Raw genomic sequence first — 72,089 nt, 5'->3', positions numbered from 1 at the left:
AGGAGAAGGGGGTAACCAGTAACCACAGCAACAGTGTGGGGGCAAAATAGTCAAAGGGATTTGTTTTGAAATGTACGCAGTAGTTATGGATCAGGTTTTGTGGAAATAAAAATGGGATCGGATTTGCAGAGAACTAGCTGGCACCCTGATTTAGGCTATCATGTGACTTTCAAGTGTCGCAGTCTCTGTAGTGCTATTCGTCAACGAATTTGGCTGTTAATGGAAAGTTGGTGGTTCGAGACCATGTAGGGACCGAGTTTCCTGTTTTCTCCACATCAGCATTAATTCTAACACGGTTCGAGTTGTCATTGAGTCCCTGGGTAACAACAAAAATATTTGATAAATGCTCCCGGTTCTATTGTTATCCAATGTTATCAACGTTGCTACTTTAATTGATATTTATCTCAAACATATCATGTGATAACATATAAGTTTCAAATATAATATTAAAGCTAACAAATGATCTTGAAGCATTAATTCTTGGCTGATCTTGGGTTTCAATTGTTGTGGGAAATTTACCACCGGTGTCAGACTGGAGGTTCAATAACACAGTTTTATTTTGGATACGAAGCTTCGGGGAGAAAGCACTGGTACTCCGCAGTACTTGGCAGCTACCTTCTCAATTACACAATAGCAGTTGATCATTTTTATACCTTTCATACAATAGGTAGTCCGGACATTAGCCGTTTAACACATTGTTATAGTTGAGTAGACAGATCATGGTGATCGATAGTTAACACATCGTTACAGTCAGACAGGTACAGACATGGGCATTTAACATAACATTGTTCATAGAATGGATACATTTCCTCTATCAATGACTGGTTTCGGTCTATACATTCAGTGATTGATATTTGTTGCATTTATGTACTTATGTTCCCATCTATGGCTGATTTTATTATCAGACCTTATTGTTCTGGGTCTGCCCTTATCTTTAAAGTGCCTCAAGCTCTAACTAGCTTCCTGCAGCATTTCGGTTACTGCATGTTTTAACTTTAAGTAGCTGTCTGTGCTAAAAGCCAATGTCTGCTTAATGTCTCTTTCCCAGGCAATCATTTTGTGTGTCAGGTAACCATTTCTGTAATTTTCCCCACTACATTCCCCTCTTTTGGTCAGGATTATTATTTTAATAATCCCCAGACCAACAGCTACATAGTCACATATAGAGGTGGTTTTTCTTCTTTCCTTCTTCGCTTCTTCTGGCATCTTCAGGGATTTTCATCATGGGTTCTTCCTCAATGGTTACACTGGCTCCTGGCACAATTCGTGTTACCATTATTTTACAACAGACATTAAGGCACCCAATAATTAGACAACAGACAATTACAATTGAAATGAGTATGACCAATCCATGTAATAAATAAAATCCCCAGGATCCCCCTACTAGCCATTCCAGCCAGTTACTTCCTTTCTTGAGTCCCTGGCTGAAGTTATCAAGTTGTTCTCTGATGTTATTGATGACTTGGGTAATGTTATAGGATTCGTCTGTGACATGGGTTATGCATTTGTTTCCTATGATTGTACATACTCCCCCTTGTTGTGCTAACTGGTAGTCCACTGCATATCATGTCTGCTGTGCATATAATCTCAGTTCAGCCATTTCTTGGTTGACAGCCTCCAGTGCTTTTGAAGTGCTGTTTCCCAGGACTGTTAGTCCACAAACAATATGCTTCCTATTCTTTGCACTAATTATTCCTGCTGCCCCCCCTCCCCCCCCCCCCCCACCCCCCCCCCCCCCCCACCCCAGAGATAGGGCTCCAAGGAACCCGTATCCCAATGATGATCCCAATCAGCACAGAATTCTTTGCTGATAGCCCGGGTTACTATTCTCCTCCGGATATGCCCCTTCTGAGGGCATGGAACAGTGAGTGGTCCTATTGTTCCTACTGCAAAAAGGTTTGGGAGGTTTGGTGTTTCTGTCATGTAAGTACCATTGAAGAGGAACACATATCCCTTCTTAGTCCAGTAGCATTTAGTGTCCTAATTATGAGTTTGTTTATATCGCCAATTGCTTGATTTACTTAACTCCCCGTTTGATCCCACCACCTGGTAAGTATCAAATGGGTATGTCCATTTGGCTGAGCTTACATGAGTTCCATTGCAACACGGAGTTGGGGGTAGTGTGTTAAAGTGGATTGGGGACTGGCTATCCAACAGAAAGCAAAGAGTCGGAATAAATGGGTGTTTTTCCGGTTGGAGGAAGGTAACTAGTGGCGTGCCGCAGGGATCAGTACTCGGGCCGCAACTATTTACCATTTATATAGATGATCTGGAGGAGGGGACGGAGTGTAGGGTAACGAAGTTTGCAGACGACACAAAGATAAGTGGAAAAGTGAATCGTGTGGAGGATGGAGAAGATCTGCAGAGAGATTTGGACAGGCTGAGTGAGTGGGCGAGGATATGGCAAATGGAGTATAACGTTGATAAATGCGAGGTTATACACTTTGGAGGAAATAATAACAAATGGGATTACTATCTCAATGGAAACAAATTAAAACATGCTACCGTGCAAAGGGACCTGGGGGTCCTTGTGCATGAGACGCAAAAGCCCAGTCTGCAGGTACAACAGGTGATCAAGAAGGCAAATGGGATGTTGGCCTATATTGCGAAGGGGATAGAATATAAAAGCAGGGATGTCTTGATGCACCTGTACAGGGCATTGGTGAGGCCGCAGCTGGAATACTGTGTGCAGTATTGGTCCCCTTATATGAGGAAGGATATATTGGCATTGGAGGGAGTGCAGAGAAGGTTCACCAGGTTGATACCGGAGATGAGGGGTTTGGATTATGAGGAGAGGCTGAGGAGATTGGGTTTGTACTCGTTGGAGTTTAGAAGGATGAGGGGGGATCTTATGGAGACTTATAAGATAATGCGGGGGCTGGATAGGGTGGAGGCGGAGAGATTCTTTCCACTTAGTAAGGAAGTTAAAACTAGAGGACACAGCCTCAAAATAAAGGGGGGTCGGTTTAAGACAGAGTTGAGGAGGAACTTCTTCTCCCAGAGGGTGGTGAATCTCTGGAATTCTCTGCCCACTGAGGTGGTGGAGGCTACCTCGCTGAATATGTTTAAAGCGCGGATGAATGGATTCCTGATCGGTAAGGGAATTAAGGGTTATGGGGATCAGGCGGGTAAGTGGTACTGATCCACGTCAGATCAGCCATGATCTTATTGAATGGCGGGGCAGGCTCGAGGGGCTAGATGGCCTACTCCTGCTCCTATTTCTTATGTTCTTATGTTCTTATTGCATTGTCCACAAATGAGCTGTCTCCCCTCAGTTATATTCAGACATTTCTGTTCATCACAAGTGCAAGTAAACTCTCCCTTATTAACCCGACAATGTTGATGGACACACTGTATCTGCATGCAGGAATCATTCTTGGGGACCAAGGCATAGGCACATCCCCATCCCTGCCCCGTAAAACAAAGCGGATATCTTGCAGTATCTGAACAAGATCTTCCTCCCACCTGTTGGAGCCCCCTGCACACAGGATCTGTGGGGTTTACTAGTTCCACACATCTCCCCTGTATACCTCTTTTATATTTGCCAATTTGTCCCTTACATGGTGCATCTGATGTATCTACAGTATATAAGTCATGAGGGGTCCACCCAGGGGTGGCTACAAACAGGGCTTCTACCGATTGTGCTAACGGGTAACATACAGTTCGATTTCCGTCCAAGTGTATATGAGCTTTGTAAAATAGGTTATCCTCCAATCCAGTCAAATTTACAGTCGTGACAATGCAAAGTCATACAGTTACATACGCGATTACATACATATCCGCAACAAGCAAGTATCAATCCTAATACTATAAGTTATATAATTTTCAAAAGTTATATTATCAACCCGAACGCGCCAGTTGCTCTTGCTTGCAGTCTTTGCCTGTATTGAGGAAAGCAATCAGGTCACTTGAAGTCATTCATTCATTTATGTATTTCTTTGTGTAATTTCAGCTGGGTCCAATGTTTCCATATACCTTTCCCTCTTATGTCTATACAGGCACAGGTGTCTCCACTAATTATAACTTCATATGGCCCATTCCATTTTGGTGCAAACCCTGGTTTGTCAGGTAATGCTTTTACTAGGACACGACTTCCCGCTGTTAGGACGTCAGGGAGCATTTCAAGCTCTCTGTGCATCTCTTTTTTCTTGATTGTCTTTTACCAATTTGCGCAACCCTTGTAGTTGGGCGTTTAGTTCCAAAACATATCTCCTGATTTTATCTTTTAGTGGACCTACATTGGTCCCACCTGTTATGATGCTTTCTGGTAATTGCATCACCCATCCTGTCATTTGTTCATAAGGGGTTAATCCGGTTGTCCGGTTTGTGGTAGCTCTTAGCCTCATTAATATAGTGGGCAATACCTCTGTCCACATTTTTCCCGATGTTTGTATGGCTTCAGCTAGTGCATTATACATTTAATTACATGTCCCCCTTCCATAGAAAGCTTAGTGTGAATCAAATAACACTTTGCACTGGCTTTTTGGCTTCAGCTGGACATCCATTCATTTGTATGTAATCCCATCAAAAGACATCACTTTCCCCATTAAAATCACATGCCATACAGCTCCGATCTTTATATGATGTACTCTTACATTATATGTAATTTGATCATTTGTTTGCGTGCAAGCACCGCATTACAGTACTTCACAAAATGCCACTACCCTACCTACATAGAAGTGCATTCAAATGCTTAGCACCAACATTTAGCAGCGTTACACAAGTTATTACAAACTATGGCCAAAATGCAATGGGCCATATGAAGTTATAATTAGTGGAGACACCTGTGCCTGTATAGACATAAGAGGGAAAGGTATATGGAAACATTGGATCCAGCTGAAATTACATAAAGAAATACATAAATGAATGAATGACTTTAAGTGACCCGATTGCTTTCCTCAATACAGGCAAAGACTGCAAGCAAGAGCAACTGGCGTGTTCAGGTTGATAGTATAACTTTTGAAAATTATATAACTTATAGTATTAGGATTGATACTTGCTTGTTGCAGATATGTATGTAATCGCGTATGTAACTGTATTACTTTGCATTGTCGCGACTGTAAATGCTTGGAATAAATAGCCTTTTCATGGATAAAATTGGTTAAGGCTTTTCAGGATTTGATTTTATTCTCGGGTCTATATGGCAGTGCTTATACTGTATAATACTCAAGCGACAGTTGTATCATACCACTTTACACATCATAACTGTGATATTCAAACCCTTTTAATTTAAGTTGTTTCTATTTTTAACAATAGATGGCACATGAAATTCCGATGGCAGTACATAATTTTAACCAGTTACAGAATAATAAACTATCAGACGTTCATAAACCATGATATTCTGCGGACCTTAATACTGCATTTCACTGACTTGACATACTTTAAACTGACTCATAGACAATATATTTACCTCATTCTTTTGTTCCTGCTTTTCTACCTTTCCACAAAATTACTTATTTTCTTCTCTTAACTTCTCAACTAACTCTCTCATAATTTCTACTTCAAGACAAAGGAAAGAGCACATGGTTCCCTCCAAGGTTTAAATCCTTTCTTAACATTAAAACATTAAAGCAAACAACAACAAAACATCCATGCAACCACTTTGTTAAACACACACAGACACACATGGAGGCTTCCAACATTCATTCCACAGCACTTCCACTTTCATTCAAACTTAACATTTCGAACTGGGATGAAAATAAAACATTCAAAGAGAATACAGAACGTTGATTAAGACAGTCACTTTTATTCTTCTTTCTTCCAAACTTTAATTAAACTCAAAACAGAAGTAAATTCAAGAAATCTTATCACTTTAATCTTTAACAGTTTTAACACTTCCCCAACCCCCCCTGAGGCTAAACCAAGGTGCAAAGCACTGCATCCACTGCCTGCAACAAACATTCCACAAGAACAAACAGGCTTCAACAACTCCTGCTCTCAATCTAATACAACAACAACCACCTACATTCGAAGAAAACAGACCACACAAACACACTGAAATACAAAAACTAAGATATCTCTTATCCACCTCCAGGTATGCCACTAGCCCATTCCACCAATTCATTGCAATCTTGGGACATAATCACTCCCATTTTTAGGATGACTTGGTGAGCACTCGAGAGTCCATCCTTAAAAGCCTGGATGAACGCTCAATCCCCACGACCTGGGTTTCCTTGTCCTGAACACTTTTGATATACTTGGAACAACCGTTCCCCGTATTCAGAAGCTCCTTCCCCTTTTAGCTGTTTGATTGTGGTAAGTCTGCTCCAGTTAGTAGGAGCATTCCCTAATACTCTCTGAATTTCTGCCTTAAACTGGGTGAAGGGTGCCTGTTGGGCATCTATTTCTGATGTTAGGGCGACTACATGTGTCCGCTGTCCCCCACTATAATCCTGTGCTGGAGGAGCAGCGGGTCCACCTGCTACCTGCCTCCACTTATCCGTTGGACAGGCTGCCCTGACCAGCTGGTGTACGTCTCTCAGGTATAATTGAAGTCCTACCCAGATTGTATCTGATTCTTTCCAGAATTTAGTGTTTGCGCTTCTAGGTTGTAATCAGTGCCGGATTTAGACTTGGTGAGGCCCTAAGCTATATAAAGCTTGGAGGCCCCTTGTTAAAAAGTTACACCAAATGGTCTCACAAAGGTGCGTACCAAAACAGGACCTTGGGTCGCCACAAAAAAATTGAAAACATAATTATGCCTTTTAATTATTTAATAGCAAGGTATTTAAAGTGAAAAATACAAATTATTTTCAAATGAATGCATTTACTGATTACCGAGCATGCATTTACTGATAACCGAGGAGTTCATCCTTGGTTAAGACACCCCATTGACCTACATCATTGAGTTTCGTGAATTTTGTTGTTTCAACTCTGGATGTTGGCTCTGTAACACTCACATTTGCATCACTTCCAGTGGTTTCCTCAGCTGAGATTCCAGACTCTGTTGTCTCAGTAGCAGAGGCACTAGGCTGTCGTTGTTTTGGACTTTGCTGATCACCTTGGGTTTGTGAATCCTTATCTGTTTCTGGAGTAAAGTAACTGTCAACGTTTGGTAATTTTTTGAGTTGCTCTTTAAGCTGGTGCTTTCTTTTTCTTTTCTAGTATCCGCTCTTAAATGTTCTCTTCATTGTAAACCTTCTGAAATTTTGTGAGGCCCCTGCGGATTGTGAGGCCCTAAGCTGTAGCTTGTTTAGCTTATGCCTAAATCCGGCACTGGTTGTAATTTACCCAGGGAAGCCATTATCTGCTGTCTCTCATCTGGGGTGAAGGGTTTATAATTCGCTTTTGGCTGCGCATCTGTTCCCCCTCGGGTCACTGGCACTAAGTTGTGTTCGAGCTCTTCCCACTCCTCTGGAGGAGCGGTTGGTCCCTGTTGTGTGGACTCATAAGGAGGTAGAGGAACAGTTTCCCCTCTCCATTGCTTCTCTTTTAACACTTGGTTTCGGTTCTCCAGTTCCCTTACTCTGGATTCTAATTCTCTGATCTTTTCTTTATCTTCACTCCATTTTTTAGTAGAGGCGACTACTTGCTCAATTAGTCCAGCTAACTGATGTACGAATAATACCCCTATCTTCTTTGTCTTGTTTCTCTTTTCTTCATCTATCCACTTTCTCTGCTGGTCTGAGAAGTATCCCAGCCATCCCTTTGCATCCTCTTTATTAACGCTTGCCTGTCTGCCATGTACACTTCAATGAGAGAACCTACAGATCCCCTCTTAACTTCTTTATCTGCCATTTCACTGACTTCACTACCCCCGGTCACTATTGCCACCTTGGCAATGTGTTTTAGGCACCGTACGGCCACGATTATTCCCTAGTAAAGTGTGCTCTCTACCGTAGGGACTTCACTACCCCCAGCCACTATTACTACTCTACCACCATGTTTCACTACCGTCTCAGGGTTTCAATTTATACTCACGGTTTCCACTATTACCACCTCGGCAATGTGCTTCCCCACCGGAGTCCGGCTCTCGGTCAGAGTTGATCAGCTCCTTTTCCGCACCGCTTTTACAACATTGAAAGTCCAGTACCCAACTTTACAAACTTTCATGCAATCAGATGGCAACTCTGCGTTGGTTCGCCACTACAGAGTTTGATGTTAACCGACCTTTGCCACTTGTGCTTCACAATCCTAAGTGCCCTTGGTGTCTCTACGTCCACTTCAGGTTCCTGACCTTCGCGTGGGGGACTTCCCCTCTTAACAACTCGTCTAAGGCTGTGCATTTGAGACAGGCACTACCTTGTCCTCTTGTTGGTCAGCACAAGTAACAGTTACTTATCACAATCAGCAGTTAGTACTTATCACTATACCATATATACTCAATACTTATTACTACAAATACCCCTGAAGTTTAACCCCTTTCAAACTGTATTCTGGACCTTGTCCAACTCTCACAGATTCAGTGATCCCTACCCCAGCTTTCCGATCATGGCCAATCAATCAAAACTTACCAGTAATAAGATCCTAGCCAACTACACCAATTGTTGTGGGAAATTTACCACCGGAGTCAGAATGGAGGTTCAACAATACAGTTTTATTTCGGACACAAAGCTTCAGGGAGAAAGCACTGGTACTCCGCACTACTTGGCAGCTACCTTCTCAATTACACAATAGCAGTTGATCATTTTTATACCTTTCATACAATAGGTAGTCCAGATATTAGCCATTTAACACATCATTATAGTTGAGTAGACAGATTATGGTGATCGATAATTAGCACATCGTTACAGTCGGACAGGTACATTTCCTCTATCAATGACGGTTTTGGTCTATACATTCAGTGATTGGTATTTGTTGCATTTATGTATTTGTGTTCCCATCTATGGCTGATCTTATTATCAGACCTTATTGTTCTGGGTCTGCCCTTATCTTTAAAGTGCCTCAAGCTCTAACTAGATTCCTGCAGCATTTCGGTTACTGCATGTTTTAACTTTAAGTAGCTGTCTGTGCTAAAAGCCAGTGTCTGCTTAATGTCTCTTTCCCAGGCAATCATTTTGTGTGTCAGGTAGCCATTTCTGTAATTTTCCCCACTACACAATTCCATTTTGCAGCTCACTCCCCTTCATTCCCGGATAGACCAGAAATCTATCTATCCCAGACTGACATGTGTTCAATGATGGAGCTTCCACAACACTCTGGCGTAGAAAATTTCAAAGATTCACAATCACTACCAGTCAACCAATTCCTACTCATTTCCGTCCTACATAATTCCTACATAAACCCTTATTCTGAGACTGCATCCCGGTATTTTACAATCTCTAACACGCAGCAGAATCAGTCTCTCAGCACCCCTATCAAACCCATTCAGATTTCTATATGATTCATGAGATCGTCGTCCATTCTTCCAAACTCCAGGTAATGTCTGCCGAATTTGCTCAGCCCCTCATCATAGTTCAACCCCCTCATCGCAAGGAGCAATTTAATGAAACCTCACTGCACTGTCACCAAAAATGTGCAGATCAAAATTGAATCCAATATTGCAGATGAGCTCTCATCAGAACACGGTACAACTGCAGCATGTCTTTTTTATTCTTGCATCCAATCGCCTTCCATTGAAGGGTAAACATGTCATTCACAGGCAGATGGAGATAAATGCGAGGTGTTGTATTTTGGTAGATCGAACCAGGGCAGGACTTACTCAATTAATGGTAGGGCGTTGGGGGGAGTTATAGAACATAGAAACCTATGGATAAGGTTCTAGCTCCGTTAAAATGGAGTCACAGGTGGACAGAGTGGTGAAGAAGGAATTCAGCATGTTTGGTTTCATTGGTCAGAATATTGAATACAGGAGTTGGGACCTCTTGTTGAAGTTATTAGTAAGACATTAGTAAGACCACACTTGGAATACTGTGTACAGTTCTGGTCACCCTATGATAGAAAAGATATTATTAAACTAGAAAGAGTGCAGAAATTTTTTTCCAGGATGCTTCCGGGACTTGATGGTTTGAGGCATAAGTGGAGGTTGGATAGACTGGGACTTTTTTTCCTTGGAGCATAGAATGATTAGGGTTGATCTTGTAGAGATCTATAAAATAATGAGCCGATAGTTCAGCTGGAAAGTCAACATATTTTTCCAAAGGTAGGGGAGTCTAAAACAAGATGGCATAGGTTTAAGGTGAGAAGGGAGAGATACAAAAGGGTCCAGAGGGGCATTTTTTCACTCAAAGGGTGGTGAGTGTCTGGAACAATCTGTCAGAGGTAGTAGTAGCGGCGGGCACAATTTTGTCTTTTAAAAAGCATTTGAATAGTTGCGTGGGTAACATGGGTATAGAGGGATATGGGCCAAATGCAGGCAACCAGGACAAGCTTAGTGGTAAAACAAAGGGTAGCATGGACAAATTGGGCCAAAGGGACGATTTTCATGCTGTAAATTCCTATGACTTTCCTCATTGATTACTGCAAGTGCATGCTGACTTCCTGCGCTCCTGATAAATTCAAGCTTCTTTGAACATTGACACTTTTCATCTTCTCACCATCAAAAAACCTGCTTGTTCTTCTAACAATGCAATGAAAAAAATCACACCTTCGATTGTACTCCATCTGCCATCGTGTTGCTCACTCACTAATTAATACAGTCTTGATCTCTTTCCAGGCTCTCTGTGTCCTCCCCAAAGCTGACCATGCCATCTAACTTAGACAAACGTTTAGCTGACAATCCCTGGTTCACAAGACCATTAAACTATGGAACCAACTATGACCAAACATGCAATACAAATCCACCATAATCGGTGGAACCAAGTTGGCAGATTGAGCAGACCCCGGTCCATACATCAGAAAGGAGGGTTTCCATCCGAGATCCGCACTGAGTCTCGGTTTCTTCATCTCCCTCTGAGCAGTTTTGCAACTTCCTCTGTTTTGTGGACCAACAATATGTGATGTGCGGGCCAATTCTGAATTCAGTAGCAACTGTCATTTCTGGAACCTCCCCTCACACTGAGATTTATGATGTTCCTTGCGCATAAAGAAAACGTGATAATCACTGCACTTCAGACATGCTGTTCAGAAGCTGGCCACAATGCCAAACCGTGCAATCCGATTGTGTTTACAAAACTTTGTTTTGTGGAAGCACAATTCAGATGAAAATGTTAACAATGTGGCAGAGAAATTGTACACTTCGATCAGGTCACCCTCATTCTTCTCTGCTCCAATGAAAACAACCCAATCTAACATCTCTTCATAACTTAAATGTTCTGCCCCAGGCAGCATCCTCTGCACACTCTCTAGTGCAATCAAATCCTTCCTATAATGTGGCGACCAAAACTGCACACAGTGTTCCATCTGTGGCCTCGCCAAAGTTCTATATAACTCCAACATGACCTCATTGTTTTCAGAATCTATGCCTCAATTGACAAAGGCAAGTCTCCAATATGACTTCTTCACTACCCTAATAACATGCTCTTCCGTTTTCAGAGAACTATGGACAAATACGCAAAGGTCATTTGATCTCCTCATTTTGTGTGGTTCATTGAATGCTTCTTTATCAAATTATCCTTTCCAAAGTGCATCACCTCACATATCAGCAATGTTACAGAAAAACATACTTGTGTCAAGAAAGCAGGTTGGACAAGTGCCTTAGTTCTTTCTTGGGTTATTCCCTGGGAAACTATCTCTGTCATCAATGTAAGGGTAGCTGACCTATCTTATCGGGTTTTCATGTTTGTTTTGCAGAATAGCAGCAGTCCATTATTCGCAATCATCCTGCTTCTGGCACATCTCCTGTATCAACAGAAGGATCGACATTTTTTCTTAATCTCCAGTAATTCACTCTTGCAAAAGGATTGGAAATTTGAAATTGTAGACTGACATCATTTGACAGCAATACTCGTCCACTTTTTAAATCCCTTCAGGTACAGGAACACTCTGATAGAACGCTCATTTTATTCAATTAACCGTTTGGACAAATATGGTTGTCTTTGTGTCAAATCATTTATCAAGATTGCAAATTTTGTTCAATTTTACATATTTTGCAATAAAAGGTGAAGTCATCTTGTTTGTTCGGTGATTGTGATTAATGTCAGTCAGCACATAGTTTAATTGTTTCAGTGGGAACATTCCTCGCTCTATAAATATTCAGTGTGTGTAACAGTGTTTAACTGAGTACGGTCTCCAGTACAGAGAGCAATTATTGAATCACAGAATCAGTCCAACCATGTTCTGGGTTAATACACTTGAGCTTTTTATTGCTTGAGTACTTTACGACATCCAAAGAATTTACTACCCGGTCCTCAGTAAGTCATATTTCAATGTGGTTATTGTCCTCAACCAGGAGATCTAGTTGTTAATACAATTCTGTGCAGTCCGATTGGTCTGTATCTGCTAATGATTTGAGAACTATTCATGTAATATTTGATCACTGGCAGAACCAACAGTCCCAGTTCCATGGTAAGTTCATTACAGATGTAACGTGCAGCCGTTATCGTTTTAGATTATTAAATTTGGAGATCAGCAAAGAAAACTATTTAAACTTCAGTTGACTTTCATGGAAAGATGCAGATTGCTTTCCGCACTAAATCGTAGTATTGATCAGGAATATGTATGCGTCAAAACTTTTAAACGTTGCTAGACATATTTAAAATTGCTGATTTATGAAACTAGCACTGGCAGATGGTTCACTAGTACACTCTGATATATAGAGCAATCTCCAATACACTTCATCTTTTCACGCTCTGCCTCTCGATTACAGAATCTAGATATCAGGACGCAGCTAATACCTAAATACATGTTGCAGTAAAAAAGCATGTTAAAATTGCTGCGTATTGTTCTGAAAAGATACTTTCTATCAAAACTTCCCGACTTACACTTATCAGGAGAGCCTGGAAGGAATGACCAAATCTAAAGGGGGACAATAATTCATACTGCTTGATAAGAGAGAGTTGATTGTTTGTCAAGTAGACGCTGCTGGGTGGAGGAATAAACCGATAAGGAGGTTTGTAGGACATGAATCTGGAGCAATGGCAACAACATCTATTTGCATCTAAATTGTGTTACCAAAACTGAGCTTGCCCAAGCCATTTTCTAAGTTCAATGATTGCAGATTCAGACATCCGTTGTGCTTATAGATCCCCATGACTTAGTGAAATCGGGCAAATGTCTATTGCTCCATTGAACGGTGCATTTGTGAACAGGCTGGCATTGCTGATCAAGCACATGGACCTGGAATTGTTATTGATATGCAGGTCCTGTGTGGTTTTCGCATTGTGACTGAATCCTTCCGCGAGTTTATGACAAATTTGCTCAGAAATGTTTATAACTCTCACCTATTCAGTTCACCAATTCAGATGGTGCAGTACCAGTGATGGATAAGATCAGGTATCTCACAACACCAGGTTAAAGTCCAACAGGTTTATTTGGTAGCAAGAGCCACTGGCTTTCGGAGCGCTGCTCCTTCGTCAGGTAAGAGCAGCGCTCCGAAAGCTAGTGGCTTTTGCTACCAAATAAACCTGTTGGACTTTAACCTGGTGTTGTGAGATTTCTTACTTTGTTTACCCCAGTCCAACGCTGGCATCTCCACATCAAGATCAGGTGTAACAGGAGGCTCGATGGGTGGAGAACTGGCTTGGCCATAGGAGACAGAGGGTAGTGGTCGAAGGGTCTTTTTCCGGCTGGAGGTCTGTGACCAGTGGTGTTCCGCAGGGCTCTGTACTGGGACCTCTGCTGTTTGTGATATATATAAATGATTTGGAAGAAGGTGTAACTGGTGTAATCAGCAAGTTTGCGGATGACACAAAGATGGCTGGAATTGCGGATAGCGAAGAGCATTGTCGGGCAATACAGCAGGATATAGATAGGCTGGAAAATTGGGCGGAGAGGTGGCAGATGGAATTTAATCCGGATAAATGCGAAGTGATGCATTTTGGAAGAAATAATGTAGGGAGGAGTTATGCAATAAATGGCAGAGTCATCAGGAGTATAGAAACACAGAGGGACCTAGGTGTGCAAGTCCACAAATCCTTGAAGGTGGCAACACAGGTGGAGAAGGTGGTGAAGAAGGCATATGGTATGCTTGCCTTTATAGGACGGGGTATAGAGTATAAAAGCTGGAGTCTGATGATGCAGCTGTATAGAACGCTGGTTAGGCCGCATTTGGAGTACTGCGTCCAGTTCTGGTCGCCGCACTACCAGAAGGACGTGGAGGCGTTAGAGAGAGTGCAGAGAAGGTTTACCAGGATGTTGCCTGGTATGGAGGGTCTTAGCTATGAGGAGAGATTGGGTAGACTGGGGTTGTTCTCCTTGGAAAGACGGAGAATGAGGGGACATCTGATAGAGGTGTACAAGATTATGAAGGGGATAGATAGGGTGAACAGTGGGAAGCTTTTTCCCAGGTCGGAGGTGACGATCACGAGGGGTCACGGGCTCAAGCTGAGAGGGGCGAAGTATAACTCAGACATCAGAGGGACGTTTTTTACACAGAGGGTGGTGGGGGCCTGGAATGCGCTGCCAAGTAGGGTGGTGGAGGCAGGCACGCTGACATCGTTTAAGACTTACCTGGATAGTCACATGAGCAGCCTGGGAATGGAGGGATACAAACGATTGGTCTAGTTGGACCAAGGAGCGGCACAGGCTTGGAGGGCCGAAGGGCCTGTTTCCTGTGCTGTACTGTTCTTTGTTCTTTGTTTATCACTTTTTTGTGTGTTGAGAATCCATTCATCTGCAGACGCAATGAGGAGAGAGCGAATTATATCAGAAATACCAACTGAAATTTTGCTAAACATACAATTCCACGAATTATTCCTGTAACATAATTTTCAACATGGTTGTCCCGTCCTGTGAAGCAGCAGGTCGAATAAGCATGATATCTGTCTTTTAGATTGATTTCAATTTTACTGATATAGTGCCACTTGTGAATTATGACTATTCCAGTCTTTTTATATGAACGTTCGGGTTGGGTTTGACGCTTCTGAGTGCGAATGAACATTGTCACTGTCGGTTTCATGTTCCAGCTCACAGCAATCGCTGTTTTCATTGGTTGAAGAAATCAAATGTCTTCAATCTAAACATGACAATTTGAAGGAGAAACTTGTCCCTGGTGAAAAGGCGTCTAGAATGAAAATAATCGGCAAAGGGCTGGTGATCTTGAGGGTAGAATTCGGCGTTTTCACCGCTGCTGACCGAGTTCGATTCCCGATCAGGGAATAATAATTTGACGAGCCCCTAAATCGAAATCAGCAGCAGGTCTGTGTGAATCAGTAGGAGTGAGATTTGATTTTTTTTTGGTGTCTGACTTGGAAATGTCACATATGCAGCAGGTCAGGAACAAAACGAAACGAAAATGGACAGAGGTAGGTTGCAAAATGCTGATGATAGAGATGGTGATGCAAGGTAACATCTGAGTGGTAACGGGTCATATTTTGTTGCTTACAATGACAAAAATATCTCATAGATCTGGGTTCAATGACAAGAAAACTTATTACTAAATTAAACCCTAAACTGTCCAATTTCCAGTGAAGTGAAGGCAGTTTTTACTCACAGTCCAGTAACTGTGAGATTAACAAAATAGGGCGGAGAAAGACTCAATTTGAGCGGTGACACTGCCGAAGGAAAGGAGAGTTGGAGATCACCCGGGAAAGCAGCAAAGTTTAGAACTGACGGCACCCAACGTGGACCTCGAACCCACAATCCTAGTTTGAGTCTTATAATCCACCAACTGAGCTAGTTGGGCTATAGTTGCAGCAGTATTTGTTCTGCTTCTTAATATACATGAAGCCAAATATTGTTTTCCTTCTAGTGTCTGAGCTTGTTCTGATTTCAAAGTTTACAATTAATTGACTTACAGGATCACCAAGGTTACAGTGCATTCCTCTCAATCATCAATAACATTATTCACATCTTTCATTTCTTTGAAGCACCTCCTTTAAAAAAATATGAACTCCTCTTTCATCATCCACTCTGATCTTTTCTCTGCATCATTTCATGATTACACTTTTGAACTAATGTGAGTCTTTGGAATTCTGTAGCCCAGGTGATTACATACGTACACACACGCACACACACACTCACTGTTGTTGTGTGACACCAACTGCTCCTTTCTTTCAACAGGGGAGTTAAAGAGTAGCGAAAAGTTGAAATAAATACCGATGTTGCAGGCATCAGCACAAGAGGCTCAGCAATGTGCATTGCAATAGCAGTTGAACTGGCTGACAAATTGCCCTCTTGATTCGTAATTTGTCAGAAATGGAAACAAAATGTCCTTCACCAAATCAATCTTCAGCATTGGCAAAGAAACGCAAGGTTCCACCCATATTTGAACTCGAGTTGCTGGATTCAGAGTCCAGAGTGCTCGCAATTATGCCTCAGAACCCAGAACACAGCATCCAGCTGCAAATGGTCACTCAAAGAATTCGACCTCTTTCATTCAATGTGGCAGCAACAGCAAGTGTGACAACAATGTGTCGTTATGCGTCACCATTGATGGGATCCAAGGAAATTTCACAAATTGGATCCAGGATTGTCTGAGTGGCAGGAAAAGGGTGATGGTCGAGGGTTGTTATTCAGACATGAAGCCTATGTCCAGGGGTGCCGAAAGAGTTGGTGTTGGAGTGTTGGCATTTTCTTGGGTAACAACAATCCAAAGGCATACTCAGTCGACTCTTAAAACAAACAGCACTGGACACCACGCATCCGATGCAAGGTCTTTAATTACTTGTGCACAAGGAGAACCCAAACGGTCAACACCGAATGACCGGAGCGCTTCTGAGGTTACAGAGAAACAGCTAAGCAGATAAGGTGCGAGGGGCAATGTTTAAAGGAGATGTGCGAGGCAGATTTTTTACACAGAGGGTGGTGAGTGCCTGGAACTCGTTGCTGGAGGAGGTAGTGGAAGCAGATACGATAGTGACTTTTAAGGGGCATCTTGACAAATACATGAATAGAATGGGAATAGAGGGATATTCGTCAGATGACGAAGGGGCAGCGCTCCGAAAGCTTATGGTATTTGCTACCAAATAAACCTGTTGGACTTTAACCTGGTGTTGTGAGACTTCTTACTGTGCTTACCCCAGTCCAACGCCGGCATCTCCACATCATGACGACCAGAACTGGGCACAGTATTCCAAATGCGGCCGAACCAACGTTCTATACAACTGCAACATCAGACCCCAACTTTTATACTCTATGCCCCGTCCTATAAAGGCAAGCATGCCATATGCCTTATTCACAACCTTCTCCACCTGTGACGTCACCTTCAAGGATCTGTGGACTTGCACACCCAGGTCCCTCTGCGTATCTACATCCTTTATGGTTCTGCCATTTATCGTATAGCTCCCCCCTATGTTAGTTCTGCCAAAATGCATCACTTCGCATTTATCTGGATTGAACTCCATCTGCCATTTCTTTGTCCAAATTTCCAGCCTATCTATATCCTTCTGTAGCCTCTGACAATGTTCCTCACTATCTGCAAGTCCAGCCATTTTCGTGTCGTCCGCTAACTTACTGATCACCCCAGTTACACCTTCTTCCAGATCGTTTATATAAGTCACAAACAGCAGAGGTCCCAATACAGAGCCCTGCGGAACACCACTAGTCACAGGCATCCAGCCGGAAAAAGACCCTTCCACTACCACCCTCTGTCTTCTGTGACCAAGCCAGTTCTCCACCCATCTAGCCACCTCCCCCTTTATCCCATGAGATCCAACCTTTTGCACCAACCTACCATGAGGGACTTTGTCAAATGCTTTACTAAAGTCCATATAGACGACATCCACGGCCCTTCCCTCGTCAACCATTCTAGTCACATCTTTAAAAACTCCACCAGGTTAGTGAGGCATGACCTCCCTCTCACAAAACCATGTTGACTATCGTTAATGAGTTTATTCCTTTCTAAATGCGCATACATCCTATCTCTAAGAATCCTCTCCAACAACTTTCCTACCACGGACGTCAAGCTTACCAGCCTATAATTTCCTGGGTTATCCTTCCTACCCTTCTTAAATAACGGGACCACATTAGCTATCCTCCAATCCTCTGGGACCTCACCTGTGTCCAGTGACGAGACAAAGATTTGCGTCAGAGGCCCAGCGATTTCACCTCTCGTCTCCCTGAGCAGCCTTGGATAGATTCCATCAGGCCCTGGGGATTTGTCAGTCTTCATATTCCCTAAAAAACCTAACACTTCCTCCCTTGTAATGGAGATTTTCTCTAACGGGTCAACACTCCCCTCCGAGACACTCCCAGTCAACACATCCCACTCCTTTGTGAATACCGACGCAAAGTATTCATTTAGGATCTCCCCTACTTCTTTGGGCTCTAAGCATAATTCCCCACTTTTGTCCCTGAGAGGTCTGATTTTTTCCCTGACAACCCTTTTGTTCCTAAGGTATGAATAAAATGCCTTGGGATTCTCCTTAATCCTGTCTGCCAAGGACATTTCGTGACCCCTTTTTGCCCGTCTAATTCCTTGTTTGAGTTCTTTCCTACTTTCTTTGTATTCCTCCAGAGCTCCCTCCATTTTTAGCTGCCTGGACTTAATGTACACCTCTCTTTTCTTTTTGACCAGTCCCTCAATTTCCCTGGTTATCCACGGTTCTTGAATCCTACCCTTCCTATCCTTCTTTTTTACAGGCACATACCTATCCTGCAGCCCTAACAACTGTTCCTTAAAAGACTCCCACATGCCAGATGTGGATTTACCCTCAAACAGCCTCTCCCAATCAACAGCTGCCAATTTCTGCCTAATCCCACTAAAGTTAGCCTTCCCCCAATCCAACACCTTACCCTTGGGACACCACTCATCCTTTTCCATCATTATCCTAAAGCTAACAGAATTGTGGTCACTATTTGCCACATGTTCCCCTGCCAAAACTTTGAAGACCTGACTGGGCTCATTCCCCAGTACTAGGTCCAGTATAGCCCCCTCTCGAGTCGGGCTATCTACATATTGTTCCAAAGAACCTTCCTGTATGCATTTTACAAATTCCTCCCCATTCAGACTCCCAGCCCTACGCGATTTCCAGTCTATACCAGGGAAATTGAAGTCTCACACTACAACAACCCTATTTTTCCTGCACCTATCCATTATCTCCTGACATATCCGTTCTTCCACTTCCCTTGGGCTGTTGGGGGGCCTGTAGTATACCCCCAACATAGTGATTGCGCCCTTCCTGTTTCTGAGCTCCACCCACAGTGACTCGTTACATGACCCCTCTGAATTGTCCTCCCTCTGCACCGCTGTAATATGCTCGCTAACTAATACTGCTACTCCCCCACCTCTTTTGGCCCCTCCTCTGTCTCGCCTAAAACACTTGTACCCCGGAATATTCAGTTGCCAGTCCTGTCCCTCTTTCAACCAAGTCTCTGTCACCGCAACCACATCCAAATTCCTCGTAAGCATTAAGGCCCTAAGTTCGTCTGTCTTACCTGCTACGCTCCTTGCATTGAAGTAGATGCACTCCAGATCTCCAGGCCCAGTGAGGTCATTCTCCCCCAGAGTGCTCTTCTTCTTTGCCAGCCTTGTCCTGGCCCCAAGCTCGTCCCCAGCCTCTGCACTTGTAGACACAATTTTGTGATCCCCACCCCCCTGCCATATTCGTTTAAACCCACCCGAACTGCACTAGCAAAACTCCCAGCCAGGATATTCGTGCCCTTCCAATTTAGTTGTGACCCGTCCTTCTTGTACAGGTGCCCTCCTCTCTTGAAAACTTCCCAGTGATCCAGGAATATGAAGCCCTCCCTCCTGGACCAGTCCTTTAGCCAAGCGTTCAATTGTACTATCTCCCTATTCCTAGCCTCACTGGCCCTGGCATTGGGAGCAGCCCAGAGATTGTCACCCTGGAGGCCCTACTTGTTAGCCTATTTCCCAACTCCCTGAATTGCTCTTGTAGGATCCCCCTGCTCTTCCTACCTACGTCATTTGCACCAATGTGTACAATGACATCCGTTTCTTTATCCTCCCCTTTTAATATGCCTCCTACCCGCTCGGAGACATCCAGTACCCCAGCACCAGGTAGGCAGACTCCCATCCTGGAGTCCTGTTCGCACCCACATGGGTCACCTCATGGGACTGGGTAAATTCAGGGAGGAGTTTTCATGTCACATAGCCCGAGGTTTGGACCCAGATCTGGGAGGTGTTTTTGTCAGTGTAAACTGTAAAGTCTGACTCATTACCACGCAGATGTTACCTTTGCAACAGCAACTCGATCACTTCGCTGCACATTCCTCTCTTTCTGTCTAATTTTCTCGATCTACAGTGCCATGAGACATTTCCAGCTGTGATATAAAACGACATCTCTCACTTCACTGATTCTGACAGAGCTGTTTAACTTCGGGGAGAAATTCAAGTTAATTTAACACTTTGTTAGACATGACAAAAGTCGCCTTTTTCTGACCAGGGATCAAACCCATGGCAGCGTTGAGTGCTGAATCCGAACCACTGGACAACCAGGGAATTATTTTTCAATCTGATTTATCCTGAGGTCTCTTTCACCAGAAACAAGTTTCTCCCACAAATTGTCATGTTTCAATGGAACACAAGTGGTACCTTCAGCCAATGAAAACACCAACTGCTGGTAGCCGGATTGACAGTGAGGTGAAATAATCCCACAAACTGCTCATGTGTAACTTTTAATCTCCAAACCCACCAACATCCTCAGTGCGGCTCCTGTGAAACTTACAATGTACATTCAACAGATAGTCACCATCAAAGGTATCTAATACACATCAAATTTTAAACATATTAATAATTAATCCCTTTTTTTGAATTGCGTTTTATCAAACCTTAAACATTTTACATTTTTTATATTTTTTCTGAAGTGAAATTATTATTGTGTTTGCCAAGCATATGAAAACTCCCCTCTTTGAAACCGGACATAAACGTTAAAATATCTTTATCTCTCAGTGTGAGAAAAAGTCCCTCATTCAGGTTTACATAGAACATAGAACAGTACAGCACAGAACAGGCCCTTCGGCCCATGATGTTTTGCCGAGCTTTGTCTGAAACCCAGATCAAGCTATTTCCTCCCTATCATCCCGAAGTACTCCATGTGCCTATCCAATAGCTTCTTAAATGTTCCTAAAGTTTCTGACTCCACTATCACTGCAGGCAGTCCATTCCACACCCCAACCACTCTCTGAGTAAAAAAACCTACCTCTGATATCCTTCCTATATCTCCCACCATGAACCCTATAGTTATGCCCCCTAGTTACCACTCCATTCACCCGAGGAAATAGTCTTTGAACGTTCACTCTATCTATCCCCCTCATCATCTTATAAACCTCTATCAAGTCTCCTCTCAACCTCCTCCGCTCCAAAGAGAAAAGCCCAAGTTCCCTCAACCTTTCCTCATAAGACCTACCCTCCAAACCAAGCAGCATCCTGGTAAATCTCCTTTGCACTCTTTCCAGTGTCTCCACATCCTTCTTGTAGTGAGGTGACCAGAACTGCACACAATATTCCAAATGTGGTCTCACCAAGGTCCTGTACAGTTGCAGCATAACCCCACGGCTCTTAAACTCAAACCCCCTGTTAATGAACGCCAACACACTACAGGCCTTCTTCACGGCTCTATCCACTTGAATGGCAACCTTCAGAGATCTATGGATATGAACCCCAAGATCTCTCTGTTCCTCCACATTCTTCAGAACCCTACCTTTGACCCTGTAATCCACATTTAAATTTGTCCTACCAAAATGAATCACCTCGCATTTGTCAGGGTTAAACTCCATTTGCCATTTTTCAGCCCAGCTCTGCATCCTATCTATATCTCTTTGCAGCCTACAACAGCCCTCCACCTCATCCACTACTCCACCAATCTTGGTGTCATCAGCAAATTTACTGATCCACCCTTCAGCCCCCTCCTCCAAGTCATTATTAAAATTACAAATAGCAGAGGACCAAGCACTGAACCCTGTGGCCCTCCGCTGGTAACCAGTTTCCAGTCCAAAAATTTTCCATCCACCACCACCCTCTGTCTTCTGTTTGATAGCCAGTTACCTATCCAATCGGCCAAACTTCCCTCTATCCCACACATCCTTACTTTCTTCATAAGCCGACCGTGGGTGACTTTATCAAACGCCTTACTAAAATCCATGTATATGACATCAACTGCACTACCTTCATCTACACATTTAGTTACCTCCTCAAAAAATTCTATCAAATTTGTGAGGCAAGACTTGCCCTTCACAAATTCGTGCTGACTATCTCGGATTAAGCTGCATCTTTCTAAATGGTCGTAAATCCTATCCCTAAGGACCTTTTCCATCAACTTACCGACCACCGAAGTAAGACAAACCGGCCTATAATTACCAGGGTCATTTCTATTCCCTTTCTTAAGCAGAGGAACCACATTCGCCACTCTCCAGTCCTCTGGCACTACCCCCGTGGACAGTTTGTTGTTAAATATTAAGGGATCATATTATCATAGCCATGTGACATTTACATTTTCACAAGTTTTGAATGATATTCTGCAAAATGCACAGGTATGGAGAAAGAGACAATGATTAAGACGAATGTAATTTTATGATTCTAATGTTAAATCAGTTTCACTGCAGCGTGGCTAAAGTTTTCAGCTGAATTGTACTTCCACAATACAGGGTCCTAAATGAATGAATGCTCACAAGTTTATTTGTGAGCATTCATTCATTTAGGACCCTGTTTTGTGGAAGTACAATTCCCAATACAGCTCCCAGATTCGAAATGTCTCATCCTCCACCTTGCATGACATCCAGGGCTGAGGAAATTCGGTTTTGTGGTGAGATATGGAGACCAAGAGCCTTCTCCTCTGAAGGTGAAACAGAAATTTCATGGAATTGTTCAGAACAATGTCTCTGAGGGCGGATGGTTTGATAGAGCAGATATGGAGAAACTGTTTGCACTGATGAGGGTCAGTAACCAGAGGATTGGGACTGAAGTTAATTCAAGAAAAACAGATTTGCTTTTAAATGGCGCCTTTCCCAACCACCGGACTTCATAAAATGCTTTCTAACCAATCAAGGCATTCTTGAAGTGTTGCTATCATAGAACCATAGAAAATTACAGCTCAGAAACAGGCCTTTTGGCCCTTCTTGTCTGTGCCGAACCATTTTATGCCTAGTCCCACTGACCTGCACTTGGACCATATCCCTCCACACCCCTCTCACCCATGAACCCGTCCAAGTTTTTCTTAAATGTTGGGACTGAAGTTGGGACTGAAGTTAATTCAAGAAGTTAATTGAAGTTAATTCAAGAAGTTAATTCAAGAAAAACAGATTTGCATTTAAATGGCACCTTTCCCAACCACCGGACTTCATAAAATGCTTTCTAACCAATCAAGGCATTCTTGAAGTGTTGCTATCGTTACAATATAGGAAATACAGGTGTCACTTATTGGGATGGAGAGAAAACTGATTGTCAGACAGGAAACAATGAGTCAAAATAAATTGGTATTTTTCTAAGTGGCAGGGATCAGTGCTGGGACCCCAGCTATTCGCAATATATATTAATGCTTAAGATGAGGGAGGTAAATGTAAAATCTCCAAGTTTGCAGATGACACAAAGCTAAGTGTGAGGGTGAGCTGTGAGGAGAATACAGAGATGCTTTAGTGTGACTTGTGCAAGATTAGTGATTAGACATGCATGGCAGATGCAGTGTAAGCTGGATAAATGTGAAGCTATCCCCTTTGGTTGCAGAAACAGGGAGGTAGAGTATTATCTGAATGGCTACAGACTGAGACAGGGTATGTACAACAATATGTGGATATTCTTGTCCACTAGTTGCTGAAAGTAAGCATATAGGTGCAGCAAGCAGTAAGGAAGGTGAATGGTATGCTCACCTTCATAGCGAGAGGATTCGAGTGCAGGAGAAGGGGATGTCTTGCTGCAATTATACAGGACTTTGGTAAAACCACAGCTGGAATAGTTTGAAATTTTGGTCTCCTTATACAAGGGAAGATGTTCTTGTGATCAACTTTGCATGGCAATAAAACTATCTATTGGTCAACTAATGGGTGTAGTGGTGGCTGGCTAGTCCGGGGCACAATCTGTGTTTGGGCTATTGTATTCAATGTGGTTGTGTGAGGTCACGGGTTCAAAACCCTAGCAAGTCTTTTGCTGTTATTTCCTATTGGAGGAGTCGCAGATTTCGTACATTTATTTCCCGGGCACACAGCGGGATTGGTTTACATGACGTTTGGTTTGAGAACCTGCTCACACACTGCAGGGAATCTATCAGCACAGCACAGCACACTCACAAGTAAATCAACACATTTTCAAAAGGGGAAGGGACTATGCATGCGCACAAACACTTTATCCCTATTCACCACTTCATGCTTGTCGGTTCAGGCACCTGGCTGTGGGTATATTATTACTGAATAAAAAAGTAGACTGCATTGGGATACTTTTGAACTTGTATAACGTTTGAATTGATACTTCAAACTTGTACATCTGATGTGCTAAGTGGAATTTTACAAGATGTGATCGATGCACAGGCAGAGAAGCTGAGAGAATGAAAGAGTCTGAAACAGATACACAGAAGCAAAGAGAGACAAGGAGTGGGGTGTAAAATTACACGCCACTCCCTGCCTCTCTTTGCTTCTGTGTATCTGTTTCAGACTCATTCACTCTCTCAGCTTCTCTATCTGTGCATCGATCACTGTTCCCTCTTTTGCTCTTTGCTCCCTCCATTCTCTCGCTGTCTGTATGTAACCAAGGTTCACTGGTTTGATTCTTGTGATGAAGCTGCTGTCCTGGGAGGAGAGGTTCAGTGGCATGAGTGTTTTCTCTCCAGAGTTTAGGATAATGAAAGGTAATCGGATTGAAAAGTCAGAAATTGGAAGATAGTTTGACAGTGTACATGCGGAGAGGCTGAGAAGGCGGCACGGTAGTACAGTGGTTAGCACTGCTGCTTCACAGCTGCAGGGTCCCGGGTTCGATTCCCGGCTCGGGTCACTGTCTGTGTGGAGTTTGCACATTCTCCTCGTGTCTGCGTGGGTTTCCTCCGGGTGCTCCGGTTTCCTCCCACAGTCCAAAGATGTGCGAGTTAGGTTGATTGGCCAGGTTAAAAATTGCCCCTTAGAGTCCTGAGATGTGTAGGTCAGAGGGATTAGCGGGTAAATATGTGGGGGTAGGGCCTGGGTGGGATTGTGGTCGGTGCAGACTCGATGGGCCGAATGGCCTCCTTCTGCACTGTAGGGTTTCTATGAAGTGGAAGATGTGGATGAAGTTATTGATGATTGAGAAGAATGCATTGTAACCTTGGGGATCCTGTCGGTTGATTAATTGTAAACTTTGAAATCAATGAAAGCTGAGACACCAGATGGACATTTGGCTCCAATCATTTTAGAATCCGTCGCAACTTGCGTCCGGCTAGCTCTGTCGGTAGACCATGCGACTCTTAATCTCGGGTTCGTGTCCCACATTGGGTGCCATTGTTTTTAAACTTTGCTGCTTTCCTGGATGAACTCCAGCTCTCCATTCCTCCTGCAGTGTCACCACTCAAATTGAATCTGTCTCCATCCCGCTTTGTTAATATCAGTTACTGGTTTATGAGTGAAAAACTGCCATGACTTCACTGGAAGTCGGAGAGTTAGTGATTACTTCAGCAGCAAGTTTTCTTGTCACTTTGTCTGAGATCTGGGAAATATTTGTGTTATCGGAAACAATAAAATCTACCCCATGACCAGCCAGATTTTACTTTGCGTCATCGACAACACGATGCAGCCTATCAATGTCCTTCTCTTTTTGTTCTTGACCTGCTGCACATGTGACATTTTCAAAGCACTTCACTCCTATGGATTCGGCAGAGCTGCTGCCGTTCAGGAATAATTCAGGATTTTAAAACACAAAAATAAAAGCTATCCCCTGACCGGGATCGAACGTGGGGCCACGATGGTAAGAGCGTCGAATCGTAACCACAAGACCACCAGTGAACTTGGTGCACATTTTTGAAGAATCCCATTTATGCATGAGACCTTCATTTTCATTTCAGAGCATTTTTTCGCCATAAACAAGTTTCTCCTTCAAGTTATAATGTTTCAATGGAACACAAGTGACTTTTTCAGCAAATGAAAACAGAGATCGTCGTTAACTGGATCATGAAATCGGAAGTGAGGTGAAATAATCCCACAAGCTGCTCATCTGTGACTTTCAATTTCCAAAACCCACCAACCTCATCACTGCGGCTCCTGTGAAAATTACAAGGTAGCAGGCAGCAGATATTCATCACTGAAAGTAACTTAACACAAATCACATTCTAAACATTATCATGTCGTATCTCTTTCTGCTTCTGTCGCTGTCTCTCCTCCAGCTCCCTCTGGTCGCCCAGCCCCCAGGATCCATTAGCTGCTTGATGCAGACACAGACATTTGGTGAAGCCGAGCTTTACCTGGGAAGCAAGGGCATGGAATCCAGGACACAATGTATTGAGAAGAGATGGAATTTACAGATGATGAAGCAAAGAAGTACCAGGATATAATTTTTTTGATTCTCCCAGGTACTGATTACAGGAATGCGCACAGTGCCAATTGTGCACAATCACACTCTCTTTCCAATCTTGTGCACGTTGTTAAACTTTGTCACCTTTGAAGTCTTGCTGTAGTTGTTCAAGGTTTTGGTAAGACCACATCTGGAATACTGGGTAGAGTTTGGATCTCCAATTTAAGTGAGGATACCCTTGTATTGGAGACGGTAAAGTAAAGGTTCACTAGATGGGAGGAAAGGATTGTGGTATGACGAAAGGCTGAGAAATTTGGGATGAAATTCTCTGAAGTTTAGCAGAATGAGAGGTGAATTCCGAGAAGCCTTCACAACACTGATTGGATAGAGTGGAGGCTGAGAGATTGTTTCCAGTGGTCGGGATTGCACTTCACAACCATATTTTCTCTGTTTCTTCAGTGTCATTTTTAAGTATCCACCTAACATGTGATAGGTTCCCTGTTCCAAATGGGGCAACAACAGTGTTCGACCATACTCATCTCTGTGTGAGGGAAAGTTTCCTCATTCCTATTTGTTGCTAAGTATTAAGCATTATCTCACAGCCTTGTGACATTTACACTTGCCCAAATTTAGAATGATATTTTGCAAAATTCACAGCTATGGCTAAGATTTTCAGCTGAATTGTACTTCCACAAAACAGCTTCTGGTGTACAATCAGGACAGTAAGAAGTCTCACAACACCAGGTTAAAGTCCAACAGGTTTATTTGGTAGCAAATACCATAAGCTTTCGGAGCGCTGCCCCTTCGTCAGATGGAGTGGATATCTGTTCTCCAGCAGTGCACAGACACAGAAATCAAGTTACAGAATACTAATTAGAATGCAAATCTCTACAGCCAGCCAGGTCTTAAGGTTACAGATAATGTAGGTGGAGGGAGCATTCAACACAGGTTAAAGAGATGTGTATTGTCTCCAGACAGAACAGCTAGTGAGATTCTGCAAGATCAGGGGGAAAGCTGTGGGGGTTACTGATAATGTGACACAAATCCAACATCCCGGTTTAGGCCGTCCTCATGTGTGCAGAACTTGGCTATCAGTCAGAATTTCCCATTGGGGAAACCATGCAGACGCTACGACAACGGATGAATGAACACCGCTCGACAATCACCAGGCAAGACTGTTCTCTTCCTGTGGGGGAGCACTTCAGCAGTCACGGGCATTCAGCCTTGGATCTTCAGGTAAGCGTCCTCCAAGGCGGCCTTCATGACACACGACAGCGCAGAGTCGCTGAGCAGAAACTGATAGCCAAGTTCCGCACACATGAGGACGGCCTAAACCGGGATGTTGGATTTATGTCACATTATCAGTAACCCCCACAGCTTTCCCCCTGATCTTGCAGAATCTCACTAGCTGTTCTGTCTGGAGACAATACACATCTCTTTAACCTGTGTTGAATGCTCCCTCCACCCACATTATCTGTAACCTTAAGACCTGGCTGGCTGTAGAGATTTGCATTCTAATTAGTATTCTGTAACTTGATTTCTGTGTCTGTGCACTGCTGGAGAACAGATATCCACTCCATCTGATGAAGGGGCAGCGCTCCGAAAGCTTATGGTATTTGCTACCAAATAAACCTGTTGGACTTTAACCTGGTGTTGTGAGACTTCTTACTGTGCTTACCCCAGTGCAACGCCGGCATCTCCACATCATGAGTACAATCAGGATGCATGGTTTGATATTTCAGGCCTGTCACTTTGATCACGTGCAGGGTTTCTGTAGTGATCACATTCAGATAATATTTGAGCAGGTCCCCGATTTAAAATAAGGTAGAAACTTTACCAAAACTCATTGTTCTGAATTTCCCCAATTGAAGTTCATTGTTGAATATGAGCTTATTATCTAAATGATGAAAGATTACAGAGCTCTAAGGTGCTGCACTATTTGGATACCCAGTACATGAACCACAAACTGAATATGGTATTGAACGAAATATTGAACATCTCCTCCTTAATTTACTCGATGTTTCAGCATCCACCGCACTCTGGGGTAGTGAATTCCACAGATTAACGACCCTCTGAGAGAATTAGTTTCTCCTCACCCCATTTGAAATCTGCTACACCTTATGCTAAATCTATGACATCTCGTTCTGAATTGTTCCACAAGAGAAAACAGCCTCTCTGCATCTACTCTGTCAATCCCCATTAGCATTTTATATCCCTCAATTAGATCTCCCTTCATTCTCCTAAACTCATTCCTCTTGTGGAGGCATCATGCTGGAGACGTTGGGAATAGTGGAGGATGATCCACTGATTGCAAAGGCTGGTGGGGTGAAAAGTGAGGAAGAGAATGACCCTATCACCATGCAGGGAGGGGCGGAAATTGAATATAAGAGCAGGGAGGTTATGATGGACCTGTATAAAACGCTGGTTAGGCCACAGCTGGAGTACTGTGCGCAGTTCTGGTCGGCACATTATAGGAAGGATGTGATTGCACTAGATATGGTGCAGAGGAACTTTGCCAGGTTGTTGCCTGGGCTGTAGTGTTTCAGTTAGCAAGAGATACATGATAGGCTGGTGTTGCTTTATTTGGAGCATAGGAGGCTGAAGGGGTGAGTGAGGTGTGGGGGTGGTGATTGAGGTGAATAAAATCATGAGGGACATGAAGAGAAGTACTTTTCCCCTCAGCAGGTGGTCAATAACCAAGGGCATAGATTTAAGTTAAGGGGCAGGAGGTTTCCGGGAGATGTGAGGAAAACCCTTTTTCATCCAGAGAGTGATCGGAAACTGGAACTCACTGTCTGAAAAGATGCAAGAGGTGGGAACCCTCACAATATTTAAGACATATTTACATGTGCACTTGAAATGCCATAACATTCAAGGCTACGGACACATGCTGGGGAATGGGATTAAAATAGGTGCTTGATGGTCAGCACAGACATGATGGGCTGAAGGGCTGCTTTCAGTGTTGTAAACTCAGTAAGTAGCCTCACAACACCAGGTAAAAGTCCAACAGGTTTATTTGGTAGCACGAGCTTTTGGAGTGGTGCTCCTTCATCAGGTGAGTGCCTATCACTCACCTGATGAAGGAGCGGCGCTCTGAAAGCTCGTGCTACCAAATAAACCTGTTGGACTTTAACCTAATGTTGTGAGACTACTTACTGTGCCTACCCCAGTCCAACGCCGGCAACTCCACATCAGTGTTGTAAAAGAAGGCGTATGGTGTGCTGGCCTTCATCAATCGAGGGATTGAGTTTAGGAGTCGGGATATAATGATGCAGCTTTATAAGACCCTTGTCAGACCCCACTTAGAGTACTGTGCTCAGTTCTGGTCACCTCATTACAGGAGGGATGTGGAAATTATTGAAAGGGTGCAGAGAAGATTTACAAAGATGTTGCCTGGATTGGTTGGCATGCCTTATGAGGATAGGTTGAGGGAGCTCGGTCTTTTCTCCTTGGAGAGACGAAGGATGAGAGGTGACCTGATAGAGGTGTACAAGATGTTGAGGTATAGATCGGGTGGATTCTCGGAGGCTTTTTCCCAGGGCTGAAATGGCTGCTATGAGAAGACACAGTTTTAAGGTGCTGGGGAGTAGGTACAGAGGAGATGTCAGGGGTAAGTTTTTCACTCAGAGGGTGGTGGATGAGTCAGTGGTGGTGGAGGCAAACTCGATAGGGTCTTTTAAGAGACTTCTGGATGAGTACATGGAACTTAATAGGATTGAGGGTTAAAGGTAAGTGTTCTCCAAGGCGGCCTTCACGACACACGACAGCGCAGAGTCGCTGAGCAGAAACTGATAGCCAAGTTCCGCACGCATGAGGACAGCCTAAACCGGGATGTTGGGTTTATGTCACACTATCAGTAACCCCCACAGCTTGCCTCCTGGACTTGCAGAATCTCTCTGGCTGTCCTGTCTGGAGATAATACACATCTCTTTAACCTGTGCTTAATGCTCCCTCCACTCACATTGTCTGTATCTTTAAGACCTGGTTGGCTGTAGAGATTCGCATTCTAATCAGTATTCTGTAACTTGATTTTGTGTCTCTGTGCCCTGTTTGAGAGCAGATTTCCACTCCATCTGACGAAGGTGCAGCGCTCCAAAAGCTAATGGCATTTGCTACCAAGTGAACCTGTTGGACTTTAACCTGGTGTTGTTAAAACTCTTACTGTGTTTCCCCCAGTCCAACGCCGGCATCTCCACATCATTTCAGTGAGTACAGGGGTGTTGGATAAATGAGACTTAATCCCAGTAAGGACATGGGAAGCAGAGTTTTGAATGATACCATTTTTATGTGGGCAGCTGTGAATTTTGCAAGGTAACAAAGGAAAACATGAGTTTCAGCAGCAGATGAGCTGAGGCAGGAGTGAAGTTAGACAAAGTTGCTAAGGTGGAAATAGGCGGTCATAACAATGTGTAGTCAGAAGCTCAGCTTGGGGTGAAATATGGCACCAAGATTGTGAGCAGTCTGGTTCAGTATCAAAGCTGTAAGAGAGATGGATTATATTGATGGTTCGGAAGTTTGTAGTGGGGATTGAAGACAATTTAAATGGAGGGTACTTCTGTGACCCAGTACTGGATATCTGACAAGTCAGGATGGTGTGTGACTTGAAGGGAAACGTTGAGGTGGTGTTCATGTACTTCTGCTATATTGGTCCTTCTAGGTGTTGGAGGGTGAGGACTTGGGAGATTCTTCTGGAGTTTTTTATGGATGCTGGCCAGGTTCACGTTCTTGAAGGACATTAGTAAACCCATTGAGTTTTTACAACAACCCAGCAGCATTCATGGTCACTTTCTCCTAGTGCCGGCCCCATCACTTACCAAATACATTCAGCTCAATTTCACATCCTGTGTTTTTGAGGGTTCTCTCTCATTTATCTTTGTCTGTTTTAAACAATTTTCCAAGGTCGAGAAACTCAACCCACCATTTTGCAGAGTCTGTCAGAGTCACCCAATTTAGTGTAACCTAAGCATGGATGATGCTTTTAACTTCCATGTGAAAAAGTCGAGCCGATCAACTGAGTGATTGAAATGCAAGCACAGTTACACTGAGGAGAACAAAGAACAAAGAACAGTACAGCACAGGAAACAGGCCCTCCGGCCCTCCAAGCCTGTGCCGCTCCTTGGTCCAACTAGACCAATCGTTTGTATCCCTCCATTCCCAGGCTGCTCATGTGACTATCCAGGTAAGTCTTAAACGATGTCAGCGTGCCTGCCTCCACCACCCTACTTGGCAGCGCATTCCAGGCCCCCACCACCCTCTGTGTAAAAAACGTCCCTCTGATATCTGAGTTATACTTCGCCCCTCTCAGCTTGAGCCCGTGACCCCTCGTGATCGTCACCTCCGACCTGGGAAAAAGCTTCCCACTGTTCACCCTATCTATACCCTTCATAATCTTGTACACCTCTATTAGATCTCCCCTCATTCTCCGTCTTTCCAAGGAGAACAACCCCAGTCTACCCAATCTCTCCTCATAGCTAAGACAAGATACCAGGCAACATCCTGGTAAAACTTCTCTGCACTCTCTCTAACGCCTCCACGTCCTTCTGGTAGTGCGGCGACCAGAACTGGACGCAGTACTCCAAATGTGGCCTAACCAGCGTTCTATACAGCTGCATCATCAGACTCCAGCTTTTATACTCTATACCCCGTCCTATAAAGGCAAGCATACCATATGCCTTCTTTACCACCTTCTCCACCTGTGTTGCCACCTTCAAGGATTTGTGGATTTGCATACCTAGGTCCCTCTGTGTTTCTATACTCCTGATGACTCTGCCATTTATTGTATAACTCCTCCCTACATTATTTCTTCCAAAATGCATCACTCTGCATTTATCCGGATTAAACTCCATTTGCCACCTCTCTGCCCAATTTTCCAGCCTATTTATATCCTGCTGTATTGCCCGACAATGCTCTTCGCTATCCGCAAGTCCAGCCATCTTCGTGTCATCCGCAAACTTGCTGATTACACCAGTTACACCTTCTTCCATATATATATATATTTATATATATCACAAATAGCAGAGGTCCCAGTACAGAGCCCTGCGGAATACCACTGGTCACAGACCTCCAGCCGGAAAAAGACCCTTCGACCACTACCCTCTGTCTCCTATGGCCAAGCCAGTTCTCCACCCATCTAGCCACTTCTCCTTGTATCCCATGAGCCTTAACCTTCTTAACCAACCTGCCATGTGGGACTTTGTCAAATGCCTTACTGAAAGCCATATAGACGACATCCACGGCCCTTCCTTCATCAAACCATGGAAATGTGGGGACAGTGGGAAGAGATTCAATTACCCATCCCAACTGGAAATTCATCAGCGTAATCACACTGGGGAGAAGGCGTTCACATGTTTTGTGTTTGAAGGGATCTGCTAATTTATCCACACTACGGAAACACCAACACATTCACACCAGAGACCTTTCACTTGCTCCAAGTGTGGGAAGGGATTCATTCATTTATGCAACTTGGAGTTACACCAGTGAATTCGCACTGGGGATGGGGGTGGATATGAGACCTGTCCCGGTTAAATTGCAACCAAAGGTTGGGAGGAGGAACTGTCTCTGAACAATGGACTGTCTTTAAGGAAGTTCAAACACAGTTAATTTCACAAAGGGAAACATAGGGAAACAATTCCAGAGCTTCTTTGCTTTGCAATAACAATTAAAGTGGAAGAGGAAAAGTGTGCTTATTGCTGACATCAGGTGGATAATACAACTGAGAGCCAGATACCAATATCGAAGGTTCAGAGCGGAATTGAAAAAAGCAAGAAAAGGAAGTAAAGAATGAGTATGAAAAGACTTTGGAAGCTAATATAGATCAAACTGTCTTGTGCAAACATCTAAATATTAAAAGAGTGGTTAAAAAGGGGACTAAGGATGGAAAAGGTGATTTATGCATGGAGAATTGGGGCATGGGTGAGGTATGAAAGGAATAATTTTCATCTGCTTTTCTCAAGGAAGATGCTGCACAGGTCACTTTGGAAGAGGAGGTAGTTCATACACTTTGGGGATTTAAATTTGGTAAGGAGAATGTATTGGATAGGCTGTCTGAGGGAATTGTTAAGGAACCAGGATAAGTATCTAAGGATAATGAGGAAAGTCAAGGTGGAAATTGTGGCTGAAATGGTCATCATTTTCCATTCTCTCTGAGACAGATGGGCAGTGACAAAGGGCTGGAAAATTGCAAATATCACACCTTTGAATTGTTCAAGAAAGGGAGGAAACATCAACCCAGCAACTACAGGACAGTCAGTTTATCCTTGATAGTGGAGAAGCTTCCAAAAACAATAATTCTGGACAAAATTAATAGTCACTTGAACAAATCTGGGTTAATTCAGGACAGCTAGCACAGATCTGTTACAGAAAAATCATGTTTAAAAAAATAGCTTAATGATTTTGAAGAGTAACAGAGGGTTGATGAGGATGATTCTTTTCATGTGATGTATATGGACTTCTAAATTACATTAGATAAACTGTTGAACAGATTTGTGAGAAAAATTACAGCTCATGGAATAAAAGGGACAGCAGCCACATGGATAGTAAATTGGCTGAGTGACAGGAAACAGAGTGTTTTAATGATATTTTCAGACGGGTTGTATGTTGATAGTGGAGTTCCTAGATTCGTGAATAAGAGCACTCTTCTTCCTCATGTGTATAAAAGATTTAGACCTTCCTTCATTTTGTTGTCAGGGAATGCACAATAGTTTCTCTTCCCTGAAGACATTAGTGAATCATTTGGATTTTTTACAACTATCCAGCAGTTTTCAGGGTTACTTATAGTCATAGAGATGTACAGCATGGAAACAAGCTCCATGGCCTATCGAATCCACACCAATCACAATCCCACCCAGACCCCACTCCCATAACCCCACATATTCACCTGCCCCCCCCCCCCCCCCCCCCCGCAAAATCCCCGACACTAGGGTCACTTTACCATGGCCAATCAACCTAACCCACACATCTTTAGAATGTGGGAAGTTCCGCACACATGAGGACGGCCTAAACCGGGATGTTGGATTTATGTCACATTATCAGTAACCCCCACAGCTTTCCCCCTGATCTTGCAGAATCTCACTAGCTGTTCTGTCTGGAGATAATACACATCTCTTTAACCTGTGTTGAATGCTCCCTCCACCCACATTATCTGTAACCTTAAGACCTGGCTGGCTGTAGAGATTTGCATTCTAATTAGTATTCTGTAACTTGATTTCTGTGTCTGTGCACTGCTGGAGAACAGATATCCACTCCATCTGATGAAGGGGCAGCGCTCCGAAAGCTTATGGTATTTGCTACCAAATAAACCTGTTGGACTTTAACCTGGTGTTGTGAGACTTCTTACTGTGCTTACCCCAGTGCAACGCCGGCATCTCCACATCATGAGTACAATCAGGATGCATGGTTTGATATTTCAGGCCTGTCACTTTGATCACGTGCAGGGTTTCTGTAGTGATCACATTCAGATAATATTTGAGCAGGTCCCCGATTTAAAATAAGGTAGAAACTTTATCAAAACTCATTGTTCTGAATTTCCCCAATTGAAGTTCATTGTTGAATATGAGCTTATCATCTAAATGATGAAAGATTACAGAGCTCTAAGGTGCTGCACTATTTGGATACCCAGTACATGAACCACAAACTGAATATGGTATTGAACGAAATATTGAACATCTCCTCCTTAATTTACTCGATGTTTCAGCATCCACCGCACTCTGGGGTAGTGAATTCCACAGATTAACGACCCTCTGAGAGAATTAGTTTCTCCTCACCCCATTTGAAATCTGCTACACCTTATGCTAAATCTATGACATCTCGTTCTGAATTGTTCCACAAGAGAAAACAGCCTCTCTGCATCTACTCTGTCAATCCCCATTAGCATTTTATATCCCTCAATTAGATCTCCCTTCATTCTCCTAAACTCATTCCTCTTGTGGAGGCATCATGGCCAATCAACCTAACCCACACATCTTTAGAATGTGGGAGGAAACTGAAGTACCCGGAAGAAACCCACACAGACACGATGAGAATGTGCAAACTCCACACAGTGACCCAAGGATAGAATTGAACCCTGATCCCTGGTGCTGTGAGGCAACAGTTCTAACCACTGTGCCACCGTGTCGTCCAATCTTGGTGTCATCTGCAAACTTACTACCATGCCTCCTAATTCTTATGCAAATCATTAATATAAATGACAGATAACAGTGGACCTAGCACCGATTCCTGAGCACACACTGGTCACAGGCCTCCAGTTGGAAAAAAACAACGCTCTACAACTAGCCAGTCTTCTTTATATTTGATTTGATTTATTGTCACAGGTATAGGTATACATTGAAAAAGATTGTTTCTTGTGCACTATACAGACAAAGCATATCGTTCACAGAGAAGAGTGCAGAATGTAGTGTTACAGTCACAGCTACGATGTAGAAAGATCAACTTAATGCAAGGTACGGCCATTCAAAGGTCTGGTGGCAGCAGGGAAGAAGCTGTTCTTGAGTCAGTTGATACGTGTCCTCAGACTTTTGTATCTCTTTCATGATGGAAGAAGGTGGAAGAGAGCATGTCCATGGCGCGTGGGGTCCTTAATTATGCTGGCTGCTTTTCTGAGGCAGCAGGAAGTGTAGACAGTGTCAATGGGCGGGAGGCTGGTTTGAGTGATGGACTGGGCTTTGTTCACAACCCTTCGCAGTTTTTTGCGGTCTTGAAAGGAGCAGGAGCCATACCAAGCTCTAATACAACCAGAAAGAATGCTTTCTATGGTGCATTTGTAAAAGTTGGTGAATCGTAACTGACATATCAAATTTTAGTCTTCTGAGAAAATAGAGGTGTACGTGGGCTTGACTATAGTGTTGGCATGGGGGGGAACCAGGACAGGTTGTTGGTGATCTGGATATCTAAAAACTCAAATCTCTCAACCACTTCTACTTCGTCCCCATTGATGTAGACAGGGGCATGTTCTCCACCATGTTTCCTAAGGTCGATGACTATCTCCTTCATTTTGTTGACATTGAGGGAGAGATTATTGTCATTGCAGCAGTTCACCAGATTCTCTTAACTCTTTCCTGTACTCCATCTTGTCATTGTTTGAGATTTAACCCACTAGATGGTGTCATCAGCAAACTTGAAAATAGAGTTAGAGGGGAATTTGGTCACATAGTCATCAAGCCAATTTTGTATCCAATTGGCTACCTTACCCTGGGTCCCGTGAGATTGAAACTTATGCAACAACTTACTATGCAGTACCCTGTTAGAAGCCTTGCTAAAGTCCATGTAGACAACGTCAACCGCATTGCCCTCACCTACCTTCTTGGTTACCCCTTCAAAAAACTAAATGTAGGAGGCTTTCAAGTGTAAGTTGATAGGGATTCAGGACCAATTCCTGTACGGATGAAGGATAAGTATGGCAAGTTTTGGGAACCTTGGATAATGAGGGATATTGTGAGCCCAGTCAAAGAGAAAAATGAAGCATTTGTCAAGGCTAGGAGGCTTGGAACACAGGAAGCAAGTGTGGAATATAAGGGAAGTAGAAAGAAACTTAAGCAAGGAGTAAGGAGGTCTAAAAGGGGTCACAAAAAAATCATTGGTCAGTAGGCCTAAGGAAAATCCCAAGGCTTCTTATACATATATAAAGAGCAAGGTAGTAGCCAGGGAGAGGGTTGGCTCACTCAAGGACAAGGGAGGGAATCTATGCATGGAGCCAGAGGAAATGGGCGAGGTATTAAATGAGTACTCTGCATCAGTATTCACCAAAGAGAAGGATTTGGTTGATGAGTCTGGGAAAGGGTGTGTAGTTGAGTCATGTTGAGATCAAAAAGGTGGTATTGGGGTTCTTAAGAAACATTAAGGTAGACAAGTCCCCAGGACCTGATGGGATATACGCCGGAATACTGAGAGCACCAAGAGAGGAAATTGCTGGGGCCTTGAGAGAAATCTTTGTATTCTCATTGGTTACAGAGGAGGTCCCAGAATATTGGAGAATAGCCAATGTTGTTCCTTTGTTTAAGAAGGGTAGCAAGAATAATCCAGGTAATTACAGGCCAGTGAGCCTTACATCAGTGGTAGGGAAATTATTGGAAAGGATTCTTCGAGACAGAATTTATTCCCACTTGGAAATAAGTGGTCTTTTAGCGATAGACAACATGTTTTGTGAAGGGGAGGTCGTGTCTCACTAACTTGATCGAGTTTTTCGAGGAAGTGACGAAGATGATTGATGAGGGTAGGGCAGTGGATATTGTCTACATGGACTTCAGTAAGGCCTTTGACAAGGTCCCTCATGGCAGACTGGTGCAGGAGGTGAAGTTGTCGCATGGGATCTGAGGTGAGTTGGCAAGGTGGATACAAAACTGGCTCGGTCAAAGAAGAGAGGGTAGCTGCGGAAGGGTGTGTTTCTGAATGGAGGGCTGTGACAGGTGGTGTTCCTCAGAGATCAGTGCTGGGACCTTTGCTGTTTGCAATATATATATAAATGATTTGGAGGAAAATGTAACTGGTTTGATTAGTAAGTTTGCGGACAACACAAAGGTTAGTGGATTTGCGGATAGTGAGGAGGACCATCAGAGTAAACAGCAGGATATAGATCAGTTGGAGACTTGGGCGGAGAGATGGCAGGTGGATTTTAATCCGGACAAATGTGAGGTAATGCACTTTGGAAGGTCTAATACAGATAGGAAATATACAGTAAATGGCAGAACCCTTGAGAGTATTGATAGGCAAAAGGACCTGGGCGTACAGGTCACTGAAAGTGGCAACGCAGGTGGAGAAGGTACTCAAGAAGGCATACGGCATGCTTGCCTTCATCGGCCGGGGCATTGAGTTTAAAATTTGGCAAGTCATGTTGCAGCTTATAGAATCTTAATTAGGCCGCACTTGGAATATAGTGTTCAATTCTAGTTGCCACACTACCAGAAGGATATGGAGGCTTTGGAGAGGGTACAGAAAAGATTTACCAGGATGTTGCCTGGTATGGAGGGCATTAGCTATGAGGAGAGGTTGGGAAACCTGGTTTGTTCTCACTGGAACGACGGAGGTTGAGAGGCGACTTGATAGAAGTCTACAAGATTATGAGAGGCATGGACAGAGTGGATAATCAGAAGCTTTTTCCCAGGGTGGAAGAATCAATTATTAGGGGGCATAGGTTTAAGTGCGAGGGGCAAAGTTTAAAGGAGATGTACGAGACAAGTTTTTTTTTACCCAGAGGGTGGTGGGTGCCTGGAACTCGCTGCCAGGGAAGGTAGTGGAAGCAGATACGATAGTGAGTTTTAAGGGGCGTCTAGAGAAATACATGAATAGGATGGGAATAGAGGGATATGGTCCCCAGAAGGGTCAGGGATTTTAGTTAAGTCAGGCAGCATGGTCTTGGTGCAGGCTCGGAGGGCTGAAGGGCCTGTTCCTGTGCTATAATTTTCTTTGTTCTTTAATCAAATTTGTGAGACATGATTTTCCACTCACAAAGCCATGTTGACTATCCCTAATCAATCCTTGCCTTTCTAAATGCCTGTAGATCCTGTCTCTTAGCATATCTTCTAACAATTTACCCACGACAGACATTAGGCTCACCGGTCTGTAGTTCTCAGGCTTTTCTCTGCAGCCCTTCCTAAACAAAGGCACAACATTTGCCACCTTCCAATCTTCAGGCACCACACCTGTGGCTATAGATGATTTAAATTACTTGCTAGGGGACCCATAATTTCCTCCCTAGCCTCCCACAACATCCTGGGATACACTTCATCAGGTCCTGGTGATTTATCTACCTTGATGCACTTTGAGACTTCCAGCGCCTCTTTCACTGTAATATCTACACTCCTCAAGACATCACTATTTATTTCCCCAAGTTCCCTAACATTCATGCCTTTCTCAATAGTAAATATTCATTTGTGTATTCATTTAGGATCTCACCCATCTCTTATGCATCCATACATAGCTGACCTTGTGATCCTTAAGAGGCCCTATTCTCACCCTGGTTACTCTTTTGCCCTTTATGTATTTGTAGAAGCTCTTTGGATTCTCCTTTGCCTTATCTGCCAAAGCAATCACTTGTCCCCTTTTTTGCCCTCCTGATTTCTCCCTTAACTCTACTCCGACACCTTCTATACTCTTCAAGGGATCCACTTGATACCAGCTACCTATGCATGTCATATGCCTCCTCTTTCTTCTTGACCAGGGTCTCAATATCCCAAGTCATCTAGGGTTCCCTACTTCTACCAGCTTTGCCCTTCACTCTAAAAGGAATGTGCTTACCCTGAACCCTGGTTAACATGCTTTTGAAAGCCTCCCACTTACCACCTGTCCCTTTGCTTGCCATGATGTGGAGATGCCAGCGTTGGACTGGGGTAAACACAGTAAGAAGTCTCACAATACCAGGTTAAAGTCCAACAGGTTTATTTGGTAGCACAAATAATAATAATTGTGCTACCAAATAAACCTGTTGGACTTTAACCTGGTGTTGTGAGACTTCTTTGCCTGCCAACAGACTCCCCCAATCAACTTTTGAAAATTCCTGTCTAATACCATCAAAATTGGCCTTGCCCCAATTTAGAATTTTAACCTTTGAGCCAAACCTATCATTGTCCATAGCTATCTTAAAACTAATGGAATTATGGTCACTGGTTCCAAAGTGATCCCTACCTAACAATACTGTCACCTGCCCTTCCTGATTTCCCAAGTGGAGGTCAAGGTTTGCCCCCTCTCTAGTCGGGCCATCCACATATTGAATGAGAAATTCCTCGTGGATATACTCAACAAATTTCTCTCCATCCAAGACCCGAATACTATGGCTGTCCCAGTCAATGTTGATAAAGTTAAAGTCCCCTACTATTAACACTTTTTTTCTTGGAGCTATCTGTAATTTTCTTACATATTTGCTCCTCGTTTCCCCGCTGACTACTTGGGGGCCTATAGTACAATCCTATCAAAGTGATTCCCCTTATTTCTCAGCTCTACCCAGATAGACTAAGTGATGTTCTCCCTAATCAAAAAATGCAACCCCCCCCTCCCCTCTTACCACCTGTTCTTAGCTTTCCTATAGCATCTGTATCCTAGAACATTCAGCTGCCAGTCCTGTATCTCTCTTAGCCATGTTTCAGTAATAGCTATAATATCCCAGTCCCATGTTCACATCCATGCCCTGAGTACATCTGCCTTGCCCATCAGGCCTCTTGCATTGAAATAAGTAGTTTAATCTGGACTTCCCTTGCTCTCTGCCCTGCTCTTGTAGTACTAGGATTACTGACACTGCCTTTACTATTTAACATGCTGTCTTTAACTTCTGTGCTGTCCTCAACCTTCTCTTCTGTCCTGAACCTTCTCTTCTGTCTCCCTACTGCTTTGGGTCCCAACGCCATACCAAACTAGTTTAAACCCTCCCAAGTGGCTCGAGCAAATCTCCCCGCCAGGATATTTGTCCCCTTCCAGTTCAGGTGTAACCCGTCCCTCTTGAAAAGGTCACCCCTGCCCCAGAAGAGATCGCAATGATCCATAAATTTAAATCCATGTCCCTTGCACCAGCTCTCAAGCCACGCATTCATCTGTCTAATCTTCCTATTCCTACTCTCACTAGCACGTGGCACCGGCAGTAGTCCAGAAATTACTACCCTTAAGGTCCTGCACTTTAGCCATCTGCCTAACTCTCTATATTCACACTTCAGGACATCATCTCTTTTCCTATTTATGTCGTTGGTACCAATATGCACATCAACCTTTGGCTGCTCACCTCCACCCTTAAGAATGTCCTGCAACTGCTTCGAGACGTCATTGACGCTGACATCAGGGAGTCTCGACCACAGCCACAAACACCTGTCTGTGCCTCTAACTATAGCGAGTCCCCGATTACTATTACTGGCTTGCTTTTTGCCCAACCCTGCTCTACAGCAGACGTGGTGCCATAGGCCTGGCTGCTGCTGGTATATTCCCCCTCAACAGTATCCAAAACAGTATATCTGTTTGAAAGGGGAATAGCCACAGGAGACTCCTACACGACCTGCCTGCCTCTCCTGATAGTCACCCATCTACCTGACTGAACATGTTGTGTGACAACCTCCCTGTAATTCCTGTCTATCACATTCTGTATTTCTCATTTCCTGTAATGTGTCAATGCCATTATAAACTCCTGGCTTCACTTAGGAACTTCCCCATTCACGTTTAACTGAGACTATGATCTCGACTGTGACCCCATTTCTAACACCACTTGTAAGATTTAGCTTCGCGAGTCAAAGATTACCCGAAAAGTGGGTTGAGAGGCGCAGAAGTGATTTTAAATTAGTTTGAGAAACAACAGTTTAAATATGATGTGGAAGCTAAATTGAAAGGGAAAAAAACAAGACCTATGACAGAGGAGAACGATTATCCGGTCCCAGAGGACAAATGGATGGATGCTGCAGAGTGAGTGCTGGTCTCTGTAGCTGGTGGTGGCAGTCTCCTCTGAATGGCTCACACCAGTTAACCTGAGTGTGGCTGTTGTGCTGAAGCTGATTTATTTGACATTTACTCAATATTAAACTCCAGCCCAGTTACAGAGATTATCAGCAGAAACAAATACCAACTATCAGAATGAACATTTCAGTCCTGGGTGTGATTAATAGCAGCAAGAACAGCAGAATTCAATCCCTGCAGTCACTTGTGAATTATCTGGTGTCTCAGCAGACAGGCTGACTGAATGAATCCTTCCCCAAACACAAAGCAGGTAAACGGCCCATCTCCGGTGTGAATTCACTTCTACTTCAGCACCTCAGAGGATCCAGTGAATCCTTTCCCACATTCAGGGCAGATGAATGGTCGCTCTCCAGTGTGAAACCACTGATGTGTCGGCAGGTAGGCTGACTGAATCCCTTCCCACACTCGGAGCAGGTAATCGGCCTCTCTTTGTGTGAACTCGCTGGTGTGTCAGCAGATTGGATGACTGAGTAAATCCCTTCCCACACTCAGAGCAGGTGAATGGTCTCTCCCCAGTGTGAACTCGCTGGTGTGTCAGCAAGTGAGATAACCGAGTGAATCCTTTCCAACACTTGGAGCAGGTGAATGGTCTCTCCCTCGAGTGAACATTCTGGTGTGTCAGTAGGTGAGATAACTGAGTGAATTTTTTCCCACACTCGGAGCAGCTGAATGGTCTCTCCCCAGTGTGAATTCGCTGGTGTACAGAAAGGTTGAATGTCGACCTGAATCTCTTTCCACAGGTAGGACAGCTGAACGGCCTCTCCCCAGTGTGAACTCGCTGATGGGTCAACAGGCCAGAGCATGCAGTGAATCCTTTCCCACACACAGGACACGTGAATGGTCTCTCTCCAGTGTGAAATCGCTGGTGTCTCAACAGGTAGGCTGACTGAATGAATCCCTTCCCACACTCGGAGCAAGTGAATGGCCTCTCCCCAGTATGAGTGCGTCGATGAATTTTCAGCAGGGAAGGGTAATTGAATCTTTTCCCACAGTCTTCACATTTCCAAGGTTTCTCCATGGTGCCAGTGTCCTTGTGTCTCTCCAGGTTGGATGATCATTTGAATTCTTGTCCATACACACGTGTACAGTCTCGCCCCGCTGTGAATGATGTGATTTTTTCCCCCCAGACTGTGTAACTGGTTAAAACTCTTTCCACAGTCAGTTCACTGGAGCACCCTCACTCAGGTGTATCTCTGTCTCGGTGCCTTTCCAATCAGACTGATGTCCCACAGGCAGAAAAGACAAAGATTTCTCCTTCCGCAGTCAAAGGCCGATGATATTCAAGTCCTTGAAGTGATGCTTCGTTTGAGTTTCCTCCTCTTCAAGTGGTCTGTAAAAAGAGTTTACAAATGTCATTCCTGTTAGTGCAGGATCGAAATTCAGAACAGAGAATTCTAGTTTCTATGGAACGTTATTTCCTCTCTTTATTCCCAAAGCTGCAAATCCCCCTCCCAAACACTCTCCCTTCTCTATGTACTGAATTATTCTTGTATCTTTCTAACAAGTGCGTGTAATTAGAGATAACAATATATTTGATCATTCACTTCAGTCATTACTTGTGACAAAACATTAATCTGAAACCCCCTAACTGACTATACGGAATAGCAGACGTTAACCTTGGTGACTAAAACTGACTGCATGAAGATTTAATGAGCGATGATGAAGGTGGTTTCTCCAAACCTCCCAAGATTTCCTTCCTTCTTACTCCCCCTCTCGCATGGCCTATTCTGATCTCTGCTTCTCTTCCGGATGACTAATTAACTCCAATTAACACAGGAGCATAGGAATGAGTAGGCATAGGCAAGTCAGCTCTTCAAGCCCACTCCGCTATTAGAGCAGGTCATGGCTGATCTCTCACTGGCCTCAAATCCACCTCCCCACCTGTTCCCCATATCCCTCTAACCCGCTTTTATCAGAAATGTATCTATTTTCTTCTTGAAACTATTTAATGATTCATACTCCACTGCATAATGGGGCAGTGAGATCCACAAGTTCACCAGCCTCTGGGGGAAGTAGTTCCTCCTCATCTCAAATCTACTGCCTCTCAACCTATACCTGTGACCTCTTGTTCTTGATTACCGACAAGGAGAAACATTTAGTCTACGTTTACTTTATCAATCCCTTTCAATATTTTATATATCTCAATCAGATCCCCTCTCATTCTTCTAAACTCTTGCGAGTATAAACCCAAACTGTTTAATCTCTCCTCATACGTCAACACCTTCATCCCCAGGATCAATCTGATGAACCTCCTCTGAACTGCCTCCAATGCCACCACATCTTTCCTCAAATAAGGGGACCACAACTGGACACAATACTCAGATATGGTCTCACCAACACCCTATAAAATTGAAACAACACTTCTCTACTTTTTTTACTCGTCGTTTATTACGCACTGTATCTGCATACCAACTTCCTGTGATTCATGAAAAAAGATACCCAGATCCCTCTGCCCAGAGACATTCTGAATCTGCTTTCCATTTAGATAATAATTTGCTTTTCTACTTTATACCCAAAATGGACAACCTCACACTTATCCATATTAAATTGCAACTGCCAAATTTTGGCCCATTCTCTGAGCCTATCTTTATCCATCTGTAAAATCTGTATCTCCACTTCACTGCCTACTTTCCCACCTATTTTAGTATCACCCACAAATTAAACAGTGAGCAGATTGAAGACAGTTTGCACTCCCTGCTCCAATCTCCATTCACTAGATACCAGTTTCATCCCTCTCCCTGGGAACACACTGACATGAAGCCAGTCTGCTCACAATCTCAGTGTCATATTTGAACTCGGGGTGCATTTTTGACCTTGTATGCGCACCATTAGTAAGATACCTCGAACCACTCTATAATATCCCAGACCTCACCCATCTCGGTGCATCTAGTGCTGAAACCCTCATTCCTAATGTTGGTAGGTCAGGACTCGGCTATTCCAACACACTCCTCGCTGGACTCCAGCATTGTACCCTCTGTAAACCTGACACTATCCTAAAGTCTGCTGTTTGTATCTTCACCAGTTCCCCTATCTCCCCTCCACTTCCTGACCTTGACTCCCGGTCAAGGAGTAACTTGATTTTAAACTTCTGATTCTTGTTTTAAATCTTCGTCCCTCGACATGTCTCTAATCTCCACCAGCCACACAGCACTCTCTGAGATACCTGCGGAAATCTAATTCTAGCCACTCGTATATTCCATGAGATAATACCTCCACCAGCAGTAGCCGTGCCTTCAGTTTCTTTGACCCCCAACAACCTCTGACAATTTGTTCCCATTGTGATTGAAAACATTGAAGAAAATTGCCCCCAATGAACATGGTGGCTTCGCAAGCTCCATGCTGCACATTGCCCCTCACTAAGATGGCGATTCCGCATGCGCACTGCTGCACATTTCTCACGGCAAACAAGGCGGCCGTGAACTCTCAGAAAATTCTGAGACCCCACTCGGTGCAAACGCGGGGGGTCTAGATATTTCTTCTTCGGCTTTTAATTTACACAACATTTTTACGCAACCTCTCCGCCCACTCGGCGGACCCATCGCTCTCTCCGTGCCGCCATTCCACCCACTTACCGAGTAGAGTGGAATTCAGGTCACTATCGTCCTAACACTCACACTGCGCATGCCCCACTTCCACCCCGCCATTCATTCATTCGGATTGGCTGAAAGATCAGCCGCTCCCGCTCGGTCATAGAAATCATAGAAACCCTACAGTGCAGAAGGAGGCCATTCGGCCCATCAAGTCTGCACCGACCACAATCCCACCCAGGCCCTACCCCCACATATTTACCCACTAATCCCTCTAACCTACACATCCCAGGACTCTAAGGGGCAATTTTTAACCTGGCCAATCAACCTAACCCGCACATCTTTGGACTGTGGGAGGAAACCGGAGCACCCGGAGGAAACCCACGCAGACACGAGGAGAATGTGCAAACTCCACACAGACAGTGACCCGAGCCGGGAATCGAACCCGGGACCCTGGAGCTGTGAAGCAGCAGTGCTAACCACTGTGCTACCGTGCCGCCCGATAGGAATAGCAGAGGATGGTTTCGATCCATCGACCTCTGGGTTATGGGCCCAGCACGCTTCCGCTGCGCCACTCTGCTCCGGCAAAAGATCAACTCTTGAGGCACCGCTGAGATTCGAACTCAGGATCTCCTGTTTACTAGACAGGCGCTTTAACCAACTAAGCCACGGCGCCAGATACACCAGGTCCTCTAGCCCCGCCTCCTCTCCTCCTATTGGTCCAGAGCTGCCGTCAATCAGCTGTGCATTGTGACGGTTTCAGATGGTGGGAGCGGCCACAACCTCAGGCTGACTTGCTGTTCGGGAATTAGAGCTGGAGATGGATGGTCAGTTCCCCTCTGTCCGGGGCTGGGGGATTCGCACTCATTTCCCCAGGGCACTCATGATCACCGCAACTTTACAAAGTCCCCGCTTCAATCCCCACTGCAAACTCTGTGTTTCAAATAGTTACTGAGGAGGAATTAACAGTGAGTTTAGTTTCATGTTGAACAGTTATTGTCTGATTTTTTAAAAGCTCCTTCTTCACCTTTAAACAGGGAAGGACAAGTCAGAGAAAACTGATCCACAGTGACCCCAAAACAAGATAATGTAGGTGATGCAAATCCCACCTCAAAACAGAAAATGTTGGAAACACTGAGCAGGTGAAAGAGCTCAGCTGGTTGGGGAAATAGAATGAATGTTTCACTTTTATCTAAACGGGCAAATATAGAGATTTAATAGTTTATAAACTAGTAAAGAGTCAGGGGGAATAGATGGGTAGAGGAGGAGAAAGAAAACTGTATTGTAATAGGATTTCAAACATCAGCAAGGCCGGGAAAGCACCAATACACACACTCCGAACAGACACACACACTCCAGAGAACTGAGTGTGAAAGAGCTTTAACCAGTTACACAGCCTGAAAAAAAATCACACTATTCACAGCAGGGAGAAACTGTACACGTGTGGATGAGGATTCAACTGATGATCCATTCCCGAGAGATATAAAGTCAATGGCACCATAGAGAAATCATGGAAATGTGAGAGGAGTGAGGGAAAGCATTCAAATGTCCATCTGTGCTGGAAATTCATTAGTGCACTCAGACTGGGGAGAGGCCGTTCACCTTCTCCGAATGTGGGAAGAGATTCACTGAGTCATCCCAACTACTGATACACCAGCGAATTCACACTGGAGAGAAACCACTCACCTGCTCTGTGTGGGAAGGGATTCATTCAGTCGTCCAACCTGTTCACACACAAACGAGTTTACACTGGAGATAGGCTGTTCATCTGCTCTGAATGTGGGATGGAATTCACTCAGTCATCTAACCTGCTGACACACCAGCTAGTTCACACTGGAGAGAGGTCATGCTTGTGCCCTGAATGTGGGAAGGGATTCACTCAATCATCCAACATACTGAGAAACCAGCGAGTTCACACAGTAGACAAGCTGTTGATCTGCACTGAGTATGAGAGGGGATTCACTCAGTCATCTCACCTAGAGTCATAGAGGTTTACAGCATGGAAACAGGCCCTTTGGCCCAACTTGTCCATGCCGTCCTTTTTTTTTTAAACCCCTAAGCTAATCCCAATTGCCCACATTTGGCCCATATCCCTCTGTACCCATCTTACCCATGTAACTATCTAAATGCTTTTTAAAAGACAAAATTGTACCTGCCTCTACTACTACCTCTGGCAGCTTGTTCCAGACACTCACCACCCTCTGTGTGAAGAAATTGCCTCTCTGGATACTTTTATATCTCTCCCCTCTCACCTTAAACTTATGCCCTCTCGTTTTAGACTCCCCTACCTTTGGGAAAAGATATTGACTATCTAGCTGATCTGTGCCCCTCATTATTTTATAGATCTGCTGAAACACTGGCGGGTTCACACTGGGGAGAGTCCATTCAACTGCTCCATGTATGGTGAAGGATTCACTCAATCATCGCACCTGCTGAGACACCAATGAGTTCACAAGTGAGAGCAGGGGTTAGATTTTGCTGTTATTGCTGCTGTTAATCACATCCAACACTGAACCATGTTCATTCTGACAGTTGCGGTTTGTTCCTGCTGATCTTAATTTCTGTAACTGGGCTGGAGTTTAATATTCTGGATCTATAACTGATTGTGTTCTCAGGGCTGCAGTGATCTTCCCTCCTTCCCTCATAATTCAGGAACTCTCATCGGAAATTAGTTTACAACAAGACAGTACTTCAATTCTACATTGATCTTTGATATCAACTCGACAATTCAGTGTCTGAGAGTTTCCACTGATTAACATCTCCAATTACAAAGTGCTGATTAATCCTTGCTGACAATTCTTACTGACTGACACTTCCATTATCCAATAGCAAGGGAAGTGGGAATTGGTGGAAAATCAAGAATTCCCAAATGTTACCCCTCCCGCCTGGTACAGAAATTCCCTTGGCACAGGAATGGAGACACGTTCAATCCAAATAATGGACTGTAAGAAATCACTCTCATAACCTTATAGCATCTTCAGAAATGTATGGTCTATTCAGAGAAATTCCTCACTCTCTCTCTTTGCTCAGAAGGCGGCTTCCATAGCAGATTGCTGGCTCACAAACACAGAACAGGCCTGTTATCTCGATCAAGGACACATCTCTAGCACAGTCCCTGAAACAAGACATTTCTAACCCTGATACAATTGGATCTCATGACCCACACGTAACCCAACTGTCTATGTAAAGGTTAAAACAGGCCCTCAAGAGCAAAGAGATTTTGAAGTGAGCCGTACTGGCTTCAGCCCAACAGTCACACTCTGGCTCACAACAGTTAACCGTTCAGAGGAGACTGTCGCCATCAGCTACAGAGACCAGCACTCCGTCTGTGATAGTTTTGTCTATTTGTCTTCTGGGACCGGTAAACCATTCTCACCAGTCACGAGTCCTGTGTTTTTCCTGTCCATTTCGCTTCCACATCATGCTTAAACAGTTGCTTCTCAATAAATTACTTTATAATCACTTCTGAGCTCAACTTCCTTTTTGGGTAATCTGTAACTCCCGGACCTAAATCTTACCAGACAAAATGAAGAGGGCAGTTCTTGTCACCATATTATAGAAAAAAGATTTATAACGATGGTAGAGGAAATGTACAGGTAAACATATCAGGAAAGGATTGATAGACTCGATCTCTTTTCTTGAGAAAATAAGGCTGAAGCTAATCAAGGTTTTGATGGAGTGGATACAGAGAGATTGTTTCCCCTTGCGGGAAAGAACAAAACTAGCAATCATTAATACTGGGTGGTTTGTCATTGACTGGCGCAAACATGGTTGTCCAAAGGGCCTTTTTCTTTGCTGTAGACCTTTATGACTCTATCATAAGATAGTCACCAAGAAATTGTGGTGAATTTCACCAGAAATTCACCAAAAAGACCTGGATGAGGAAGTGGAGGGATGGGTTGGTAAGTTTGCCGACGACACGAAGTTGGTGGGGTTGTGGATAGTCTGGAGGGATGTCAGAAGTTACAGAGGGACATAGATAGGATGCAAGACTGGACGGAGAAGTGGCAGATGGACTTCAACCCAGGTAAATGCATAGTGGTCCATTTTGGCAGGTCAAATGGGATGAAGGAGTACAATATAAAGGGAAAGACTCTTAGTACTGTAGAGGATCAGAAGGACCTTGGGGTCCGGGTCCATAGGACTCTAAAATCGGCCCCGTAGGTGGAGGAGGTGGTTAAGAAGGCGTATGGTGTGCTGGCCTTTATCAATCGAGGGATTGAGTTTAGGAGTCCGGGAATAAGGATGCAGCTATATAAGACCCTCGTCAGACCCCATTTGGAGTACTGTGCTCAGTTCTGGTCACCTCATTACAGGAAGGATGTGGAAAAGATTGAAAGGGTGCAGAGGCGATTTACAAGGATGTTGCCTGGATTGAGTGGCATGCCTTATGAGGATAGGCTGAGGGAGCTCGGTCTTTTCTCCTTGGAGAGATGTAGGATGAGAGGAGACCTAATAGAGGTATATAAGATGTTGAGAGGCATAGATCGGGTGGACTCTCAGAGGCTTTTTCCCAGGGTGGAAATGGCTGCTACGAGAGGACACAGGCTTAAGGTGCTGGGGGGTAGGTACAGGGGAAATGTTAGGGGGAAGTTTTTCACACAGAGGGTGGTGGGCGAGTGGAATCGGCTGCCGTCAGTGGTGGTGGAGGCAAACTTAATAGGGTCTTTTAAGAGACTCCTGGATGAGTACATGGGACTTAATAGGATGGAGGGTTATAGGTAGGCCTAAAAGGTAGGGATATGTTCGGCACAACTTGTGGGGCCGAAGGGCCTGTTTTGTGCTGTAGTTTTTCTATGTTTCTAAATTCAATTGGGAATTCAGGAAAAACTTCACCTAAAGAGTGGTGAGAAAGTGGAACTCTCTACCACTGGCATCGGTTAAAGTGAATTGTATCAGCTTAGTTTTGTTGAAAAAGACGCAATGCATAGAAGTGTTTATTTTTAAGGACAAGAGCCTGTGTGTGAATGTATGAAGCTTTGAGCACACGCAAGTGAGCCACACTGCGAACCTGGCTGATCTCCTTAAATTGGTTATCAGTGTAATTTGCAGCATAATCAAGATTGTTCAGTAAGTGCTGTCCAATCCTGGAATCACATCTAATATTATTGAAGGGAAATCCCAACAAGCAGAAGCAGGAAAAGAGAATAGGTTGTTACTATGTTAGATTTAGATGAGGGAAGATGGCAGGATGTTCTAGTGGAGCAGAAACACCTGCACAACTGGATGGGCTGAATAGTCTGTTTCTGTGTTATGTATTCTCTGTACTGATAAGTTGTTCCTAACTTTTAGACTATACCACCACTTCTTAAACTGCCTGACCAGAGAGAATAATTCATTTTTACCCTCTGTTCTTCTTAATGTGCTTGAATTTGCTGTTACTGTCACTGTTAATCACATCCAGACTGAACCATATTCATTCTGTGGAGATGCCAGCGTTGGGCTGAGGTGGGCACAGTAAGAAGTCTCACAACACCAGGTTAAAGTTCAATAGGTTTATTTGGTATCATAAGCTTTCGGAGCGCTGCTCCTTCACCAGGTGAGGTTGACCCACCTGATGAAGGAGCAGCACTCCGAAAGCGCGTGATACCAAATAAACTTGTTGGACTTTAGCCTGCTGCTGTGAGACTTCTTACCATATTCATTCTGACAGTCGGAGGTTATTTCTACCGATGTTGATAATCTCTGTAACTGGTCTGGAGTTTAATATGTTGATGTCTATTCAATAAATCAGCTTTGTTTCACAACACAGTCTGTTGCGACTTTGATTACTCCAGGATATGTGGAGACTATTTGACGTCCTTTTACCGACTGCTCCATTTCTGGATCTTTCTTCCTTTCTACCTTTAGATTGTTTCAGTTGTCATACATTTGGTTCCTCTCATGGACAAGTCCTACCTGCCCACCCCTCCCAGAGAGCCTCTTTTCAGCTTGTGATCCAGCTGGAGTCCATTTGGAGCAGCTACACATAAAGAGCTGTTAGTGAAGGAGCTCCAAGAGTCTGACCCTAACTAGTAACCAATGTGGTTCAGTGAGTACAGGGGTGAGCAGGGAATGGGTTTGGTTTAAGTTCTGGACTACCTGAAGTTTACAGAGGCTGGAGTGTGGAAGACCAGCCTGGAGTGTGTTAGAATAATCAAGTCTTGAAGTCACAAAGACTCAAATGTGGGTTTGAGCAGCAGATGAGTTAAGATGGGGCAGAGTCAGATTATATTATAGAGACGGATATGGGCAGTCTTAGTGGTGGTTTCTATGTGAGGTTGCAATCTCATCTTGGAGTGAAACATGATGTAAAGTGTGTAAAAAATCTGGTTTCCATTCAGACAGTTGCCAGGGAGAGGAATGAAGTTGGTGGATTGGGAATAAAAACAATGGTTTCAGTCTTCAGATTTGGGAGGTGACAACACTTTCAAGGAGTTTGGAGAGGAAAGCGAGTTTGATTTGATTTGATTTATTATTGTAACATGTATTAGTATACAATGTAAAGTATTGTTTCTTGCGCGCTATACAGACAAAACATACTGTACGAAGAGAAGGAAATGAGAGAGTGCAGAATGTAATGTTCCAGTTATAGCTAGGGTGCAGAGAAAGATCAACTTAATATGAGGTCACCAAATCTGGAAGAGATTGAATTAGAGCATTGTTACAGTGTTTATAAGAGTTAGAATAGAGTTTTAAAAGCATAGAATGAGAGTAAAAGATAGAATTAGAGGGTATGCTGGGCACAGCTTGCAAGAGGTCGCCACGCTCCAGCGCCATCTTGGAATATCGGAAATGGGACTGGAGTTTGTAAGGATGATGGGGTCAAGGATTTGTTTATTGAGGAAAGGATGATGATCTGAGTGAGAGACCGAGAGTACCTAAAGAGAGAGAAGCATTAACAATGTCGGTGAAGATGGGGAAATTGGGTGACAGCAGTTTTGTGAGATAGGGTCGGTGGAGCAGGAGGTGGGTCTCATGGAAAAGATGAACACTGAGAGGGCATGAGGGGAGATAGGAGAGAAACTGGAGAAAGATGTGGGTTCAGAGCTAAGACAAGGCAGTGAACTTTAGATACAGTTTGTCCTGGTGGGCTAGTGGAAGGTTGTGAACCAGCAGAGACAGCTGATGGGATTGTGTCAATCTTAGTGGCAAAGAAATTCCGGCTAAACCCAGTCCCAGAGCAAGAGCATCTGAACGGTCTATCATCAGTGTGAACAGGTTGCTGGGACATCAGGTCCCCTGATCACATGAAGCATTTTCCACAGTTTGGGCATTTAAAAGGTGTTTGATCAGAGTGAACTCACGAGTGCCTTAGCAGATTGGATTTATCAGTGAATCCCTTCCCACACTAGGAACAGATAAACGGTTTCTCCCCAGTGTGAATGCTCTGGTGAACACTGAAGTGAGATGATTGCCTGAACCCAGTCCCACATTCAGAGACCGTGAACGGTCTCTCATCCGTGTGAACAGGTTGATGGCGCTTCAACTCCCTGGAACTTTTATAACACGTCCCACAGACTTCACATTGAAAAGGTCTCTCCCTAGTGCGAACTCACTGGCGTTGCAGCAGGATACATGACTGGGTGAATCCCTTCCTACACATGGAGCAGATGAATGACCTCTCCCCAGTGTGACAGCATCTATGAATTTCCAGGCAGGATGGGGCACTGAATAACTTCGCACAATCCCTACACTTTCTCCTTAATCTTTATGGCATTTATGTTCTGACAGGCCAGATAATCGGCTGAATCCTCATCCACAAACATGTACGGTTTCTCCCCACTGTGAATGGTGCTTTTTCCTTCCATGTTCAAAATCCAATGATATTTAGTTTCCAATAGATTGAAGACCCTGTCAGAGGCTAATGTGATGCTTGGTTTCAGTTTCCCATCTGCAAATGCTCTTCTTCTAATACCCTGCAAGATTCATTTAAAACAGAAAAAAGGAATGAAATAGATCACAAAAATACAAAGAAAGGTTGTGAAACTGAGCTGAATGAATCTGGTAATTTGTGGGGTCGGCACGAGGAAAACGTGACAACGAAAGCTGCTGGATTGTTGTAAAACCCATCTGATTCACTAATGTCCTTCAAGGAAGGGAAGCTGCCACCCACTCTGGGTTTACATGAGATTCTGATGTCTGCCACAGTAATGGGAACAAGAGGGAAATAGATAGAGATACACTATTAGCGAAGGACAAAAATGTCATGTATCTATAATGCAATAAAATCCTTGATGGAATCGCCCCAATCTTCACCACTAAGAAGGACCAGGATAGCAGTCTTAACGTATCTGAAATAAAGTGATGAAGAAGCAGACATTTCCTCTATTTAAATATTAGGAAGACTGAAACCATTGCCTTTAGTCCCTGCAACAAACTCAGCTCCCTAGCCACCAACTCCATCCCTCTGTGCAGGAAATGCCAGATGCGCAAACACATTGTTCACAATTTTCAAAATTCCATATCCACATCATCACTAAAATCCCACCCTCCCATCTCAGTAACATCTCTGCTCTGCAGTCTCAGTTCACCTGCTGCTGAAGCTCTTATCCATTCCGTTGTCACCTCTAGATTCACCTTTCCAAATGCTCTCCCGGCCGACCTGTCACACTCAATCCTTCTTTAATCTTAAGGTTATCTAAAACTCTGCTACCTGTGTGCTTATTCACACCAAGTCTAGTTCACCCATCAGCTTTATGCTCTCTGACAAAGGTTCCTGGTGAAGATGCCTCAAAACATTAAAATTCACATCCCTTGTTTCATCCATTGTATTGCCCATCCCTATCTCTGTAACCTCTCCAATCACACACCCCTCCAAGATCTCTACACTCATCTAATTCCAGTCTCTTCAACATTCCTGATTTTAATTGCTCCAGCGTTGATGACTATTTTCATTTGCCTGGGACACAAGCTCTGGAATTTCCTCCTTAAACTTCTCCACTTCACTCTCCTCCTTGAAGATTCTCCTTAAAACCACCCTCTTTGACCAAGCTTCTGGTCACCTGCCTGGATATATCCTTTTGCGTAACACACCATCCTTACTTGACTGCCATCCAGCACTAGATGAACAGAAATTTCCTTCATTTAAAAACTGGGAAGACTGAAATTATTGTCTTCAATCCTGCTACAAACTCCTCTCTCTAACCATCAATGCAACCCATCTCTTTTACAGCTTTGAGGCTGAACCAGACTGTTCATAATCTTGGTGTCACATTTCACCCCAAGCTGAGTTTCTGACTACATATCACTAAGACCAACTATTTCCACTTCAGAAACGTTGTCTAACTGCACTCCTGCATCAGCTCATTGCTGTTGAAACTCATCCATTCCTTTGTCCTCTCAAAACTGGAACATTCACAGCTGCCACAAAGATGGGATCATTCAAAACTCAGCTTCCCATGCCCTTACTCCCACTAAGTCTGGTTCATCCAACACCCCTGTGCTCACTGAGCTCCACACGCTCCTGGTTAAGCAGCACCTCAATCCTCCAGTCACATCTCCCCTCACTAATTTCTTCCAATCTACATTCTGTCCCCCCCCCCCCCAAGATATCTGAGCTCATCAAACGCTGGCGACTTGATGTTGTCTGTTTTTAATTTAGCCATCATTTGTGACCGTGCATTTAGCTGCCCGGGCCATAAGATCTGGAATTTCCTTCTTAGGCCTCTCTCTCTCTCCTCCTTCCATCCATAAAACCTCCCTCTTTGACAAAGCTTTTGGTCACCTGCTCTAATGTCTCCATATGTGGCTGTGTCAAATATTACTTTGTCACATTTCTGCTAAATGCCTCAGAATGTGGCACAGTGGTTAGCACTGCTGCCTCACAGCACCAGGGACCCAGGTTCAATTCCAGCCTCAGGTGACTGTCTGTGTGGTTTGCACGTTCTCCCCATGCGTGGGTTTCCTCTGGGTGCTCCGGTTTCCGCCCACAGTCCGTAAGATGTGCTGGTTCAGTACATTGGCTATGTTAAATTCTTCCTCAGTGTACTGAACAGGAGCCAGAGTGTGGCGACTAGGGCATTTTCACATGTAAGCCTACTTGTGACACTAACAAATAAACTTAAGCCAGAAAGTTTAGTATGTTGAAGGCATAATATAAATACAAATCATAGTCACGGACTTGGACATATATCGTTGTTCTGCCTAATCAGTAAGACATTGTAACTCGGGGTGAAGCAGTTTGATGGACAAGTCATTCTGTCATTGAAAAGATTGAAGAACATTGCCCCGAATGAACGTGGCTGCTGCGCATGCGTGATACTATACATTGCCCGTCACAAAGACGGCTGCCACACATGCGCCCTGTAGTATATTGCTCCCACTAAAGATGGCTGGAAACATGGCTGCCGTCAATTCGGGTTTAACTGGGAACAAATTGCGACCCAATTCTGGGCAAATAAGGGACCGGAAATTTCTTTTTCGGGGTTAGCGGTTTACACAACATGCTCATGAAGCAGCTCCTCCCACCCGCCGCATCCATCGCTCCCTCCGTCTCGCCTTTATTTATAACTCACCGATCGCCCTTCCAAAAAAGCAGCACCGCCATTGCTCACACTACGCATGTCCCTCTCCCACACCGGCCCCGCCCCTCATTCACTCTGATTGATGGAGGACCATTCGCTTGGTTCGGTCCTCCAGCCCCCCCAATGCCCACCTTGGCCCTCTCGGCCGTCAATTAGCCGGAAGGGAGGAAGCAGCAGAGAGCTGATGGGATTGTCTCAATCTTAGTAACATGATCTCCTCACACTTGTTGGAGGTGAGGATGCAGGAGGCAAGGGAGAGGGAAGAAACTAACTTGTTTCAGAGATATCTGAAAAAATTCAACACGCTGTAATTAGCACAAAGGTGATTAATTTATCCAGAACATTAAAACCTATTTAGGCAGGAGTGTATTCACATCAGCAGAGACAGACACCAATAAACATGGCTCTGTGCTGGGTGTGATTCACAGCAAAATCCAATAATTGTAGTTAATGTGAATTCGCGGGCAGGTGAGATGGGTGGATGGAATCCCTTCCCAAACTCAGGTGAACAGTCACTACACAATGTGAATTTGCTGGTGTACAGTGAAGTCTGATGATGTCTTGAACCCATTCCCACAGGGAGAGCATCTGAACGGTCTCTTGTCATTGTGAACTAGTCAATGGGATATTAAGAGCGGTGGATGTGGTCTATATGGACTTCAGCAAAGCGTTCGATAAGGTCCCCCATGCAAGACTTCTTGAGAAAGTGAGAGGGCATGGGATCCAAGGGGCTGTTGCCTTGTGGATCCAGAACTGGCTTGCCTGCAGAAGGCAGAGAGTGGCTGTGGAGGGGTCTTTCTCTGCATGGAGGTCAGTGACCAGTGGAGTGCCCCAGGGATCTGTTCTGGGACCCTTGCTGTTTGTCATTTTCATAAATGACCTGGATGAGGAAGTGGAGGGATGGGTTGGTAAGTTTGCTGACGACACCAAGGTAGGTGGTGTTGTGGATAGTTTGGAGGGATGTCAGAAGTTGCAGCGAGACATAGATAGAATGCAAGACTGGGCGGAGAAGTGGCAGATGGACTTCAACCCGGATAAGTGTGTAGTGATCCATTTTGGCAGATCCAATGGGATGAAGCAGCAGTATAAAATGAAGGGTACCATTCTTAGCAGTGTAGAGGATCAGAAGGACCTTGGGGTCCGGGTCCATAGGACTCTTAAATCGGCCTCGCAGGTGGAGGATGCGGTCAAGAAGGCGTATGGCGTACTGGCCTTCATTAATCGAGGGATTGAGTTTAGGAGTCGGGAGATAATGCTGCAGCTTTATAGGACCCTGGTTAGACCCCACTTGGAGTACTGCGCGCAGTTCTGGTCACCTCATTACAGGAAAGATGTTGAAGCCATTGAAAGGGTGCAGAGGAGATTTACAAGGATGTTGCCTGGATTGGGGGGCATGCCTTATGAGGATAGGTTGAGGGAGCTTGGTCTCTTCTCCCTGGAGAGACGAAGGATGAGAGGTGACCTGATAGAGGTTTACAAGATGTTGAGGGGTCTGGATAGGGTGGACTCTCAGAGGCTATTTCCAAGGGCTGAAATGGTTGCTACGAGGGGACACAGGTTTAAGGTGCTGGGGGGTAGGTACAGGGGGGATGTCAGGGGTAAGTTTTACACTCAGAGGGTGGTGGGTGAGTGGAATCGGCTGACGTCGGTGGTGGTGGAGGCAAACTCGTTGGGGTCTTTTAAGAGACTTCTGGATGAGTACATGGGATTTAATGGGATTGAGGGCTATAGATAGGCCTAGAGGTGGGGATGTGATCGGCGCAACTTGTGGGCCGAAGGGCCTGTTTGTGCTGTGGCTTTCTATGTTCTATGTTCTATGTTCTAAGTTCCCCGAACTTTTAAAACACTTATTTATTTATTAGGCTTACATTAACACTGCAACGAAGTTACTGTGAAAATCCCCTCGTCGCCACACTCCAGCACCTGTTCAAGTACACTGAGGGAGAATTTAGCATAGTCAATGCACCTAATCAGCACACCTTTGGGACTGTGGGAGGAAACAGACACGGGGAGAACATGTAGACTCCATACAGACAGTGACCCAAGCTGGGAATCGAACCCGGGTCCCTGGCACTGTGAGACAGCAGTGCTAGCCACCATGCCACCCCACTTCTCACAGTTTGAGCATTTAAAAGATCTTTCATTGGTGTGAACTTGCTGATGTCTCTATAGGCTGAATGATTCACTGAATCTCTTCCCACACTTGGAACAGGTGAGTGATTTCTCCCCCATGTAAATGCGCTGATGTACTCTGAGGTCAGATGACCATCTGAACCCAGTCCCATCAATGACACCAGCAGAAGTTATTGCGATCAGATTTGGTATTGGCAGGCACCGGACTCAATGGAGTGGGATTGGGTCACAGGTCCCATTGAGTCTCCTCCACCACTTAATAAAATCAAGGCAGATCCCCAGCTCAACAACCACCTCATCTCAGGAATCAATTCAATGAAACTTGGTTCCACCCAGAGAAGGAGAGAATAGAAGGATCAAAAAATAAAAGAGGGGAAATGGATAGAGAGACTGTGAGAGGGAAAGACCGATGCAGATCTACAGAGAGAAAGATAGGGACAGAGTGGGGTAGACACTGACAAGAACAGATACACTTCACTATTTCATGATTTCAAGAAAAAAAAAGTTGAAGGCATTGGAAACAGCAATTGCTATGTCTCTGAAAAATATTCTGGAAATGGTGCTGAAGAGTTGAGATTCAGAACTAAGCTGTTCCTAAGCTTCAACATTGGCATCTAACTGCCAATGTTACAAATTGTCCAAATTGCCCGGTTTGCAAAAATCAGGACAAATCCAACACTGCCAATTACCACCAGTCTACCCTTGATCATCAGCAATGTGATGGAAAGGGTCATAAACAATAATATCAAGAGGCATTCCAATGCACACTGGAGGAACACCACCCGCTCTTCCAAAAAGGCACTTTCTGCCCTCTGGATTTACCATTGAGTTCAACAACTTCAGAGCATCCCCTCTCCTTCATCTTCATCCCATTTCCATTTATTTCGTTTTATTTTATCTTATTTTTAAAAAATTATTTATATATTTTTAATTTCCATTTCTTGTATTGTTTATTTAAAATCTCGCTTTCCATCTTGTTGCCTCCTTCCCCTCCACCTCACTCGGACCATCTGTTGCATCTAGATTGTCCATTGTTTTCCAAATTACACATTCTGATCTCTGAATGGGCAGCTATCAGCACTCTTCTTAGCCATGATCACCATCGTTACATTTTGTTCATTGTTTTTATCTGTGACACCTTTGTCAGCCACCCCACACCCATCTCTCTCACCCTCACAGAATAAGTCTCATCCAAATTTCTTTGCCTTCAGCTCTGATGAAAAGGTCATCCAGACTTTGAACCTTGGCTTTATTCTCTCTCCACAGATACTGTCAGACCTGTTGAGATTTTCCAGCATCTTTTTTTCTTGTTTCAGTAAATTTGTTTTTGTCAAGAGACACTTGTCAAATAGACTCGTCTCCGGTGTACAAAAAATGTTGAAATGGAAACAAAGCGCCAAGTTAGCATGGGTAGGTCAGATTAAAAATTTTACAGACAGTTTCCCTAGTGGTCTAATGGTTATGATTCGGTGCTTTCACCGCCGCGGCACAGGTCTGATTCCCGGTCAGGGAATGGGGATTTATTGTTTTGTTGCAGCACATGAATTAAGAGGAGCTGGATTTACTTCTTGATCGAAAACACGAGAGATATTTGTGCCTTTTTCAACAGCAGAGAGAAAAATCCGTCCCATTCCACAATCCCGTCAATTACCCACAGCAATTTATATTTGCATTGCCTCTGTTGGTTCCTCCAGTCAAAATGAATAATCATTCATTCTTCTGCATTAATTTTTATTGCAGCTCACTGCATTTAAAAAGCAGTGTTAGGATCAATCTGTGATAAACCTTCTTGTGGTATACCTATTGAACAACGTTAACTTATCACAGCTCTGCTTTCAACACGCTGGAAACTAATGCATAAATGGAAATAATTACGTAGCTTAATGACATGCACAAGACTGGAAGAAGAGTGTAACTGTGGATAACAGAACATTTTGTCTGAGAAACGTGTTTGTTGTGTAAGGGACCATAAGGAAGGCGATGAAAAACGAATGATTCTCAGTTAATTGGTAAGGTCACTGTCAGCTTCCCTTGTGGTCTAGTGGTTTACACAATACGCGAGTGTGTGAGTGAAACTTTCTTTGAGCTGCTGCCCTTGTGTTTAGCTCCTGTGACCTCATGGGACTGAATAAATTGAGTGAAAAGTTTTCTTATAATTATCCCGAGATTTGGACCCTGACCTGGGAGATACTTGTGTCAGTGTAGACCCATTACCACCTAGATATTACCTTGCATCAAAATCTCTATTGCTTTGCAACCTATCACCGTCCTTCTTTTCCTGACTCTTCATTGGTTCTCGACCTATTACACCATGTGACTTTTGCAGCTCTGATGTACAGCGAAATGGTGGCTTTGGAGGGGGTACAGAAAAGGTTTACCAAGATGTTGCCTAGTACGGAGGTTATTAACTATGAGGAGAGATTGAATGAACTGAGATTGTTCTCCCTGGAAGGCTAAGGGGTAACCCAAAAAAAGTTTATAAAATTATGAAGGGCATAGGTCAGGTGAAAATTTGGAAGTATATTTTCCCAGGGCAGAAATGACAATCACAAGGGGGCACAAGTTCAAGTTAAGGGGGGAAAAGTTCAGTAGAGATGTGTGGGGGAATGTTTTTACAGAAAGTCATGTGGGCCTGACATGTACTGCTAAGAGGGGTGGTTGAGGCAGATATGTTAGCGACATTTAAGACTTATCTGTATAGGCACATGAACGAGCGAGATATAAAGGGATACAGGCGTTTGGTCCAGGTCGGACAACATGATCGGTGTAGGCTTGGTGGGCGTAAGGGAAGCTGACAGTGACCTCACCAATTAGCTATATACTGTTCTTTGACACCTCGCAGTCCACTGAGTCGGGTAGAGCTCTTTTACTTGGGAAAATAATTCAGATTAGTTTAGCACTCTGGTGGACAGCAACAAATCTGCATTCCCTGACTGGGGCCAAACCCGAGCTGCAGCGGTGAGAGCGCCGAAATCCTAACCACTAAACCAACAGGGAAATTTGCTCGTTAGGCTTTTAACCTGGCTTATCCTGAAATCTCTTTCAAGAGACAAGTTTCTCCTGCAAAATGTCACATTTAGATATGATACAAGTGACATCTTCAGCCAATGAAAACACTGATTGCTGTCAGCTGGATGGACATTGAGGTGAAATAGTCCCACATGCTGGTAATTTTTAATTTCCAAACCCACCAACATCATCACTGCAGCTCCTGTGAAAATTACAAGGCCACATACAACAGATATTCATCATCAAAAGTAACTGGTGCACATCAAATTTTAAATACATTGAATCTTTTTTCTAAATTAAGTTTTCTCAAACGTTAAACATTTTTCAATTTTTATATTTTTTCTGAAGTGTAGTGATTATAGCGTTTGCTGAGCATATGAAAATTCCTCGCTTTGAACCAGGACATAAACGTTAAAATGTATTCATCTTTCAGTGTGAGGAAAAGCTGCCTTATTCCCGTTTGCTGTCAAATATTAAGGGATGACATTATCTCACAACTATGTGATATTTACACTTCCCCAAGTTTTTAATGTTATTCTGCAAAATGCAGTTATGGAGAAATATAAAATAATTGAGACAAATGTAATTTAATAATTCCAATGTTAGATCAGGTTTCCTGCTGCATGGTGAAGATTTTCAGCTGAATTGTACTTCCACAAAACATGTTCCTGAAGTGAAGGGGTTACAACATCCCGTTTATATGTGAGGAGCTCCCAGGTTCCAAACATTTCATACTGCACCTTGCATGACATCCAGGATGAGGAAATTCAATTTTGTCGACCTGGATTGTTCTCCTCAGAAGTTTAAACAGAGATTTCATTGAGCTCTTCAGAATTATGAGTCTCGCGGCGGGGGTTCTGATAGAGCAGAGAGGGAGAAACCATTTCTGCTGCCGAGGTTCAGTAACCAGAGGATTGGGATTGAAGCTAATTAAAGAATGAGCAATATGTATTTATATAGCGATTTCCCAACCAGTGCAAATCACAAAATGCCTTGTAACCAATCAAGACCTTGAAGTGTCAGCATCGTTACAATGTAGGGAACATGGTGTAGTGTGTTGAAATGGATAGAAAACTGGTTGTCAGACAGGAAACAAAAAATAGGAATAAACAGGTCTTTTTCTAAGTGGCAGATGTGACTAGTGGGGTACTGCAGGGATCAGTGCTGGGACCCGAGATATTCACAATATTTATTAACTAATTAGATGAGGGAAGTAAATGTAAAAGCTCCAAATTTGCAGATGACACAAAGCTGGGTGGGAGGGTGGGCTGTGAGGAGAATGCAGAGATGCTTCAGTGTGATTTGCAAAAGATGAGTGAGTGAGCAAATGCATGGCAGATGCAGTATAATGTGGATAACTGTGTGACTATCCCTTTTGGTAGCAGAAACAGGAAGGCATAATATTGTTGTCGGGGCTGGAGCATTTCAAAGCCAGTAAGAGAGACTCTATAGGCTGGGGTTGCTTTCCTCAGAGCAGAGACGGCTGAGGGTGAACGTGACAGAGGTGTATAAAATTATGAGGGGCATAAATAGGATAGACAAGAAAAACTTTTCCCCTTAGCAGGTGGGTCAGTGACTATATGGCCATAGATTTAAGTTAAGGGGCAGAAGATTTAGAGAAAATGTGGGGAAAATCTTTTTCAAACAGAGGGTGTTGGGAATCTGGAACTCAATGCCTGGAAGGATGGGAGAGGCGGAAACCATCACAACATTTAAGAAGCATTTAGATGAGCACTTGAAATGTCATAATATACAAGGCTTAATAGCCAGTGCAGACATGATGGGCTGAAGGGCGTCTTTCCGTGCTGTAAAACTCTATGACTTCATGAGATTAGAGCAGATGTGCAGGAGGTAGTTCAGACATGGTTGAGTGCTCAGTCAAGAAGAGTGTGGGCAAATGTCTGTTGAGGAAAAATACAGACATTTCCAAAGTGCTGTTTTCAAAAGTGGCATGGTGGCACAGTGGTTAGCAATGCTGCCTCATAGTGCCAGGGCCCCGGGTTCGATTCCCAGCTTAGGTCACTGTCTGTGTGGAGTTTGCACGTTCTCTCTGTGTTTGCCTGGGTTTCCTCTGGGTGTTCCAGCTTACTCCCACAGTCCAAATATGTGTGGGTTAGGTGGATTGTCCATTCTAAATTGCCCCTTAGTGTCAGGGGGACGAGTTAGGTTAAATGCATGGGGTTATGGGCCTGAGTGTGACTGTGGTCAGCGCAGACCCGATGGGCTGAATGGCCTCCTTCTGCACCATAGGATTCTATGAAGGTGTCGTCATCAGAACAGATGTGGCAAAAAAATAGATTTTCATCAAATAACAACATTATCAAGTTAACCTCAGATAAGAATGCACAATGTAGAAATCAATTCATTTTACTCACCATTAATGTGAAGAGACCATCACTCTTCACGGAATCATCATTAGCTTTGTGCAGTGGCAGTATTGTAGTCAATGAGATTTAACTGAGGTGTGATTGGTGCTTATTGAAGACTTTTCCCAATACCCCGTGTTGTGCCTGCCGCACAGTCTGTTTTAATCCTTATATGGTGGACAAATAACTGCGAGTAGACTTCTTGTTAGTACAACTAATATTTATTTAAGACACACAATCAATAATCACCCACCCAACCAACAATAAGTTATCTTTACAGAAAATACGAGAGTTCAAGTCCAATACAAGACCTTGACTTAACTTTGCATGACTGGCAAGTACCCAAGCAGATATTGGCCTTTATCTGTGCGCTGGTCTCGTCCTCTGCGTAGTCTGGTCCTTTGGTCTGGTCTGGCGCTCTGGCTCTGGTCTTCCTTCCTTCTCGGGTGTGGTGGTTCTCCTCGTGCTGGTCGTCGCTGGCGATGGTCACCGTTGTTGTAGCTCGTCCGTGGGGTCAGAGAGAGAGAGAGAGCGATTCTTGGTTGTGCAGCACCCTTTATACCCCGTTGGTTTTCTCACCCCTTTTGGCCATTGCCAATCAATCGATCAGGACTTGATCACCCTGATCGATAAAGTCCAATCGGTTGCTGCCACACCAATCTCTGGGTGTGTCCCCAACAGCCACGTCTGCAGGTGCTGGGGGCACGTAGGGTTCACACCTCCCTCCCAAATAAGGGATTACGCCACCCTTATGTCTGGTAAACAACCCAGTTTGACCAGAAAGTCTCTCTTGTCCTGGAGATGACCCATATCCTGTGTATTCACCCCTCCGGGTTGCAGCCTGTTTATCTCTGTCTTTTAGGCTGCAGCCTGTCATTTTAGTTCTGGCCCAATTGTCCCAGAGTGCTTTACAAATCGCCATTTTAGATGGCCCATTTGGCCACAGTCCCCCCTTTGATCTGGGACGCAAAGCGTGATGGATCACAAACTCAGGACCAGTATCTGTCAGGAATTCCCCAGTCACTCAACAGTCAAGTAAGGCCCAGGCATTGGCATGCACAGTAATAATACATTCCTACAACATATTCCAGAAGCTACAGACAATAGCCCTCTACAAATACAAACAACCACATATTCTAAACCCCATTATTACAATAAGCTAGTTACCCACAAATACAGACAATCAGATATTTCAAACACCATTATTACAATAAACTAATTATAAACCAACATTCAAACAGACATTAGAATAAAGTATTTGCAGATCTGAGGCACGTTTTGGTAGTAGAATTTCCAACGGCTCATTAGTACAAATCGCAAAATGGCAGGCTTCCTGTAAACATTGCTCACTGAATTAGAGGGGACCATGGTTCAAGGACGGACCCTACGTTCTGCCTCTGGGTGATCCTCTTTTTCCATCGGCTGAATTGCACTGTGAGGATGATTAGGTATACCAGGTGAACAAAATCTGTACTACCGCCAGGTGTGACATTATGCGAACAAATGGATGGATTTGGATGTTTGAGCCCCAGTTCCAAAGGTCATCCCACCAAGAGGTGACTTTAATTTCTTTAATCCTCCTTTTCACCTCTTGGGTCTGCTGTACTACTTTGGTGAAGGTTCTGGGGGCTGTAGCCAATTTTGCCCGAATCAGGTTCAATTCCTCTGGCAGGAGTTTTAGGCTTGTGTCATATTTCTCATGGTATTCCCTTAGAGTCTGTCGGAGCTCGTCAGTGGCGTTAAAATCTACCCTCTCCCTCTTATGAATGTCTATTAGTTGAAAGAGGCCCACCCTGGCTGGTATGTCTGGTTTGATGCAGAATGTAGTGTTAGTAATGTTACAATGTGTCGCGCCATACTGATATTGTTTCAGGGAGGTGGTGAGACAGTATCTCCCTGCTCCCTTGTAAGCCACCCGAGTTATGTCTGTGTCCAGGCTATGAGCTTCTACTGAGCAATTTAGGCTAGTGTTTGTTCTGAAGCCACACAGTGCATGCTCATTCAAGTAAACTGGGTACCGACATGCGATTATTTCATCAGTTTGCTGACATCTGTCCAGAGTAGTGCCTATGAGCCTCCCTTCTTCCTCCACTGTGTATGGTAAAGTGCCGTCGTGCCCTATCCAGATATCCTCATGGATAGTCCCTATATTCTCCACTTCAAAGACCCTCAGTCCGACCCAGTCATCAGTGATTATGGGGAGTCCTAAGATCATTCCCAGGGCTTTCCCTGGAGTCCCTTTGCCGTCGTCATTGAACCAGACTTTGTTCAACTGTCGCATCTGGCAGCCAGATAACTCGGGGTGTTTCTTACCCGTAAATAAGTGTTCCATCTGTTCGTCACTAATCCAAGATGGAACCTGTCCTCTGCGTACCTGCTCTAGGTTTTCCCTTAACTGTTCTATCATCCACTGTCCATATGCACGACATAAAGTCCGGTTCTGTTGTCACTCATCATCCTCTAATTTTTCCCTGATAACTTGATTAATTGTCTTGGCGTGTCCTTCTAACACAGCTACCATGTGGCTGCTGGCTGTGTTCCCAGTCAGTTCCCCTTCAGCATCTTGCTGATTGTCCTCATTGATGGAACTTAGTGTCTGTTTAACCTGTTGGGTCAGAACCCTAAGTTTATTGTCCAGGTCAGCTAAATCAAGGGCGTCGATGTTGCTACCCCTGCCCCATATGCTGTGGCCATGTCATTGACTAACTCCCTCCTGGATCTTTCCTGTCTTTCATCCATTCCTACCTTCCGTCCTAACAGTCTGCGAGTTAAGTGGAGGTATAATCTCTTAAGTTGGGGAGAGCACCACTCTGGCAGTTGGGTCCCAGCTATATCCACCACCACAGGTACCAATTTGTGGTGAATGTTGTCATACAGGGTTTTCCCTGTGTGTTTTAGTATCAATCCATTCTGTGGGCCGCGAGTGGCTTCAGGACAAATCGAGTGGGATGGGTCTGGGGTTGGCTTCGGCCCAGTTCTTATTTCATACAATGCAAAGTTCCCCTCTATGAGCGTCCCGGGGCACCGCTGCCCGAGCTCTAATCCTTTTTCTGGGCTGTTGGCCAGACATCCAATTTCAGGGCACCCATTATTTGAAAATCCCCACCAATCCCCTTCTATGGTGACACTCAGATAACATTCAGTTGAACTGCCATTTGGTTTTTTTGTATACCAGCCGCTGGTTGTTACATCCAAACATTATACTCTTCTCGGGGTGCACCCATAACACACCCTCCTCACATTCCCCCGTGTCAGGTGGGGCAAACCATAAATAACCTGGATACCACAAGTTCATCTTGCTTGGAATGTCCTGTGTGCTTATCCCGATGATGAGTCCGCTGAGGTAGATCGTAGATTGCATCTCTGTTGTCGTTCGTCACTGTCCTGAGAAAATCAATGTAATTTCTGCTGTTACCACATCTAATATTTGATGTATATACATATATTTAAAGTGTCCATGCTCCCCCCCTTTTTTTTTGAACGCTTATTTGAGAGTGGTGTGGTCAGGAGGACCCGGGTATCTCAAGCGTCGCTTGCATGTCGTAATTTTTAAATTCTAATTGTGGAGCACTACGGAGCAGGTTTTGTTCAGATCGATGAGCAGACGAGTCGTGGGGTTGTCAGGAAACAGCTTATTTTAACTGGCCAGCAAAATCAAGGCAGCCAGTTTTAGTCTAGCAGCAGTCACCATTAACTATAGAGATTCGAACAGCAATGGAGTCGGTCTGTAAGGACCTGAAGAAGTGTCTGTTCTCTCAGTGTGTTGGAGTTTGAAAGCCATGTAAAATTTAGCACAAGTGCCTCTAAGAGTTGAAAATGTGTCCCTTTAACCTTCGGGGTAAAGAGATGGCCCTTCTATCATTAGAACACTGGAAATAAATTCTCAGTGTCACTTGGAACGCAGAGCAGCTGCATATTGTACGGCTTTTGCACTGTAAGAGTTTTGTTTATTTCATTTCCTGTTGAAAATGTAGCTCAGTCGCCTTGAAGATTTTAAAATTTAGCACAGCTGCCTCAATGACGTTAAAATTTAGCATATCTGCCTTGAAGATGTGTAAATTTAGCGTGTCTGCCACAAAGATTTTAAAATGTAGCATAGCTGCCCAAAAATATGTATAATTTGCTCAATGTGGTCTTAACTGGAGAAAGTTGGCAAAAGAGTTGGCATCGGTTCTATGAGTAGCCCGGTTAATCGTACTAGCAGTATGGAACCGCTCGTAGACTGGTGCTTCCATCAGAGATTCTTGTACCTTGCATTGGTCTGTACTGTAGGCTGAATGTCATCATCTGGAGCACCTTAGATTCCTTCATTCAGCATTTCTGTTAACCAATTGCCCAACAGAGACTCATCTTCTGAATCATTTGTCTCATGGGGCTCCATCATTATCTCCTCACCTGGTTTCCTTACCTGTGTCTGTTCGTTGGACTGCACTGTGGGGTCTGCGTTTGAATCAGGGTTCAGGGGTCTTTTATCCTCGTGTCCCAGTATAATTAATCTACGTGTCTGGTCCCTTATCCATGTGGGGGATGCAGCATCAGGTGTCCCCATCAAAACCCGTTGTTGTTTAGTCAGGGCCTCACTGTTGGGCCTGGGGCTGTTAAGGTTTATGTTTATGGGAGAATCCATAATGCTGCGAGGGCCGATATCTGGCGAGTCGCGCCAGTCCTCTAGTCTCCTGTTATGTCTGGGTCGATCAGTACCCCGAGGGGCACTTCAGGTGTGGACAAGGCTCTGGGCTGCAGTGTGGTAGGGGTAAGGGTTTGGTCTGAAGCTGAAAGTAGATGAGAAGGTGTCCGAGGAAATACATTTCCTGGGTGAGGCCATTCCGGTCGCCTATCATCCTATGTCATCCTCCCCTATCTCTAATGTGAGATGGTGGAAGTGATTATTCTGAGTCCCGTAAGCTTTCAGTTGATTGACGTGGAACCAACCAGTTTTCCCGTTGGCGATTAGGACTGAGGGGCTTATTTTGTCGGTGATGGTGTGCAGGTCTGCATATCTCGGGGACAAGAAAGAACTGCGGTTGTCGAGAGAAATCATCACCTGCTGGCCAACTGTATATTCCACCAGGTGTACCCTTTTATCGAAATATGCCTTGCTCTGTTTCTTTTTAACTCCTAATCGGACAGCCGCGGCTAACTGGGCTGCTTTAATGTTTTCGGTTATCTGCTGGACGGCTTTCTCGTGGGTGAGCGCTGTGATAGCAGGCTCAGTTAAGTCAAACCCCAATAAATATTCAGCTCCCCTCATAGGTCGGCCAGTCATTAATGTGTGGGGGGTGAATCCAGTAGAACTGGAAACGGTGTTGCATATCATCATGAGGACAAAGGGAAGCACTGTATCCCATGTTGTGTTGTTTTGCTGCACTGTCTTTCTAATGATCCCTTTTAGCGTTCAGTTCATGCGCTCTACAATTCCACTGGATTGTGGATGGTAGGCGATATGGAATTTCTGCTTGATACCAAACATAGCCATAACATAGTTCTATACACAGGTTTAAGGTGCTGGGGAGTAGGTACAGAGGAGATGTCAGGGGTAAGTGTTTCACTCAGAGGGTGGTGGGTGAGTGGAATCGGCTGCCGTCAGTGGTGGTGGAGGCAAACTCGATAGGGTCTTTTAAGAGACTTCTGGATGAGTACATGGGACTTAATAGGATTGAGGGTTATAGGTAAGCCTATATATAAGTCTAGGTAGGTAGGGACATGACCGGCGCAACTTGTGGGCCGAAGGGCCTGTTTGTGCTGTATTTGTTCTATGTTCTATGTTCTATACCGTTCTGCATCACCCACCCGGTGAAATGTGTCCCTTGGTCGGACTCTATGCTGCAGGGGAGACCCCATCGTGTAAACACCTGCTGGGCTAATATCTTTGCAGTGGCCTTAGCTGTGTTGGATCTAGTGGGGAATGCCTCGACCCATTTGGTGAAAGTGTCTATTATTACCAGGACGTATTTCAATCCATTCCTGCATGGCGGTAGTGTGCCGATATAATCAATTTGGAGATTTGTACAGGGGCCTTCTACTGGGCGTGTGTGTCTTAGCTCCGCTTTTCTGGCATACCTATCGGGGTTGTTCTGGGCACAAATTAAACAATTGTCGATATAATGGGTAACATCATCGTGCAGTTCGGGCCACCAACATAATTCTTTTAATCGCTCGATTGTTGTCTCTATGCCCTGATGGCCATGTCCGTCATGGTGCTGGTCGATGAGCTGATTTCTGTCCTGGGTAGCGACTACGTATGTGCCTGTCTTTAATATCAAACCATCCTGAATCTGTATTTTGTCCTTCCATTTCTCACATGGGGCTGGGTAGACTCCTTCTAAAATTTGTTTTAGGGAACTGTCAGTGCGCTGTACCTGGACCAGATCAGCTATATTAGTTTGGTCACAGCGTTTACTCGCTCTCCTACAGGTGGCTGCCAGGTGTACGAGCACCGGCCTTGGCTCGTGCATCAGCCTTACAGTTACCAGGCGGGGAGGTGCTATGGTGGGTTCTAACCTTAATGATCCCATATGTGCGCCCTTCGGTGGCCTGCAGAACGTATTTTAATAAGGGGGCTGACAGTAGGGGCTTTCCGCCCACAGAGACGAAGCCTCTGGCTTCCCATAATGGTAGGAACTCAGTCAGGCTGTTGCACACGTACATACTATCGGAGTGTATGTTGGCAGGGGTTGGCAGAGGTCTGGGTGACTCACTACGTTTGCGACTGCTGCTAGTTCGGCAGCTTGAGCACTCAAATGGCTGGGTCGTTTGAGGGTGAGTTCTATTAGTGGCTGTCCCTGTTGATTTTCTACATAAATGCCACATCCTGTGATTCTGGTCCCATTCTCTTTGATGGATGAACCGTCTACATACATCCTCATGGCTGAGTCTGTCCGTTGGGTGTCTGTTTGTTTTGTCCCTGATCGTCTCTCCTGTTGTTTCAGGATAAACGGACCTGTGGGGTCCTTTGTGGCTATAACCTGACACTCATGCGGATCTCCCCCATAATTTAAATTATCTGCCAGAAACGTGGGCACTTTGGTTCACTTTACAGTGATGTCCCTACCCTGCAGTAGTAGTGTCCAACGGGCAGCGCGGACCCGGCTTACTGAGCCGTCTTTAAGGCGGCCATCCAGCAGAAGCTGGGTTGGGGTGTGTTCAGTGAGGATGGTTATTGGGTTCAGTCCGGTGATAGAGGCAAAATGCTGCACGGCCCAAAATACCGCAAGCAGGTGTCGTTCACACCCGGAGAAGCCTTGTTCGACTGGGTCTAAGACTCGTGAAGCATAGGCTACTGGACCTGGTCTACCATGTCTTTCTTGTAAAAATATTGCTGAAAGTGTGTGGTCGGTTGTTGCAACTTCTAAGACGTACGGTAGATCTGGGTCAGGGATGAGTAAGGCTGGTGCTGTGGCGAGGGCGCGCTTTAAATCGGTTACTGCAGCTGTGAGCTGCTCAGTCCACTTCCAGGTTGCGTTTTTCTTTAGCAATTCAGAAAGTGGGGCTGCCTTGGTGGCGAAGCTGTCTATATGGTTCCGACAGTACCCTACTAGACCTAGGAAAGATCAGAGGGCACTCACATCTCAGGGCAGTGGAAGGTGCACTATAGAGTCTATCCTTTTCTGTTCAATCTCCCTCTTCCCATGGGTAATCACTGCACCTAGGTATATAACCTTGGGTTGCAAAATTTGGGTCTTTTTCGGGTTGACTTTGTGCAAACACCCCATTGTTTCTTTGAAGCACCTCCCTGATGGCTGGATCACTGCTAATCGTTAAGGGATCAAACCAGAATTCCCCTATTGTGCTAATCCTATTAGCATATGTCCCGACTGGAATGATTGATGGCGCTCTGCTAATCGTAGCCATCTGCCAAATGCATCGATCAGCTGGATCAAATGAAAGATGAGATTTATTCATATAATCGGACCCCAGGATGAGTGGAGCAATGCGAGTAATTCATCCAGCGATGTTATATGTTCCTCTTTGGTGTTAGTCTGTAACAATAAATCATCTACATATTGGACCAAGCACTCGGATCGGGAAAACTTTTCTAGTCCGGTAGCTAGTCGCCTGTGAAAGATGGACGGGGAATTATGGAAACCCTGTGGTAGGCAAGTCCAAGTGTATTGCTGTCCTTGGAAGGTAAAGGCAAACTTGTACTTGCAAGACCGATTTAAAGGGATGGACCAGAAGCCGTTACTAATATCTAGTACCGTGAAAAACTTTGCCTGGGCTCCCTGTCTCATCATGGTGACGGGACTTGTGGCTACTGTGGGGACCGTGAGTGGGGTAACCTTATTTAATTCCTGATAATCGACTGTTAACCTCCATGATCCATCTACCTTCTTCACGGGCCATATCGGCGCATTATTTGTGGATGCCACTCGTCTCAACACCCCCTGCTGTAATAGACTATCAATTGCTTTGGCCACCTCCCCCTCTGCCTGTCTGGGGAAACCGTATTGTCTCTGTGGCTTCTTCAATTAACACCTCCCCAGGTATCTGGCCACAATCATGTTTATGCTGCACAAACACCCCATTGTTTCTTTGAAGCACCTCCCTGATGGCTGGATCATTGCGAATCGTTAAGGGATCAAACCAATATTTCCCTATTGTGCTAATCCTATTAGCATATGTCCCGACTGGAATGATTGATGGCGCTCTGCTAATCGTAGCCATCTGCCAAATGCATCGATTAGCTGGATCGAATGAAAGATTACATTTATTCATATAATCGGACCCCAGGATGTGTTCAGCGCTTGGGGGAAGGTCAACTAACACCACTGGATGGTCACACGCCATGTTG

General features: G+C 44.3%; 1 protein-coding gene, 2 non-coding genes and 1 pseudogene across 6 annotated transcripts; 1 reads left to right on the top strand and 3 right to left on the bottom strand.

Moving 5' to 3' along the window:
• Positions 1-40,996: 40,996 nt before the first annotated feature.
• On the bottom strand, positions 40,997-55,836 carry LOC144501459 (uncharacterized). Of its 4 annotated transcripts, XM_078225237.1 has the most exons (3): positions 55,782-55,836; positions 46,069-46,236; positions 41,587-43,088 (listed from the first exon to the last, which is right to left on the bottom strand). In XM_078225237.1, exon 3 carries the CDS (start codon positions 42,774-42,776, stop codon positions 42,084-42,086), a length of 693 nt encoding a protein of 230 aa, XP_078081363.1. In that variant the 5' UTR covers positions 42,777-43,088; positions 46,069-46,236; positions 55,782-55,836; the 3' UTR covers positions 41,587-42,083. The 4 variants fall into 4 exon arrangements, 2 of the variants coding, with proteins under 2 accessions (XP_078081362.1, XP_078081363.1); XM_078225236.1 differs by lacking the exon at positions 46,069-46,236 and having other exon boundaries at positions 40,997-43,088; XR_013499111.1 differs by lacking the exons at positions 46,069-46,236; positions 55,782-55,836 and adding an exon at positions 45,331-45,349 and having other exon boundaries at positions 43,008-43,088.
• Positions 45,795-45,866, bottom strand: trnam-cau (transfer RNA methionine (anticodon CAU)). Its single transcript has one exon. It is a non-coding gene; the product is annotated as a tRNA-Met (tRNA).
• Positions 45,888-45,961, bottom strand: trnat-agu (transfer RNA threonine (anticodon AGU)). The gene has a single exon. It is a non-coding gene; the product is annotated as a tRNA-Thr (tRNA).
• A 7,513-nt stretch (positions 55,837-63,349) lies between the features above and the next one.
• LOC144502146 (U4 spliceosomal RNA) lies at positions 63,350-63,475 on the top strand (annotated as a pseudogene).
• Positions 63,476-72,089: the final 8,614 nt, after the last annotated feature.

Source organism: Mustelus asterias, chromosome 12, assembly GCF_964213995.1.
Source record: "Mustelus asterias chromosome 12, sMusAst1.hap1.1, whole genome shotgun sequence".
NCBI lineage: Eukaryota > Metazoa > Chordata > Chondrichthyes > Carcharhiniformes > Triakidae > Mustelus > Mustelus asterias.
The sequence above is the reverse complement of the archived record's forward strand: the minus strand, read 5'-3'. Positions and strand labels throughout refer to the sequence as shown.

Excerpts from the sequence above, each read along its gene's own strand:
- LOC144501459 (XM_078225236.1), bottom strand. The coding sequence starts at position 42,776 with ATGGAGAAACCTTGGAAATGTGAAGACTGTGGGAAAAGATTCAATTAC.